This window comes from Dama dama, chromosome 23 (genome assembly GCF_033118175.1).
Source record: "Dama dama isolate Ldn47 chromosome 23, ASM3311817v1, whole genome shotgun sequence".
Lineage (NCBI taxonomy): Eukaryota > Metazoa > Chordata > Mammalia > Artiodactyla > Cervidae > Dama > Dama dama.
The window spans coordinates 61318740-61369207 of record NC_083703.1 but is presented as its reverse complement, the minus strand read 5'-3'; the positions used below and the strand labels follow the sequence as shown (position 1 = coordinate 61369207).

The following is a 50468-nucleotide window of genomic DNA, read 5'->3' as shown; positions in this document are numbered from 1 at the left end:
CAATGGGTTGGCATATTCTTACACTTCTGGTCTTGGGTTCTATGTCATTTCTTCAAAGAGGCCATCTCTGGCACCCTACACAAACAATTAAAAAAAACAGTTGAAACAAAATGTCTATTTCCCTCACTGGGCAGAGAGGGCACCCATTTTAATGGACCACCTCTTCCTTCACCCTCTTTATGACAATACCCTGATTTGTTTTCTTTAGAGCCCTAGTCACTATTTGAAATTACCTTGTTTGTTTTCTCAGTTGTTTACTGTCTCTCTTCACCTCAAGGGTTTAAGTCTCTATGAAAACATGGGTCATGTCTTGTCTTGTTCCTAACTCTCTTTTCAGCAACCGAAACAATAAATAATTGCTGAATGTATTTATGCAGCACAGACTATGGACTTCACAAATAACAACTCTAAAATCACCACAATAACTCAAGGAGGGAGGCTAGTTTATACTCTGTTTAGAGTTAAGGATAATTGAGGCGCGCAGCAGTTGAGTCACTTGCCAAATCGTCAAGACTAGAATCCCAAACACAAGGTTCTTAGCCACAAGGCAACGCTTTTTCGATATGCAAACTGATCGGTGTATTAAACTGACCAAAGGAATGCATGGAAATGTGAATGTAGACATTTTTCCCCTTGTGTCCGGAATCCTCAGATCTACCGCCAAGGGGCGCTCTCGCCCAGTTCTTGACGCCAGTCCTCCAGGCGCGCACTCCCTCTGCGTCTCGGGCTCGCGCGCGCTGCCGCGGCACCGGAAGTGACAGAGCTTGCAAGTTCCCCCGGTCTCTTCAGGGAAACTGAGGCCGGCTCGTTCGGAAGAGAGAGCGCGAGCCGTCAGCCAGGTAGGCCGGCCCCAGTCCGCGGCGCGGAATTTGGCCGCGAAGAGCGCTCGCGTCCGGAAACGACCTGGCCGATGAAGGGGGTATGTGGCCCCCCACGGCTCGCGGGGCTCGCAGGTGAGAGCGCCGCCTCCCCCGTGCGTGGCAGGCGCTGTGCCCAATGGGAGCCCTCGCCGTTCTGCTTCCTTGCTACCTAGGCTCATTGATTGGCTACGCCGGGGCGGGCCGCCGGGGCGAGACCCCACCTCCCAGAAAGGTCTAGGGGGCGCCCCTGAGGGAGAGCGGTTGCCTAGCAACGGGGCGGTGGCCAGGCGGGTACCCGGCCTAGCGCGCGGAGGAAGCCGCGAGGCCGCAGCCCACCCACCCGGGGCTCTGGAGAGGTGCAACCCCGGGCCTCTAAGCCCTCCCGGGGGTGCCAAGAAGCCGAACTGGGCCTGTCCCCAGGAAAACGTAGTCTCAGCTGTGGGGGGTCTCGAGCAGGCCTCGACCCTTGTCTCAGACCCGTGGAGAAGCTCGGCGCCTCACCCTCGCCGGGTCTTTGTGCAGGGCGCCGGCGGCCATTGTGTCCGTGCGGGGAATGGAGGACCCGGCAATCCCCCACCGCCACCGCCACGACCAGGGCCTTTGGGGAATTCAAAGAAAGCCAGCGGCGTTTCTGGGGGGTCTCCGGCTTTCAGCCTCCCAGAAAGGCCCGGGGATGGCCTTTCCAAAGTCAGACCGCAGATCCAAGGCAGTGTTCCCCTCCCTCTGTTTCTCATCGAAACCTTAAGCCCCATCGAGAAGTCCCTTCAGGATTTCTTCGGAAGCCTCACCCAGGGCTGATACTGAAATAGAAAAAAACAAAAAAACAAACTAAACCTCACACCAGCCACCTCCGAGAGAGTTCTCCTAGCTCCCAGTAGGAGGCGGAGAGCCAAGGGGCGTGCAAGAGCGAGGGGGCTGGGCTCCCGGGTGGCAGGAGGCCGCGGCTGCTGAGCGGCCGCCCTCGATCGGGGCGATGGAGGAGGAAGCAAGCGAGGGGGCCGGTTCTTGAGCTTCGTAATTCCTGTGTCGCCTCCTGAGCTCTCAGTCCGCCGGGTCGCATGATCCCTCCAGCCGGAGCTGCCTTTTTTGCCAGCCGCCGCCGCGAGGCCGGTTGACTTACCGGCATCCCCGCTGCCACCTCCTCTCCCACCTATGATACAAAAGATCTTCCGGGGGCTGCACCTGCCTGCCGTCGCCTGAGACGGATTTGAATGTAGGTGGTGAGGGGGTATGGGGGTGGGGGGCACACTGCCCATGGGGGTGACTTTTCGAGGAAGACATTTCAGAGAAAAGGGGGTGGCTGGGATAAAAGGGGAGGGAAAAAAAAAAAGGCCGGTGTGATGATTCAGAGCCCACTGGTGCTTTCAAATTGACTTCATTGAAGTACCTGGGAAGCTAGACCCAGATCTTCATAAGAGCGGCAAAGAACCCAGTTCGAGTACCTGGAGTAGGGAATGGGATGTTGTAGGTAAATGGCTTGCATATTCATTTTTTTTCCCCTGAAGCTCTTTCTCTCCCTTCAGAACCTTATCTTGGCTTTGGATCTTGGAAGAGAACCACTAAGCAGAGACCAGACCCAGTGAGTGAGCAGGTGTTTTGGACAATGGACTGGTGGAGCCCATCCTTATTATAAAAATGTCTCAGAGCAACCGGGAGCTGGTGGTTGACTTTCTCTCTTACAAGCTTTCCCAGAAAGGATACAGCTGGAGTCAGTTTAATGATGTGGAAGAGAACAGAACTGAGGCCCCAGAAGGGACAGAATCAGATATGGAAACCCGCAGTGCCATCAATGGCAACCCATCCTGGCACCTGGCAGATAGCCCTGCGGTGAATGGAGCCACTGGCCACAGCAGAAGCTTGGATGCCCGGGAAGTGATCCCCATGGCAGCGGTGAAGCAAGCCCTGAGGGAGGCAGGCGATGAGTTTGAACTGAGGTACCGACGGGCATTTAGCGACCTGACGTCCCAGCTCCACATCACCCCAGGGACAGCTTATCAGAGCTTTGAACAGGTAGTGAATGAACTCTTCCGGGACGGGGTGAACTGGGGTCGCATTGTGGCCTTTTTCTCCTTCGGTGGGGCACTGTGCGTGGAAAGCGTAGACAAGGAGATGCAGGTATTGGTGAGTCGGATCGCAACTTGGATGGCCACTTACCTGAATGACCACCTAGAGCCTTGGATCCAGGAGAACGGCGGCTGGGTAAGAACCACGCCCCTTGTGTATTCCTTTTCCTTGGCTTCTGGTCAAATCCTCAGCAACCTTTCCCCTCTGTCTCTTTTGTGCTGGGTGATTATTATTGTTTGTTAAGGAGACATAACTGGCCTCGTTGTATCACAGAGGTTAACTGTTCTGAAATACAGATGACCTAGTTCTGTGAGGACCAGACATCTTCATTCTGGTCTTCCTCGTGACCCTACTCTGTCATACTTGTGTTCCAGTTTCTCTGCAGAAGATAACATAGACTGTGTGTTCATTTGGCCCCAAACCTTTGAGAATGCAAAGGTAACAGGTTACCCCTCACCCTGACATAACAGCTCACAACGTTAAGGGGTGATGAGTGGAATGCCTGGAGGAGAGAGTGAGTATCAGTGACCCACCAGCCCCTTTAGTCTTACTCCCTTGAGATGTCAATCCTGTCCTGGGCTTCCCTCCTCCAAATCAAGTTCCCTTTATTTCAGAGTTTGCATGGCCAGGCTTTGCATCCCTCTGGCCTAGATGGCTGAGGATTGTCTGATTTTAGGTTGTAAGCTGTGCCAGTGGGCCAGTTGTGTTTGTGCTATGCCCCATGTTTATTGGCTCTAAAGTATGCAACTTTTCTGTTGGTTGGCCAGTTTGCGGAGCTCTTGCTGTGTCACTCATAAGCGCAGGGACTTTGCACCTCACTGCCTGGGGTTGGTTGGGAAGCTCCAGCTGTTATGCTTGTCACTTTTCTGCCACGGCCCTGGGGCCTTTTCATTCACTGAGCACTATTTGCTGGCAATGCAAGAACCCGGTCTTTGGGGCTCCTTGGGACATTGAGATTCAGTGACAGACTTCAGAAACCAACTGACACAGGGTGAGTCCCAGCCCTGTCACATAACTAGGTGTGTGACCTTGGACAGGCCAGTTTACCTTGAGCCTCAGGTTCTTCCACTAAAAAAATGTGGCCAACCCTCCTTGCCTTGCAGTCCTTGTAAATCTTGGAGCCGATGTGAGCACAGTGACAGGAAGTTTGCTCTAGTAGTTACTGCCAGACCCAGGTACGCTTTCTGAACCTGAGTCGTGCCTCATTCCTTTGCCAGGGAAGAGAATTCCCTTGCCCTGATATCCCCAAGTCAGGATGAGCTGGTGTGGGGGGACTCTTTACCTGTGGTCACTGTCAGCAGCTTTTGCTCTTCTGCAGTGAACTCAGTTGTATCTCCTCACTTATCTCCCTGCCTCAGGGAGGTGTAGGGCCTATGAGAGGTATTCATTCTGTCCATCAGAAAATTGAGCAGGCTGTGGAAAATAAGTCATCTATTGAAGGAGCTGAGGTGGAAAGGGCCACGCACCATGGACTCAGGAATGTTAAGAATGCAATTATCCAGAGGCTGGGCCTAGGGTGTGGCAGCCACTTCAGTTTACCACTGAGCAAGGGACCTCCAGGTACACCACCCCCTGTCTTATTTCCCATTTCTTTGCAACTTCATCAACTCTTCCCACTGCCAGTTCTTGTAAAAAGCAGAGTAGAGGTCAGGTGACCGGGGTGGGGCTGGGAAGGTAGAGGTAGAGGGCTTTCTTTGGCTAAGACTAACCCGACTTGAAAGCCTTTCAGTAAATGAACTCCCTGGGGGAATAAATGATTAAATAGTTCCTGTTGGTTTGTGTGATGACCTCTCTTATTCCCTCCTCCTTTGATTCTCTTTAGGGGCAAATATTTGTTTAACTTACTACAGGAGGGACAGGATTCCAGCGTTTCTGACACACCCTCTGAGGCCTAAGTAGAGACTTGGGCCTTTTGCCCCTCACTGTTATCTCTGGCTGGTGGTCGTAATACCATGTGGGTTGTGGCCAACTGTTAACAAAAGGCAATGTGGGAGAGGTTCCTGGCCTGCCAACCAGTGTCTAAGAGGGCCACCTGGACCAAGAGTTGTTAAGTCAGTCACCCAGTGTTGCGTGTGGAAAGAGGTCTTCGACACAGAAACATTGGGCAAGATCATTAGATCACCACTGGATTGACGTTCCATCTTCTGCTGTCTCTTTGCCCAAGAGTTATCAGAGCCCATTGGACAGCATACCATATGTTACTTACTCTTGGTGGACAGAGGGGATGTGTGCAGAGGAGCCGGTTATGCCAGAACCATTTCTGGGCATGTTCTTCCCAAGGCCAGGAGGTAGAGAACATGTGACATTGGGATTCTTTGGGTAGAAGGTACCCGCCCACTTTCTCTCAGGGACCATTCTATTTGAGCTGCACACTGGTTCCTGGAGGCTGTGCCTGGGGGATCCAAGAATGTAAGAATTATGGACCATTCCACTCTGGGATATGCTCTAAATTTAGCATCCTTGCAGGAAAGGAAAAGGAAATGAGCTTTTACAGAGTATATCTTATGCATGAGGCATTGTATTAGGTCTTTTACTTATGCAGCCAAAATTCACTGAGCATCTTCTATGAGGCAGGCATGTGCTAGGTATTGGCTATAAGCCAGATATGGTACTTTCTCTCATGGAAATGACATGCTATTTCATATATTCCACACAATAACTTTCTAAGGTAGGCAGGTTTATTCTCAGTTTATATGTGAAGCTCCTGGTAGCTTAAATGACTGGCCCCAAGTATTCATCAGCCAGTTAAGTGACTGAGTGAGAATTTACCCCAGGTGGGCGTGACTCCAAAGCCTATAATCTCTTCCCCTCCATATCACATTGTCTTAGGAGTAATAATGTGAGCCAGAGACGCTGTTCGGCCAAGCAAAACGTGCCTGTGGAGGTGTTCACCTGAGTCTGTGATGCTGGCCTTGTTCAGGAACTGCAGGAAGAACAGCCCCTGTGTTGGTGGTAGCAGGCTGCCAGAGGCATGTATGTAGCGTCTAGATTTGGTCACTGGTAAAACTCAATTCAGTAACAGGATTTTGCCCAGTGAGAGTGGGCTTCTTGTTAATTTTTTGTTTAAACTTCTGGCCCTCCCGGTAGGTAAGAATTGTATGCATAAAGGGAGAAGCTGGCCTGCTCCTGGTATGTCTACTTAATTATGGGTGATGCCCCAAGGACTAGAATTTCTCATCTGTATAGCCACACCACTGCCTACCTAGAGTCCCCTGGCAAGATGCTGAACCTGTTTGTCTCTCTTGTCCATTCATCTCTCCCACCTGTAAAATGAACTAATGATAGCCACCTGCCATAGCTTGACTCTAGTAAATGATGTAGAACAAAGGCTCTCCTGGGCCTTAATTGTATGGTGGAGGCACTTCTTTTAATGAGTGGGCTACCTGCCTCCAAAAACTGAACTTTGCCCCCAGAGTTTCTCGAGACACAAAGCCAGCCCTTGAGATACTCAGCCAGAATAGTAGAGACTGAATGTTTCTGGGGCTTTCCAATGGGAATGTGGACAGTTAGGTGGTAGGACCCAGGTGGGCCAGGCCATTTTGGGATCACTGTCCCTGGGAAACCCCTTAGCTTAATGGAAACACCATTGTTGAACAGTTTTGGGGGGGTGGGGGAAGAAAACATCGTTTGGCCTTTCCCCAGGCTGCATGGCTCTGTGGTCTCCTAGTTTCTGTAGGTTTCTTCTTGACTGTTCTGGCTTCATTGGCACTGATGTATGCTTTGCTGAAGCACCTCAGCGACCTTTGCAGATCTCAGCAGCTGTTGGCAATTCTGCGGTTTTCTTGGGGAAACCCCATTAGAAACCCCAAACGTGGAAATTTTTAGTAATCTCATTCAGGTCCCAAAGTGAGGTAGAAGTGTCTCAGGGGCTCCCCCTCAAAACACCCGGTTTTTCTGGAGGTACATTTGAAGTTGCCCTTAAAACTCCATCACCATCACAGGGTTTTCCAGGCTTCCTAGGATTGATTTCCACAGTAGCCCCACAGAGCCCTTCAGCTTCTGGTAGAAAATTACCCCAGGTTTTTTTCAGGGGCCTTCAATGGAACCTGCAGGGTTTTCTTGGTTTTTGTGTGGGCTACCGGAAGGTGCAGTTGTTAGTTTTCCCTTCCCCAGCTGGTATCTGTCCTGAGGCTAGAGGTTTGAGCATCCTTCCTGGTTTCTTCCGGTGCCCTCAGCCTTCCGTCACAGGGCTTTCTTTCAGCAGCCATGATTTTGTCTGGGTTTACCATGGATAGATTTAGGGGTAATTCCCAGTGAGCTGCTCTTCTGCGGAAACATAATCTCCTACTGCCTTAATTAGCAGGGCTCTGTCCCCACCCCCATCCTCCAACCTAATTCCGTGGAGTCCTCCCCAAGGACTCTCTCTTTTCTTTGAAGGAGTCAGTCTGCTCCTGGATCCGCTTCTCTTCTCTCTCCCCGGCCGACAGTCTGTCTTTCCTGTTCCCAGTTGGCAGATCTGAGTCAGACAGTCCCAATGGGTTTTTTTGTTTAGCCTGGGGACAAGAAGACCCAGGAGACCACGATCTCTGGTTTCAAATATCTGCAGGAAGAGGGGCTAAGCCTTTTTTATTGGTATAGTATAGGAGAATTTGGATAGGTAAATCGCATTGATAGAGCTTAAATTAGTGAAAAGACATTTCTAACACTACCATATCTCTATCAGGTTTAGGAGTTTCCTGAGAGTAGAGTCCATGTCTTGTCAATACTTGTTTAACTGGCATTGAGCAGAGGCTTTAGGCATAGCAGGTATGTAATGAAAGAGAAGCCCACTAAATTTCTGAAGAAACAGACACTTATCAAACCAGAATAATAGTAATGGGAATTGCCCTTTATTTAATTATTCATGTGTTGATTCAGATAGTATTAATTGAGTTCCTATTGTGTGTCAGGCTGTCCTAGGCACTAGTGGTACAGCATTAAATAAAATTAAGTTTCTGTGTCGGGAGCTCATATTCTAATGGGGAGAAACAGACAACATGTAATTGTGTTGTTTAATATCTAAGCTGTGTCCAACTCTTTGCGACTCCGTGGACTGTAACCCTCCAGGCTCCTCTGTCAATGGGATTTCCCGGGCAAGAATACTGGAGTGGATTGCCATTTCCTTCTCCAGGGTGTCTTCCCAACCCAGGGATCCAACCCAGATCCCCTGCATTGGCAGGCAGATTCTTTACTTCTCAGCCACCTGGGAAGCCCCAATTATATACATACGTAACATATATCAATTGATACTAAGTGCTATGAAGAAAATAAAGTACATTGAAGTACAAGGCATGCCTAGCAAAGGAGATAAGGTTGCAGTTTTAAAAGAGTGCCTAGGGAAGGCATCACTGAAAGGTAATATTTGAGCCAAGACTTGAAGAAGGTAAGTTGGTGGTTGATGTGGGTACCTTTAGAGAGAGTGTTATAAGCAGAGGGATGGACTCAGAAGGGAGTGTGCTGGCCAGGCTCAGGGATGAAAGAGAAGGCCAGTGCAGCTGGAGAAGATACAGCAAGAGGAAAAGTGGTCAGAGGTGAGAGTGGAGAGTGGGTGGGATTGAGGGGGCAGAGTAGCCAGGGGCCCAATCTCATAGCATATGACAGGCCATGATGAGGACTTCACTTTGGTTGAATGAGAGGCCAGGAAAAGATCAGGAGCAGGGATGAGTTCCACAAGTTCTGAATTCCACAGGGGAGCCCAGCGAAGAGGCTGGTGTAGCAGTCAAGTGAGAAAGAAGAGTGGCTTGAATCAGGAGATAGAGGTGGAAATGGTGAACAGGGACTAAGGAACAAGACCAGACTCACACGGCTTATTGGTGGGTCCGACCACCTTGAAAGCCACATTTCTTAACCACTTACCAATCATAGAATCAGGTTTAAGTATGCTAGATGTTCTTTGGAGATAGTCTCTTCAAATGTGGTATCCTGAATGGTTCTTCCCTCTAGCACTCTTGCTTCTGAATAATTGCACCGTGTCTGGATTGAGGTCCCAGATCACCTGTGTCTAGCTCTGTGACCTTGGGCCAGCTTCTTGAACTCTCTGAACCTTAGGGCAGGTATTACCTGCTTCACAAAAGATCTAGAGATCTGCCTGAGATGCGTAGAGTCTGGCAGTAGTTGGTATCGTAATTCTGACCATCTTTGCACAGAGCTTGTGTCAGAGACCTGTTCACAGAATCTACAGTATCTGTTCTCCCTTGTTTGGACTCCACAGTGAGCTTCTGGCACATCCTCTGGGCGGGCAGGCAGGCAGGCAGGCAGGCAGGCCCCGGCAGTGTTCCTGTCCTGCCAGGAGCTTTGTAGTGCTCTTTTGCCATGTTGGTCAAATGGTGGTCTTTGTTAGGATCCCAGTTCTAGTCTCAAATCTGCCTCAGCTCACTGTCTCACCTTGGCCACATCACTTCTAGGCCTCAGTTTCCCATCTATAAGATGGAGGTTTGAAGTTGAGTCTAGGAATCCTGCTTCTCAGTGGCCCTAGGCCTTGTGGGTTCCACCATTGTGGCATATTTCATGATAGTTATGCTGTAGGATGGCTCTTTCCAGGGATCGAACCCATGGCCCCTGCAGTGGAAGCTCGGGGTCCTAACCCCTGGACCGCCAGTAATCCCCCCACCTTGCCTTTTTGATGCTTATAACCAACAACCCTGGAGGTGAGCAGAAAGGAATCAGGCAGAGAAAGATAAAGTGATCTGCCCATTGGAGGAAGATGCAGGGTTTGGGCTTTCAGATCTAGATTTGACCACTTGTGTCCTGTGTGACCTGGGGCAAGTCTTTTACCTTGTAAATGGCTGTACTAATGGTACCTTGTTCTGAAGATTCAGTGAGTTAATTCCTGTCGTTTGGCTCTGCATAGTGACGGTTAGTATCAGCAGCAACCAGCAGTCACATCCTAGGGTTCCTTCAATCACATCACCTGGCTTCCCATTTATTACACACTGATTTTTGTAAATCGTATTTTTGCAGAAAGAAACTGCCTTTGGGACCTTCTGCTATATGGTTTCACCCCTGATGAGACTCAGGCCAAGCCAGAGCTTTAAGACTGGCTCCACGCTACAGGGCTTTTTGGTCAGACTCCAGAGCTCCCCTCGGAACTAGAGGTTTTTTTCTCCCTCTTCAGGAAATGCCATTGCAGTGACTTCCATGGACTGCTTCCTGTCCCAGCCCTGCAGCCGGATTCTTGCTGGCTAGAGTGTGGAAATTGGAAAGTAATATCCCTAAAGGCTCTCCCCACGTACAGACTCCTTTTTTGCCCATGTCTCTCCCCTTCCTCTTGTCAGTTAGTTTCTTTGTTCTCTCCTCTTTGACCCTTCGCCTGTCTTCTCTTCTCATGATCATCCCTTAGAAAATGCATTTCCACTGAGTTCTGTCACACCTTTCCACCCACCCTTAGAGGGGGGTTGTCCAAACTCCTGGATTCTCTCCTGGCTCCACACTGAGTAGCAGTTTTAGTCTTGGACTTACCCGAGAGGGACATGAAACCTGTCACTTGCGGTGCCCTAGGTCATCCATTAACCCTCAGGGGTCCGCACCCCACCCCTGCACAGGCCTGGGACTCCTCAGAGGTTTGGCACGTAGAAATCCTACCTCCTAGAGACAATTGATAGAGGGTCCAGTGGAGCCTGCCAGCCCCTCCCCGCGGTCACCTTCCAGGAGGAAGCTAAAAGACTGAAAACCTTGTTGGACAATCATCTGAGGAATGGGAGCTAGCCTGGGAGGGAATTGGAACGCACTCAACTATGCCTCAGATCCTTTGTTCCGCTCTTGAAAGGGAAACATTCCCCTCCCTCCTCCCTGGCCACACACACGTGCCTTTGTTCCCCCGAGTCAGGCGGGGCCGGGAACACTGTGTCCTTCCAAGGAGCCTGACTGGCCTCCCCAGAGGCTGGCCTCCTGGTCAGCAGGACTGAGGTTTTTGCTCAGGAACCCCCAGCCTCATGTCCTTTCCATAGAAGAGTCTTTCTGCCAGAGGCTGAGAACTTGCCTACAAATAGCTGCCCAGGGACTTCCCTGGAACTCTTCCACAGGATGCCCGTGTCCCAGGATTATACAGTCCCTCCCTCTTATTCCACTTGGTGATTAATATTATTGTTAATGTTACTATTAATAGCACCTAACATTTATCAAGTGCTTATTCTATGCCAGGCATTGTTCACAATGCTTACATGTATTAACTTATTCCATTCGTAGACAATATTCTGAAGCTGTTACTATTATTATCCCTGTTTTTCAAACGAGGCAACTGAGGTACAGAGATATTAAGCAGCTTATGCAGGGCAGCATGGTTAGTAAGTGACAAAGCCTATGAGGATAACTTCCAAGCTCCCCCTTTTAAACACTACACTGCATGCACCCCCTTCCCCGACTGTGAATGGTTGTTGGCATTTATCCAGTGCTTACTATGTGGCAGGGCTTTCCCCAGCTTCATTTCTGTGTTACTGTCCAACAACCTCAGCATTACTGGACAATGAGATTTGGGGGGACTCAGCTAGTAAGAAGCAGAGTTAAGATTTGAAACCACATCTGTCTTACTCCAAGCCTGTGTTCTTTATCTCTAAATCATCTTAAAAACCCTGCAAGGTAGGTGGTGTCATCTTCACGGTAGAGTTGAGAAGACTGAGTCTCAGAGAAAAGTGGCATGCTCGGAGCCTCACAGACTAGTACCAGGATGACCCGGGATTCAAACCTGAGGTACTCTGGGCCATGCTGGTGTTCTGCCATCTGAGTCAGGCTGTGTGCAGCGCCCAGCTGTTCCCTCAGCTCCCAGACACACCAGGCAAGGCTCGTTACAGGATGTATTGATCACTTTCTACAAAACCTTAGATAAAACTCTGCACTCATATTTGAAACTTAGCTTAATTTCTTGCTGGTGGTGCAGCACTATGTGAATCAGCTTTCCAGTCTCATCCACACATCTGAGAGAATAGTACCAGCCCTGCAGAGTAAGCAAGGCTCAAATGAGAAAGTGAAACGCAGTGTTCGTCAGTAATAATGACAGATGCTGTGTGTTGAGTGCTTGCTCTGTGCCAGGTGCTATGTTTATGCCCCTGACATAATCATCCTCTTTGGTTCTCATAACTGCTTTGGCGTGAAGATAGAGAATTCAGGGCTTCAAGAGGCTCTATAACGTGTCCAAAGTGACACACCTTGGAAGAGGCAGAGCTGGGTCTTGCACTCAGCTGTATCTGATACCAAAGCCTACCCTCAAACCACAGCGTCATTGTTTCTTTGCAGGCCCAGACTGGCTTATTTCACCCCAAGTACCTGGCACAGGGCCTGGGGTTGGGCACAGGCTCGGCCAGGATTTGCTCAATGAACATGAAGGGTTGTTATTATTAGATGCAGGTTAGGCTACAAATGGAGAAGGCAATGTCACCCCACTCCAGTACTCTTGCCTGGAAAATCCCATGGACGGAGGAGCCTGGTAGGTTGCAGTCCATGGGGTCGCTAGGAGTCGGACATGACTGAGCGACTTCACTTTCACTTTTCACTTTCGTGCATTGGAGAAGGAAATGGCAACCCACTCCAGTGTTCTTGCCTGGAGAATCCCAGGGACGGGGGAGCCTGGTGGGCTGCCGTCTGTGAGGTCGCACAGAGTTGGACACGACTGAAGTGACTTAGCAGCAGACTACAAAAATGTCTCTGTCCTTAAGGGAGCAAACTCATTTAAAGCAGTAGGAATAGACTCACAACCCTTGGTGAACGGCTCCAGGCAAACTGTGCCAAATCTGTAGTGCAGACTCCAGAAATGGAAGAGGACAGACCCGCTGGCACATCCCACGGGTACCCAGACCTCTGCCAAACCAGCCCACTTCCACCATCAGCTACTCAGTTGGTGACTGCCCAGTGGCCTCCGCCCTCAGCCTGCATCATCCTGTGCACCTTCTCCCTTGCCAACTGCACTGCCAGCTCAGACCCTCTTCTGTGCCAATAGTGGAAAGTGTCAGGGAGGAGAAAGTTCACTAGAGGCTTGAATGATAGCTTTCCCAGCAGTAGGGCTTTTTGCACAGTTCACACCAAGTCCTCAGTTTCCTCATCCATAAAATGAAAGGTAGTAGTCATCCCTTAATGAAGATAGCAATGGTGATCTTTTTTGCTTGGGCTTGCCTGGATCACTCTTCCCCTAGATCTGATCAGGGCTGTCTTAGCATTTAGGTCTCAACTCAAATATCACCTCTCCAGAGACCACCTGTGTTTACCTCCTTACTGTCTGTCTCCTCTTGTAAAACCTAAGCTCCCAGAGTGCAGGAGTTTTGTCTCATGTTTCCTTCATCCCCAGCATCTCGCATAATGCTTGGTGCAAGGGACTCAGCAAATACTTACTGAAGGAGTGAGTGACTCTAGCCCACCTAGCACGGTGCCCGAATACAGTATGCTCAGTTAGGCATCATTACTACCTCTGAGGAAGATGTGGAATGTGAAGGCTTACAGTAGGTGAAAAAATGTGGCAAGAGCAGCCTTGGTAGGTAAGAGCAGTCCAGACAGAGCTGGAGGCTGAGATGTGTAGGAAGCATTTGGGCGACAGTGAGGAGGCAGACTGGCAGAAGAGGGTCTGGGTAAAGAGGGTCTGGTAAAGTCGGTCAGGGAGAAGGGAATGGTGACTGATGGTGGGGGCCTGTGGACAGAGGGACGGGATAGCTGACATTAGAGGTGGGCCAGTTGGGGAGAGGCCCAGCACCAGAGTGATGCAGCCAGGTCCCTAGTCATCATGGAAGACGATCCCTTGCCAGCCAGGGCTCAGCAGACAGAGCTGCAGGGAGAAAAAAAGCCAGAGGCACCTGTGACCTATGGATCAGGTAGGCTGTGCTGGTTGTTATTTTGGGGCTCTGGGCCAGGTGCAGATTCAAAGGCTTGATTGAAGCCTTTTGGCAACTCTGGTCTTAGCCGGGTAAACATCACCTGTCTTCTGCCACCTGCGGCAGCAATGCCAGGAAGGTACCCTGGGCAGGCCCAGAGGGGCCCAGCTTTCTTACTGCCCTCATGGCATAAGAAACCCCCCAGGAGAGGCCACTCCTTCCCTGCCCCACAGCTTCCTTTCCAAAGGGCTCAGGTAGCAATAAGGTACCTCCTGTCCAAGAGGCCCCTGTGGTTCCCGCCCCTGGAAGGCAGGGGTGGGGCTTTGGGAGCCGTTGACAGCTGGGCCCAGCTGGGGGGAGGGGTCAGTTTGGGAGCAGGTGCAGATTTCAGGGAGGGCGGGGCCTGAAGGGAAGTAGGGATCTTGGTAGGCTGCAAAATTTCCCTCCCATCCCCCACCCCCCAGTCACAGCTGGCTTCTCCAGGAACCTGATGACCTAGTTACAGTGCTTAGAAATTGTTAGCTTGCAGTTCAGAGCTGTGCCAGTCTCTCGTCTCTGAGGCTTCTTGGGTCCAAAAGGTACCCTGGCATTTCCCCGAGGGGCGTCCATGTGCAAGACATGCACCATATCACGTGTGCAGACTTCTTGTCCAAGAGAGGAAAGAACCAGTCAGGCTTCTTCCCTTCTTCCCAGGTGGGCCCACCCCTCCTCAAGCCAGGAAAAAGACTCCCCTGCCCCTTCCTCCCCGCCACCCCTGCTTCTGTCTCTCTCTGAGGGGTTAGTGAGTGGCAAATGAAGGTCACAGACTTCTTCCCTGTAGGTTCGGCAGAGACTCTTGTTGCCCTAGGGATAGCTTGAGCATACCTAACCATTGCCTCCTTACCTTTCCTCCTTGTGCTGATGTTCAGACCTGATAAAAGAGGGTGAGGAAGAATCTGTTGGGAGCTCTTGAGGCCCCAGCCCTTCTAGGAAGCACCTGGTCTTGGTATTCTTGATGTTTGCCTCTCCTATGCTTCCCTCGGAGAAATTCTATCCCTGTTAAGAGCCAGATTAATCTCTCTCAGCCTTAGTTTTCTCATCTTTAAAGAGGCTAAAATAATATAGTACTTTTCTTGAAAGACTCTTTTGATCATGAAAATATGTGATAAGATACATGGAGCACTTAGCATGGAGCCTAGCACGTGTACTCAGTATGACACCTACTATTACAGCTGTTACTAGCAGATTGCCGTCACAGGTGATCAAGAAGTTGTGATCACAATTGGAGCTACTCTCCAAGAGCAAACTTTTAGGCTAACAGAGTATATAGATACGCTTTGAACCAAGAGCTGGGAGATTTTAAGGTTCCTGAAGCTGGGGACTGCAGCTCCTAACCTTGTCCCTCATATCCTTCGCGAGGGCCCCTAGTCATGCTGTACACTGTGGGGGTTCGGCCAGTGTTGCTGACTGGGCATCTGGTAATGGGGCTTATTTTCTTCGATCTTTGCCAAGTACCTCCAGAAAGGCAGGGATCTCATCCTCTGCTTTATTTACTGCTCTGTCCCTGGATCCTGCCACAGAACCTGAAACGTAGAAGACAGGCATCTGTTGACTGAGGCAAGACTTAATGAGTTGAATATTTAAAGAGCATAGGAGCATGCCTAGCACATAGTAAGTGCCTGACTTGCGTCTGAATGATTAAACAATGTTGTGGGGACTCTGGCATTTTCCAGGGTGGCCTCACTCCTTGTTTGCTGTGTGGTTGTAAGCCTGTTGCCTCATCTGCTAGAGAAAGATAACACCCACCCTGCCTTGCTGTTGTGCTAGCTGAGAGGCCCAAGGAGATGATAGATGAAAAAGCACTTTGAGAACTATAAATGTTTGGTCTTGTTGCTGCTCCTTCCTTGACTGAGGTCAAACCATAACTGTCATTCATTCATTCATTCAACCACCAAGCACTTTTTGGGTGGAAGCAATATTCTAGCTCTTTGGCTTATCTAATTTCATGAATTTGGACAAATTACTTCTCTAAGCTCGGACATCTGTAAAATGGCATTAATAATCATTTCACAGGATTGTTGGGAGAAAGACTAAGCCAAGCACTCTGAGCTTATTGAGGGTGGAAACTACATCCCATTCACTGCCATCAGCTACTACCAGGCTCAGTGTTTAGTGTCCAAGTTGATGAACATTCATAATGATGAACAGTGTATGTAAAGTGCCCTGGCACAGAGCTTGGTATGGAGTAAAAGCTCCCCAAATTCAGGGTCTTTCCTTTTCCTCTTACTGTGAAGTTTGGTCATTCCTTGATTCAGACTTGGTTGCCTTTTGCAGTCTAATTACCCAGCAAGACCAGACCTCTGAGTAATACTCAAATGGGAAGGCTAAATGACTACTAACTCCTCACCCCTGGATGTCCTCAGCCGCCTTGGCCAGACTGCCGAGTGGGAACTCTGACTGGCCAGGATCAGTGCTGCTTAAATATAAAACTGGAAGGCACCAGTGGGCCTCACCCCACGCTCACCTCTGATTCAAAACAAGAACAACCACCCCTTGTTCTACCCACTCCCTGTCTGCTACTCAGTGAGAAAAAATTTCCCTTTGCTCACAACACCCACATTCATATGGAACCCTAGGGATTACCATATCAAGGAAGTCCCCAGGGAGTCACTGAGAAGTGGCCCTTCGGGGCAGGGTCCCCTGGGGCTGGGTCCAGCAGCAGGTGCAGGCAGGACGCCCCAGGCTGGTGGCTAAGTGATGAAACTGAGAGACAAGTAGGGCCAGACAAGAAGTCAGCCCAGAGGAAACTGCCTGCCTGTCCATGCAGGTGTCCAGGCACCTGGGAGCAGTTTCTGGCTCTGATTTAGTGGTGGAAGATAGGGTTCCACATTAGTACCCCAAGCTTCAGTATGGAGAACCCATACAACTCCAGAGCAAAGTCTACACTTGGTCCCCAGGTCAGTGTCCTTCGAACCCTTCTCAAACCCCTTCAAGGTGAAAGAAGTGCTTCCGCTGGGCATCACAGCACCTCCTGCTGGAAGATCTTCAGGAACGATGGAATGGTAACCAGTGGCCTTTGCTATGTTTGGGGCCCTGTACTGTGCTGGGGGCTTTTGAAGAGAGTGAGATCATTTCATTATCGGAAGTATGGGCTCTGAAGTGGGACAGAGCTGAGTTTGAATCTGGGTTCTTCACATACCAGCTGTTTGATCTTTGACTCATTCTTCTTTCTGAACCTCAGTTCCCCTGTCTCAACAGTGGAGACGATAATACCTGATTTGTAGGGTTTTTTGTAGGATGAAATGAGATCATACATGTCGAGGTTGGCACAGATGTTATAGTAATTTTAATAATGAAAAAGTGAAAATCACTTAGTAGTGTCTGACTCTTTGCGACCCCATGGACTATAGCCCTCCAGGCACCTCTGTCTGTGGAATTCTCTAGGCTAGAATACTGGAGTGAATAGCCATTCCCTTCTCCAGGGGATCTTCCCAACCCAGTGATCAAACCCAGGTCTCCTGCATTGCAGGCAGTTTCTTTACCATCTGAGCCACCAGGGAAGCCCAATTATAATAATAGCTAACATTTACAGAGCACTTATCCTTAAGTGTTTCATATGTACTTATTGAATTCTCAAATAATACCATTGAAGTAAGCATTCTTACTATAATTCTCATTTTACAGAGGAGAAAAGTGAGACATAGGGGAAGTTAAGGGGTTTGTAGAAAGATGCTAGGTTGGTAAGTGGTGAAGTGGAGATTGGAACTTCCGTCTGGCTCCAGAGCCCACAGTGTTCTACTTCTGGATAAAGAGGGCCTCATCAGTGTTGCTGCTGTTACTCTTGTATCCAGCATTGTAGCTGTCTGTGGTTTTTGGTCCATCTGCTGAATTCTGAACTCAGTGAAGGCAAGAAACTCATCTTAATCACCTTGTATCCCCAGAGACCCAACATAGTACTCATTAATATTTGCCTAATGGCTGGGAATATTCCCTTTCATCATTAATCAATCAGTAGCTCTTTATCGACCATTTCCTGTATGCTAGATTTGAGCTAAATCCTGGGAGGAATGCAAAGTACAATTCTGGCCTCTGTAAACCTAATCTGGAAGATTGGGTGTGTGGGGGTGGGGAGAGCATTCCACAGCACTGTGTCATTGGGCAGAAACTTCCACACAGGAGGCAGAAACAATACAGGTGGCTTGGCGATGCTGTTTTCCAAGCTGGGATTCCCACCTCTCCCTGACTGGGCCACTCCCTCCATCTGCGGAACAAGGTGACACAGATTCTTTGCTTCTGCCCCAGTGCTGAAACTGCTCCCTCTCTTTGCTCCTCTTGAGGTGGATCAGGCAACCAATTCATGGGAGCCTAGAATGACAGGGGAATCAGATATCAGAGCTTAAGAATACCTTAAAAAATCACTTCTTCCCAAACACTGCAGGCAGAAAGATCTTTTGGAAACCAAATTCAGATCTTGTCACATTCTTGCTTACAACCCTCCACCCACTTGGAATAAAACCCAGAGTCCTTACTGAGGCCTTCCTAAGGCCTCACTTTTCCCTCTCTGCACTCCTAGCTTAGGGACTCCTGCTCTTCCAGGCTTACCTGTCCCTGCCGAAGGGTCTTTGTAGTCTGTTCCGTCTGCCTGGAGTGCTCTGCCCTTGGTGTTTGCCTTGCTGGTACTTTCAGTTGACTCAGTTCACAGGTCACCCCCTCTGAGCGGTTCTCTTTGACCTTTGATCTAAAGTAGCCAAGCTTTTGTACCACTTACTCTCTAGTCTTTTGCCTTCTTGTATTTTTATCACAGCACCAACCTCTGAAATTTTCTTTTTGTTTACTCGATTTTTTGTCACCCTTCTGCTAGAATATAAGCCCCATGATTACAATGACTTTAGTTTGGTCATCATTTTATCTCTAGTACCTAGAACTGTTCCTTATAGGTAGTAAGCATTCAGTGAATGATTTTGGAATGAATGATTGAGCAAATGAACAAACCCAAGACATTTTTTTTTTCAAGACATTGTTTTTATTTTATACATGAGAAAACTGAGTTAGCCCAGAGAAAAGCTAGTAAGAATTGTGAGGTTCTTTCAAGTTAACCTTTTGAATGCTCACTAAGTTCGAAGCACTCTACTTAGTGATTCATGCATTATTTTTGTCACTCATCTGTGCCATAATAAAAGTGTTTGGGATGTTGTTTTTGTGTACCATTGTAGCATTTAAAAGAGAAATGGACCAAGTCCTATTTTATTAGAACCTTCCTCTGTTTTACAAAAAGTTGGAAACTTAGTTGGCAACTTAGAAAATTTATATGATCAAAGGATGAAGTAGCGAGTGGAGCCAAGGGAAAGGTGTAGATAAGATGAGGCCGGGACTAGGCTTAGTTCACAGAAACAGATACCACTGAGTCCTTGAAACTGAGCAAAGTTTTTCTATCATTCTTTATGATTGGTAAGTAAGTTATGCACAGACTTGTGAAAACGATGGTATATTTTAAAAATCCAGTCATGTGCATAACCTTGGGATCATCCCAGACTCCATGTGATAGTCCGGGGTTTGTTGGCTCCCTCACTCCTGGGCTAAGGCGATGTGATGATCTCTTCCGCTTCCTTCACCAAAGGGGCCTGGCCAGCAGGAAGGAGCCTGGACCCAGCCAGCTTTGTTTCAAAGAGAGGCTTTTCCCCAGATTTATTAATTGTGATATCACCATTTGAAGAGCCAGTTCTGCCCTTGAAGTACTTCCAGTTGAATTAGAAAAGATGTTATGAACATGACAAAGAGATCTTGAGAAAACCAACAATTAATGCTAAACGCAAAATAAGAGCAATACGTCACAGAAAAGCTGAGTTTTGTGCTGGGACTTACTGCAGAGACAGGGAAAAAAGGGGCTGGTGCTCCACATGACCTCAGTTGTGCAGACTGGGATGGACTCTCAAGGAGGGAGAGACCCATAGGAGTGGCAGTCTGTTTTGGAGTGTGTCTGGAAGGGTCACTTATTAGGTAATAAAGACAGAAAGGTCAGCTGAAGCCAGACTTGTAGGAGAGTCTGAGGCCCTCCTCAGCAGTCCTGGTATCCCAATATATGAGTTATTGCCAGGTGTGGATGCCCATCCTGGCCACCTGTTGGTCCACTGGTTCCCAGGTAGCAATGCCAGCATCTGGAATGAGAGCCATGACCTGATAGCACAGGAATGAGTGTGGGGTCCTTGTCAGTGTAGCCCTTGGCCGTTGCAGGTGCATTCATTCATTTGTTGATTCAGCAGATGTTTATTGAACACCAGTATATGCCAGACGTGTGCTAAGGGCCAGGGATGCTGTGATGAATAGGACAGTCAAGGACACTGCTTTCACAGAACTATTATATTAGCTGGGAAGTCAGCTGCCCCAAGAAACAAATAAGATGATTTCAGATGAAAATGAGACTGAGTAATGCAGTCTCAGGGAATCTAGGGAAGCAACATTAGATGAGGAGGTCAGGAAGGCCTCTCTGAGAAGGTGACTTTTGACCGGAGTGGAGATGAAGGAGAAAGCCAGCCTGAGAAGATCTGAAGCGAAGATTGTGCAAACAGAAAATCAAGGCAGGTTAAACTCGGCTCGTCCAGGCTTTGGGCCCACATATATGTTCGGCTCTCACACTGGTGGGCCCAGTGTGGGCATTGCTTTCCCTTTGTGGTATTGGTATTTCACTCTGACCCGAAGGGAATAATGGCGACCACCATTTACTGAGCACCTTTTCCCAATCAGGCACTCTATGTCCATTGTCTTGTTTATTCTCCTACCCGGCCTGTGTGATGAGTGGGCTCTTAGCCCCTGTTTCTTTTCCATGAGGAAGTTGAGGTTGAGAGAGATGAAGTTCCATGCCCAGGGTCCTGCAGCTTGGACATGGTGGAACCTGGGTTCAGCTCCAGCATGGTCTGGCTCCAAACCCAGGCTTCTTTCTAGGGCTCCACCCTCGAATAAGTGAAGCATTGTTAGTTTGGGATGTGCAGAAAGCTGCTGAGCAAAAGTAGAGTTAGAGCAGTATCTCGGCATGATGGTCTTGAAGGACACCTACTATCCTGTCACCTGTGAGGACTCTTTTTGCTCAACTGCAGGAAGATGCCTCCAGAGCCTGGGGTTACTGTTGGCCTTTGCCAGAGGCATGTTCGGGCTTAGCCAGCTGAGTAGCCTCCAGTTTCCTGCTTTTACCATCTCAGCTGCTGGTCAGGAGGTTTGGGAAGGTGACATCATCTAGCTGAATCAGCTGCTGCTTCTAGACACATTAACGGGAACTGAAAGTCATTGCCTCTTCCTTCCCACTCCGCAAGTCTCTTCAGAACAAGACTGGGGTACAGACATTCCACCTGTCTGCAGGGTGTTAGCTGAAACAGTGCTCCCCGCTTTTAAAGAGTTGAAACGTGCATTTTCTCGGACAAAAGTGTCCTCAAGGCTTCTCAAGCTAAAGGAACCATGCCCTCGAGATGTAGGATTCACAGGGGGGCCCCCTCTCCTCCACCTTCATTTAGCCCTGTGACTTTGACAGGAACTCCTGACCCTTCTCATCTCCTTTGCCCAAGTCCAAGGCTCAGGTCCAGTGCTGTAGGATGGGCAGACAAATGTTATTTGTGGACTTTGACCTTAAGGCATTTAACATCAGGTCAAGGGGACAAAAGACAGCTGATATTTTAGAGCAGAGCATCCACCACACTATGATCTATTGGATATCTTCCATTGACCCAGTGACTGAAAAGGAAGAAAATAGAGAAAAAGAAAAATAATAAAAAGATGGCTTAGTGGCAGGTGAGTAGGACAATACGCTTACTTGTTCTGTGACTTTGCCTCTCTCAGCTCCACTGTTCTCATGTGTAAAATGGAAGTCACCAGGGTATGTGACTCCTTTGATCTTTGGAATATTGCACAACACAGGTACAGCGCTCAGCAGTGCACTCAGCACCCAGGGAGGACTCAGTGAATGGTAGCTCTGTAGACAGGTCCTCTAAAGAAGGCCATTGAGCAAGTTTGGGATCTGGGCTTTGGAGTCTGGCTAGGCTAGGATGGATGATGGCTGGAAGCAGACGGCTGTAGAATCTTGACAGGTGACTTTACCTCTTAGCGCCTCTGTTTACTTCTCTGTAAAACTTGGGTACTGCTAGAACCTGCTTCACTAAGACTGTTGAGGGGGTTAATGAGGTGCTTTATTCATAAGGGAGACTGCTGAGGAAGGCCCCAGCATGTGCTGTCACTGGTTCTCATTTGGCAGGAGAACTTAGCCTGATTAAAGGCTGGCAATGGGAGGTGAGAGGGCAGAGCTCTTGCTCATTGCCTCTCCCACCTGGACAGCTCTACAGTCACCTCCCTGCTTCTGCCCTTGTGTCCCCCTGCCCCATCTGTTATCCAAATAGCCACCACGATCCTTCTAAAGTAGAGATCAGATCTTGTCATTCTTCAGTTCACAACCCTCCATTCTGAACCGATGTGTGACTTCATTCATGAGAATAAAAACCACCATGTATATAGTGCAGGGCCAGTCCCCTAGACACAGTCCTAACCAGAAGTAGCTCTTTCCCAGCTCCGGTGTCCCAGTGTGTATGTGCATGTGTGCAGGCACCCGTAGATGACACAGCAGTGATGCTCTGCACCCAGGACATTTCCTAATAGGGAAGGACATTGACCACTGCCTCGGGGTACCAGAGGTCATCTTGGCCGAGAAAACTAAGGACACTTAGGCCTTCCTCCCTTCTGAATCTGAGTCATTTCCTGAAAGATGTTGGTCATTCATTCATTTGTTCATTAATAACTATTTTTGAGTGGCTGCCATGTGTTAGGCATTGAGTAATAGGTTGGGCATACGGTATTAAACAAACCAAAGTCCCTGTATTCACTATATGAGCAAGAGTGGGAGCATGAGGCCAGTGAGAAGCCGGGCAGGTGATGAGGGTGGTTTGTACGAGGTGGAGGCGTGGTCAGAGTGGTGAGCTGTGGTCAATGTGTCAGTATGATTTGAAAGTCAGGTTCGCTGGATCTGCCAATGATTGGATAAGGGGTGTGTGAGAGAGAAAAGAGTCTGGGTTTTTGGCCTGAGCAACTGGAAGGAGCTTGCTGCCGTTTATTGAGAAGGCGAAGATGTCATCATGGCCAGTAGTTTCTTGCGAGAGCTGCCTGCATGCAAGGCCTTGTTTGTTTACTATTTGACTTTTGGGCAAGTGTTTACATTTACCAAGCCTGTACTTGGCATATAGTAGGGTCTCAGTAAGTGCTCTGATCATTATTATTGTGGAAGACAGGGAATCCCATGATCAAGCAGGCATCAGCTCCCACCCCACCTCCACCACCATCTCAAGGAGCCCACCCTCCAAAAGACAGCTCAGACACCATCTGTCCAGCACAGAAAAGCCACAGGGAGACAGCTTTGGGGGGATGGGGGCACATTAGAGAGATGAGCCCGTCCCAAGAAACCTAATCTCATTCTCAGCAGGTGCTAATCCCAGCAGCCTCCGGTGATATCTGAGCCCAGCCCACCCAGTTCCTTGCCCACCCCCACCCTGAGTCCCAGACCCTCGTCCCCTTCTCACCAACTCTGAACTGCCACCAGCATACTTTGTTACCAGATGGAGGGACTCCTAAAGGAGGAGGTGGCTACCATCCCTCCAACTGGGCGCAGTTCTTTACATGGACAGGTCATCAAGGGCTTCAGGTGCCACCTGTCTGGAGACCGCCCTCCCCCCCCCCCCCCCAACACACACAGGTGCCAGTTCCTGGGCGTGGTGCTTGATCCAGGCAGATCTAGGCTGGAGCCAGCTGGAGCCAAGGACTCCCACTGTGCCCCAGCTGCTGCCTGCCCTCCCACCGGCAGGCCAGAAACAGGCTTAACTCTTTGGACACCACACATGTAGCCAGAGCAAATGGTTGCAGTTCTGACTCCCAAGTATTGCACTGTTTCAACATACCTTTTTTCTTTTTTAAAAAAGAAATTTATCATAAATACAACAGAGAATATCTTATGCATGTATAAAGTTTTAGTAGGAAAATGATCACCTGTAAACTGTAACCGAGTTTAAGAAATCAAACTTTTATGAATACCTCAGAAGCCCCCTTTGTGCCCCTTCAGTTACAGTCACACCCTGCCCATTCTCCTGAGATTTGTGTTTACCATTCCCTTGCCTTTTTTTAAAGTTTTAATGTGTGTGTATGTGTGTGTGTGCTTCTGCATGCTTTTAAATTTCATTTAAGGGGGCTTCGTTGGTGGTGTAGTGGTTAAGATTCCACATTTCCACTGCAGGGGCTGAAGATTCAATCCCTGGTCTGGGAACTAAGATCCCACATGCTGTGTGTTGCAGCCAAATAGAAAAAAAATTTTGAAAAAAATAAAAAAAAATTTTCATTTAAATGTCATACTGTATGTATTCATCTGCAGTTTACTTTTTTTATTCAATATTATGAGAACCGCCAATGTTATGTGTATAGCTGTAGTTCATTTATTTTCATATCCCTTTGTATGATTGTGTCTCAAATTATGTATCCATTCTATAGTCAGTGGTTATTCTGGTTGTTCCCTTGTTTTTGCGATTTCAAACAGTGTGATGTTGAACAACATCTGTGTGTGTCTTCCCCTCACATGCACGTGTTCAAGCATCTCTCTTGGGCAGTGGTTCCTACCCCTTAGCTGCTCGTCAGAGCCAACTGGAGGGCTTGTTAAACCACAGATTGCTGGACTCCACCCCTACAGTGTTTCTGTCTGTCTGGTCTGGGGCCCTGAGAATTTGCATTTCTAACAAGTTCCCAAAAGATGCTGCTGCTGCGGGTCTCGGGACCACACTGGGAAACATTGCTCTAAGGTATATACTCAGGAGTGGAATTGCTTGATGAAAGGTAATGCCCAAATGTTTCCGTATGTGTTTGTAAGAATTTATGCTGCGAGCAGCAGCATGAGTTTCCATTGGTTTACATCTTAATAATACTTGATTCGGTCAGACTTGAAAATTTTTATATAGCTGGTGGGTGTGAGATGGTATCTTGGGGTTTTAATTTGCATTTCTCAGATTTCAGGTGGAGTAGAGAATCTTTCCTTACATCTATTGACCTTTCATGTTTCCTCTTTTGTAAAATATCTATACAATTCTTTGCTGTTTTCTGTTGATAGGCCTTTTTCTTATGGATTTGTAGGCATTCTCTGCGTATTCTGAACATTAATCTTTTGTCTGCATGTGTTTTGAATGTAGGCTCTCAGTTTTGCATTTTGCCTTTTCACCTTATATGTGATATCTTTTGATGACTGAAATTTCTTTCTTTTTTTTTTAAGTCTATTGTGTTTGTTATAACACTGTTTCTGTTTTGTGTTTTGGTTTGGTTTTTTGGCCCAGAGGCATGTGGGGTCTTAGTTCCCTGACCAGGGATTGAACCTCTACCCTCTGGACTGGAAGATGAAATCTAATCACTGGACCATCAGGGAAGCCCCCTAAAATGTCTTAATTTTAGTGTAGTTAAATCTCTTCTTCCACGATTTACATATTTTGTGTTATGTTGAAGAAATTCTTCCTTAATCTGTAGTCCTAAAGACAGTTTTATTTTCTCCTTAAAGTTTTGCCTTTCACATTTAAGTCTTTAATAGATCTAGAATTGACTTTCATGTCATCTTAGTATTTTTGTTGGTGGAATACCTTTATTTCAATAGGCTTTAAACATCTATAAATCTGAATTATTTATAACTTGAGTTGTACCTAGAGCTTATTATATACACTGCATTAATATTTCATGTTGAACAAAGGTGCCCTCTTTGGGAGTTTTGATCACATTTAAAACCCTTCCATGACTTCTGTTGGCTTTCTTCAAATTTCAGATATGATAATGATATTGCAGTTATGGAATTTTTTTTCCTTTTTTAGAAGCACATATTAAACTATCTCTCGAATTTGCTTCAGAATAATACAGGGGTAAGGGAGGGTGGTTTTTCCAGGGGGCGCTAGTGGTAAAGAAGCTACCTACCAATTTAGGAGATACGGACAGGTTTGATCCCTGAGTTGGGAAAATCCTCTGGAGGAGGGCATGGCAGCCCACTCCAGTATTTCTTGCCTGGAGAATGTCATGGACTGAGGAGCCTGGTAGGCTACAGTCCGTGGAGTCACAGAGGTGGACACAACTGAAACAACTTAGCATGCATGCATGCAAGGGAGAGTGGAAACACATGAAATCAGATTGGTATGAAGTTGATAATTGTTGAAGCTGAGTGGTGGTGGTTCATTTTATCATTCTGTCTACTTTTGTACATGTTTAAGTATTCTCATAATCAAAAGTTAAAAATATCTAAGGACTATTTCCAGGGTTACTTATGAAGTAAAGCATCTTTTCCTACATTTTATTAGCCATGTATATTTCTTCCAGAGCCAGTTGGGTCTCCATTTACTTCTAGAAGTCCCTGATAGAGTGTTTTTTTTTACCATGCAGACAGATTGTTAAGGAAAACAGGAGGAGAAGGAGTGGTTGGGGGCTTAGGGGAAGAAAGGTGGGAGGAAGGGGTTGATTTTCAGGTCTGCTTGCCAGCCCTTCCCCTAGAGCCTGACTGCCCACATTCCTCCAGAACTAGGTCCCCGCTTTTTTCTTTTTTCTCCTGAGACTATCAGGGATAATTTTAACTTTAACTGGAACCTTCTTTCCCTGTTATTCTACCTGGACAAACTTAACCTAGAGGACAGAGAAACTTCATCATGGCTCCTGGTCCTTTCCTGGGGCCAAAGGGTCAGCGATGGGGGCAGCCCCAGTGTAGCTGGTCATACAGTGGTGGTGCTATTTTGGTGTCACGGGACGCAAATACCAGAATTGTCTTTTTTTCTGATAGTGTGATAACTGGCCACGGGGTGGGTCTGTGGGCAGTCCCAACTGTTTCTTATGGGAGAATTCATTTCTCTCTCTTTCTCTCTTCTGTCCTCTCTCAAACCACCCTGCCCTTAACTTTTTATTAGTTTTCTTGGAATAGATAATGTATTCATGGGGTTCAAATTTTGAAAGGAACAAATGTCTCCTTCCCACTTTTTTCTCCTAGCTACCCAGTTCCCTTCCTGGGAGAGTGGACTCTGTAGACATAAGCAATCACGTATATTTCTCCTGATATACACACAGTTATGTGCTATAAATACTGTTTGGTACCTTGATTTTCCCACTTAACAGTGTCTCTCAGAGATCATACCATATCAGTCCATCAAGAACTTTCTCATTCTTAATAGCTACAGTGTATTCCATACACAGTACTGTCATTCACTGAACCAGTTCCTAGTGGTAGGCATTTGGGAGGCAGTTTTTTAGCCCCATTAGGGCTGCTCACTGAACAGCCCTCTACATTTGTCGTTTGGCCCACATGTGACTCCAGGGTGTCTGTGGAGGATAAATCCCTCGAAGTGCAGTTGCAGGGTCAAAGGGTGTGTGCTCCTGTGATTTTGATAGACATCACCAACGTGGGCCAGTAGCAGCAGTGCCAGCTCACAGGAGCATCTTACTCCCTGCACCCTCCCACCAGGGCAGTCAGGGCTTGATTCAGCATACTTACTGAATGCTTTCCCATGCCAGGCTCTAGATACAAAGATCACACTTTCGTGTATCAAGTGAAATTGTTACTATGTGCCAGACCCAGTAATACAGCCAGCCAACAAGGAACATTTTTAGATGAGAAAATTAAAGCTCAGGAAGATTTAATAATAGTATACTATGGTCAGTGACCCAAGCTATTAGGTTGGTGCAAATGTAATTGCGATTTCGGACCATGAATTTTAAATCATTATAACTAGGCTCAAACACGTCTTTATTAGTCAAAATAGGAACCATTACAATCAACACATTTTTGTCAACGAGAAATAACTTTGTTTATTCCTGTAGCGTAAAAATCCATGCTTTAGAATCAACGAACTCTTAGAAAGCGTTTTCTGCCTCCTGCTGGTTGTGGAAGCGTTTTCCCTGCAAAAAGTTGTCAAGATGCTTGAAGAAGTGGTAGTTGGTTGGTGAGAGGTCAGGTGAATATGACAGATGAGGCAAAACATCATAGCCCAATTCGTTCAACCTTTGAAGCATGGTTGTGCAGCGTGCGGTTGGGAGTTGTGGAAAAGAATTGGGCTCTTTCTGTTGACCAGTGCTGGCTGCAGTTGCAATTTTGGTGCATCTCATCGACTTTCTGAGCATACTTCTCAGATGTATTAATGGTTTCACTGGAATTCAGAAAGCTGTAGTGGATCAGACCGGCAGCAGAACATCAGTGACCATTACCATTTTTGGTGCAAGTTTGGCTTTGGGAAGTGCTTTGGAGCTTTTTCTCAGTCCAAGCACTGAGCTAGTCATTGTCAGTTATACAAAATCCACTTTTTTGTCACACATCACAATCTGATTAAGAAACGGTTTGTTGTTGTTGTGTAGCATAAGGGAAGACAACACTTCAATGTGATGATTTTTTTGATTTGCGGTCAGCTGATGAGGAACCTGCTTATTGAGCTTTTTCACCTTTTCAGTCTGCTTCAAATGTCAAATGACTGTAGAATGGTTGACGTTTGAGTTCTTTGGCAACTTCTTGTGTAGTTATGAGAGGATCAGCTTCAGTGATGCGCTCAGTTATCATTGTCAACTTCTGATGGTTGGCCACTGCGCTCATCATCAAGGCTCTCGTCTCCTTTGCAAAACTTCTTGAAACACTACCGCACTGTACGTTTGTTAGCAGTTCCTGGATCAAATGTGTTGTTGATGTTTCGAGTTGTCTCCACTGCTTTACAATCCATTTTGAACTCAAATAAGAAATCACTCAAATTGGCTTTTTGTCTAATACCATTTCCATAGTCTAAAATGAATATAAAATAAATAGCAAGTAATAAATAAGTCTTTAGTGGTGGTGGTGGTGGTTTAGTCACTAAGTCATGTCCGACTCTTGCAACCCCATGGACTGTAGCCCACCAGGCTCCTCTGTCCCTGGGATTCTCCAGGCAAGAACACTGGAGTGGGTTGCCATTTCCTTCTCCAATAAGTCATTAGCAAAAAAAAATAAATAAATAAAGTGAGAAATGCACGTTAAAATGATGTTTAACATAACCACATTTATTTAGAATGTATTCCAATATTAAAAGGTAAATTTCCATAATGCAAAACCACAGTTACTTTTGCACCAACCTAATAGTAAGTTGCAGTGCTGGGATTCAAACACAGGTTTAAATTCTCTAACACTTGTGCTCTTAAATAACACCCTGACTGCGCCTCAGGGGGAATAACACATGGTCTAAGAGTCTAATACAGATGAGGAATCAGACTCAGAGAGTAACTGGCCTGAAGAACTCACCCAGGAAGCTGTGGAGTCCCCAGGGGGGACTCACATATGTCTGAGCTGAGGGTCTCTGGTCTGTTTTGAGCTGAGAGTTCTATAGTTTCCAAATCTAATCAGGATTCTGTCAAGAGAATTTTCTCCATCCAGAGCTCCAGTTGCTATAGAGAGCCATAAGTCTCACTGGTTCTTGGTGTGCAGTCTCTTGGCTGGCAGAGGGGCCCATTGACATAACCCATCTATGATGAATATACTAATGAAACATAGTTACTGACGTTTATTGAGTACCTGTTATGTGCAGGATGCTGTAAAATGCACTGTGTTGTATTTTTAAACCCTGACAGTAATCCTGCTTGGGAAACATTCTGTCCCTATTGTCTAGATTAGTGAACTGAGAGTAAGACAGGTCAGATGTTAATAAGGACAGAATCCAAGTACAATCTAGTAGACTCAGATACACTCACTCTAGTGTCCATGGATATCCCTTGGCTCTCTGCCTCTTCCACTTGTCTGTATTGTTTGATGCCCTCTCAGATGGAGAATTTGGCTTCTCCACCTCACAGTGACTGCTTTAGAGGAGAGGGTCTACAGCTCCCCTTTACCTCATACTCTCCACCCTTGTCCCCACCGTTCAGGACAGGGTGTCAAAGAGAGGGCTGCAGTGTGATGCCCGAGGATTGGTGAGTGGTCGTTGGCGATGGTCTCCCACTGATGTTGCCTCAGAAAGACGCCTCTCCCAATCATATAACAGGTGCTCTTTGCACACCTGTGATGTGCTCACTGCTCTCATGGGAGAGAAGAGATGTATAAAGTACAGGCGTACCTCTCAACAACTTAGGTCATGAGACTGTAGGTACCTGTAAGTAAAGACCCTGAGACTCAGAGTTTAAGTGACCAGCCAGAGTGCACAGCAAGTTAGTGTCAGATTCAGGACTCTGAGCTCTTCCACGACCTCTCAGGGAGAGCACTGTGGGCTCTGTCCTCGGTGGCCTGGAGACTCCAGGTAAACCGAGTCTGGAAGGATGGACAGATATGGCTAAGAAGAAAGAGGCCAAGGTGTTCAGGACAAAAGACTGAAAAGTGGAGCTGTTACACCCCTAAGATATTACAGCTGTGCCTACTGCTCTCCTTCATTCTCTGGGGAAACCCGGGCTTGGGTCACAACGTAATAGCATGGGGTCATTGACTGAATTTTGTCCAGTGCTGCTTTGCATCCATATAATATCTCACAGGGGCTTCCAGATGGCTCAGCGGTAAAGAATCCACCTGCCAATGCAAGAGATGCAGGTTCGATCCCTGGGCCAGGACAATCCCCAGGAGGAGGATGTGGCAACCCACTTCAGTATTCTTGCCTGGAAAATTCCATGGACAGAGGAGCCTGGCGGGCTATAGTCCAAAGGGTCACAATGAGTCAGACACGACTGAGCAACTGAGTGCACATGCATTATCTCACTGAGCCTCTGATTGTGCCGGGAGGTGTAGAGGAGGTCTTCCTCTCAACCATGAAGGGAACTGAGGTCTTCTTACTCCAAATCCCAAGTCCTTTCCACCATCCATGCCACCTCCACATTTCTGTAGTCGGAGAACACAAGCTCTGCAGTCAGATAGAAGGGGGCTAGAGGGGGGTTCTAACACCCTCCTTCTGTTTTGTGTCTCTACCGTCTTATGATTTGCAGGTTGAGGCAGTTGCAGGTGAAGAGCATGCCTTTAGGAGGCAGGTGTATGCTGAGGGGTCAATGACGTAGGGAGGCACAGTAACACCAGAGTTCCTGTGGTGCTTTTTTCAACCCACTTTCAAGTCTTTGATTTACATGTGAAAAAAGTGATGTGCCCCCAGAGTTACAGTGACTTGCCCAAGACTACACAGTGAGTTAATAAATTGCAACACTGGGTTAGAACTCTGGTCTCTTGTCACCAAAGAGAGCTTACTTTTTTCTTACACAATGCTGCTCCCCTACCATAATGGGGGTGGGGTGCGATCCTGCCAGAGTAAGGCCTCGTGGGTCGGATCAAAGCACTTTGGAGCTGAAGAGAGAGCCTTAGAGATCCATCCTCTGGTTCCTCCTCCACACTTGACAGATGAGAAGAGCGAGGCCAGGGTGCTTAACTGACTTGTCCACAGCCAGACAGGTCTGCCCACCACAGAGCAGTAATAAACCCAGCATCCTGACGCTGATTTCTTTTCTTTTCACACTACCTTGCAAAACTGGATTCCAAATTGCTTTTTTCCTATGCAAACCTAAAGCCTCCATCCAACTGCCAACAGTTTACAATTAGAACAACTGTTTAGTTTGGGCAGTTTTTTCCCAAGTATAATTTCATTCTCATTTTCTCTTTCTCTCTCAATTCTTATTAAGGGTGATATACTAGAAAGGGGAGCAGGAAGAGCTTCAGTAGATGACCTTGGTAGAAAAAAGGTAAAAATTTGATAGATTCTCTGAAAGCGAAGGAGGTCCTCAAAGCCAGGAAATAATTCAGAGGCCAGCCCTAGCCTGTCCCAGCCAGCTTACCACTTGTCCCACCCTGCTCACAACAGGCCTTCAAAAGGCCCAGCCTTCCCTTGGCAGCTGCATTGGGTGAACACCAACGGAAATCCCTGGTATTTTTCTTTGCATGACCAGCCATGGAGATGTAGGTCAGGCGTTGCTGGCCTGGCAGTTATAACAGCTCTCGATCTACCCCCTGCACCTGCATCCATGTCTGCTCAGCCCTGTGGGGGTGGGAAGAGAATGTTCCCCTGTAAACAGGGGTCTGATCCTCAAGGGCCCAGGTAGGTGGAGCTGGCTGGGACTTAGGAGGGTGCTGGAAGAGACCATCTGGATGTGGGGACTAGGAGGGTGTCCCTCCTGTCTCTTTCCCCGCTAATGTCTAATATTAGCTGTGGTTAGTAGTAGCAGGGTTGGCAGCGCTCTGCTCAGGGCAGCTTGGTGTCATCATCACTATTGGAGGAGACTGGGAAGGTCTCGTCTTCCCTCTGGGCTCAGTTGGGCCCCTAGGCCTGCACCCGAACCCCCACGCCTGTCTGGTGTTTACGGGATTGAAGCTACTACCCTTTGGGACCTAGCCTGTTTTCCTTTCTGCTCTCAGCTGTCTGGTCTCCATGGACCTTGCCTACAGGTTTATGCATGCCTGTCCCCCACGGTGCGGCCCCACGAGCCTCCTCCAGCTCGGCCTTTGTTCTCTTCAGCAGAGCTGCCAGTTCTGTGCCTGTCCAAGGGGTGAGCTTTCCTGACCCCTCAGACAGGCTCTATTGGCCCAGCCTAGCTGTGCCCGTCCCAAGATTCAGTCTCTTCACCTGCACTCTGGAGGGCAGGGCTATGGTTCCAAGCCAGGGAAAGGGCACCTGTGTGGCTGCTCTGAACTGGCCTCTAATTGACTGGCTGATTTCTTCCTGAGCTTTCTCCGCCAGAGACCTCATGTATCTCCTTTATAAAGATGTGGGACCAGGATCGGTACCAATTATCTTCAAGATAACTTACAGATGATATGCAAATAAACATTAAAAAATTTTAATAGTGTTTTTATTTTATGTTGATTTTCATTTGTGGCAAATGATATTAGTTTTCTGTTTATATCAATAATGATATGTTGCCTTTTCATTCCAGTTTTTCATTTAGCAAATACTTACTGAGTGTCTGCCTATGCCAGGCACCATTCTAACTACTGGGGAGATCTGCCTTCATGGAGTTTACATTCAGAAAAGACAGGGAATGGTGGTTGGGATGGAAAGTGGCTAGGTAACACTTGGTATTTGTTTGTTTTAATAAAGAGTGATTGGGAAAGGCTTCTCTGAGGAGGAGCCATGCGAGCAGAGATCTGCGTGACCTGAGGGAGTAAACCATATGACAGTCTGTGGTAAGAACATTCTAGACGGAGGGAACAGGTGCAGAAGCCCCAAGGTAAGAAGGGTGTGCTTGGCATGTTTGAGGAAGAGCAGAGATGAGTGTGGCTAGAACAGAGTGCACAAAGGAGGGTGGTAGAAGAGAGGTTTGTGTAAGCCGTGGTGAGACACGGTGGCTCTTCCTCTGAGTGAGATGGGAGGGATAGGCAGGGGAGTGTTTTGAGCAGGCAGGTTCGGATCCTACTGCTTTTAGAGGACTCTTCTGCTGGCTCCGGTGTGAGCGACCAGAGAGGGAAGTAAGAAACGGAGAGGTCAGGAAGGATGTGGTTATAACAACACAGGCAGAAAATGATGTTAGCTCGGACAGTGGGGGTGGTAAGAAGTGGTGGAATTCTGGATAAATTTTGAATATATATTCAGAGGAATTTGCTGACAGGTCAGAGCTGTAGAGGACTTAAGAATGACTGCAAGGTGTTCCACGCTTCCGTACCTGGACACATGAAACTGCTATCATTCAGTAAAAGGAGGAAAGATGCAGAAAGAACAAGCTGGGGAGTAGGTTAAGAATTTTCCGTACATCTAAGTGTTTAAAAAGTGAGTCACACTTGTGGACACAGCGGGGGAGGGAGAGGGCGGGATGAATGGAGAGAGTTGCATGGAAACAAGTACACTGCCGTATGTAGAATAGATAGGCAGTGGGGATTTGCTATATGTCTCAGGGAGCTCAAGCCAGTGCTGTGTGACCGCTTAGAGCCGCGGGAGGGAGGTTCAAGCGGGAGGGGCATATGTATAAAGACCTGTGGCTGATTCATGTTGATATGCGGCAGAAACCAGCACAATACTATAAAGCAATTATCTCCATTTAAAAAATTTTTAAAAGAGTGAACTCTAATGAAAATAAAAAGTAAGTCAGTTGATAGGAAAATGTTCATAATAATCATGACACATAAACAAAACTCAAACAGTGATGGCTGAAATTGTGGATAGAGGGGGCCAGACGTGTCTCTGCTTCCTTCCAGCCCTGAAATTCTACTTTGGTGATTTCAGATATCGAAGTCTGCCATTCATGAAGAATGGGAACTTGAGACTCAGCCTAGAATGTAATGGATGCAAAAGGAAAGCCAGTTCCAGGCTTCTTTTGTTAATTTGGAAGGACCTGGAATGTTCTTGTACACATCCTGGCCTCCCAGTGTTGCTTCATCCACTCACTCACTGAGCACTTTCTGCCTAGCAGGCCCTAAACACACACAGCACAGCTCTAATGCCCCATCCCTCCCCTTATCAATAAAGCTATGCCCTTCCTCGCTGGATCTGGCTACTTCATGATCCTGCGTGTGCCTGGAGGTCAGGTGAACAAACGGCTTTGACAGCAGAAGTGGTTTTATCTCTTTTTTCTTCCCACAGGGTTCCCATAGTTATCAAGCTGAGAAAAAAATCCTCAAAGGCCTTTTACCCTGCCTATTGTAGATGAGAAACAGGGCCAGAGAAGCAAGCAACTGTCATGGTCCATATCCAGTCTATTAGAAAATCCCTTCAGCTTTACTGTTAAGAAATAAATTCTGAATCTGACTGCTTTTCTCCTGGCACCATCCTGGCTAAGCCACCCTCATGTTCTTCCCAGGTGGCTGCATCAGGTCGTCACCAGTCCCTTACCCTTGCAGATCTCCACCCAGCAACCAGAGGGCCTTTGTTAAAATCAAAGTCAGATCGTGTCTTTCCCCTGCTCAAAACCCTGCAGTGTTCACCCAAAGGACAGGCTCAAGTCTTTAAATGGCCTTCAAGGCCCTGCACATTCTGACCCTTGGCCACTGCCAGACCCCACGCTGTCAATTCTCCCTTCATTCACTCAGCTTCAGCCACACTGACATCTTCCCTGTTGCTGGAGTGCCCCGAGTGTGTTGCTGCCTCGGGGTCTGGCCCTTGCTCTTCCTCTGCCTTTCCTTAGATCCTTGCGGTGCCTGTTTCCTCACTTCATTCAGGACTCTGATCAGATGTCACCTCCTAAGGAAGCTTTTCCTAACCAGGGTTTTAATTCTACCTTCTTCAGTGTTTTTTTTTTAACCTCTTCTCTCATTTAATTTTCTTTTTAGCACTTAACCACCGTCTGACATTTGTTTATTTCCTGTCTCGTCCCATTAAATTATAAACTTACGCAGGTAGGAATTTTCTTCTAATTTAGCCGCTGTTTTATCTCTAGCATTTAACATGGTGCCTAGCATTTAGTGGGCTCTTAATAAAGATTTGTGGAGTGAATGAGTGTCCAGAGCTAAGCAGGGAATCCTTCTACAGCCCCACAGGTCAACCCACAAAGGGGTCATGGTCTATCTTGGAACTCAGCTAACAGCTCCACCAAAGCTACTAGGCATGACTTTTGTTTCCAAGATAATGACCAGATGGAGGGAGGGGGGTCTCTTCCAGGACTGACTTTGCAGAGCCTGGGTTAGGAGACGATAGGGAAGCACAGAGCAGCCATCTGCATACTTCTCTTCTTTCCACCAAGAAACCCAGGGGGTTACCAAGGAACATGCCTCTGCCCTGGCCTCAAAATGGTCTCTGATCCAAGGCTCAAGATCCTCAGCAAGTGGAGAAGGATATGGCAACCCACTCCAGTACTCTTGCCTGGAAAATTCCATGGACGGAGGAGCCTGGTAGGCTACAGTCCGTGGGGTCGCAGAGTCGGACACGACTGAGTGACTTCACTTTCACTAAATCACAGTATACATAAAAATAAATTCAAAATAAAGATCTAAATATTAAAAAAAAAAAAGATCCTCAGCAAGTAGTGGGCATTGGGTGGGTGAGAGGGGAAGGAAGGAAGAGCTTAGTCACATCCTTCTGCCTCTGTCCTATTGCACTGGCAGACTTAACGTGCTGTGGAGTCAGACACCCTCACTGGGTAACCAGATCTCACACAAAGTTTCCTCACCTCTCTGAGTCTTAGTTTCCTCTTTGGTAAAATGGGGACAACACCTACTTGGAAGATTTTGAGAATTCAACTTGGGGCTAAGTCAGTATAAGCTGTGGGGGTTTTTTTGTTGTTATTTGTTTGTAGCTATAAGTAATGAGACTACAATACGGGAAGCACAAATGGGGCCATTCATTTTTAGTTGTAAAAAAACAACAGCTAATGATTATTGAGCACTTTCCGTGGACCTTTTAATTCTTGCTGCTAAGGCTGTGATGGCAGTATCCTCACTTTGTAGATAGTACCCTGGGCTTGCAGAGATAGAGGATCTTACTCCAGGTCTGGCAGTCACAGAGAGGGGGTTAGAACCCACACTGTTGGACTCCAGGAGTCAAGGCGCCTTGCGAGGGGGGGGGGGGGGGGGTCCCTTTACCTCCTCAGGTCCCTGTTTCCCATCTGTTCAGAGTAGCAGTTGAACGTGCTGGTGGTGGTGGTCTTCTGCAGCTTGTTGGTGCTGTGGGCATCGGCTGTGAACAGCAAACCTCCAGGTGGCCCCTCTCTCAGTATCCCGGCTACAGAATCCTACAGCTTGCCTGACACCAACCAGTCTTAGGCATCTTGCTATTCTGCACCTTGAGGGGGCTGGTGGACTGCAATGAAGATGAAATGGGGAGGCTGCAGCCTGAGGGAACCTTCAGCTCTGAGGTTTTTGGTTACAAGGCTGTATGTGAGGGGCTTCCCTGGTGGCTCAGTAAAGAATCCGCCTGCAGTGCGGGAGACCTGGGTTTGATCCCTGGCTTGGGAAGATCCCCTGGAGAAGGGAATGGCTATCCAACTCCAGTATTCTTGCCTGGAGAATTCCATGGGTGGAGGAGTCCACGGGGTCGCAAAGTGTCGGACACGACTGGGCAGCTTTCACACGCTGTATGTGAGAGCATTCATATGTGGTGGGGAGCAGGGAGGGGTTGCAGGGATTTGCTCCCATCCCCAAATCCTCCAGAGCTGTTGCCTTCTGCTGTGGAATTCCAAACATTTCCGATCAGATAAAGGTGGCTGAAAATACCCGGACTTGTCTGGACTAGTTGGAGGCGGTGCTGGGGTGAGGAGGTTGAGGCCACTGGGGCAGAGCCTGGCAAGGTCTGGCCCTCTGAGGAGCTGGCCCTGGTCACAGATATGCCCAGTGCCCTTTGCCCTGGAATCTGCAGGTTGGACGGCAAGGCTCAGCAGGCTTTGAAGTGGAGGCAACAAGTCGTTCTACTCCAGAATGTTGCCTCTCACCTTCCACACTAAATGCCTGGCTGTTTCGAATACCCCTGAGAGAGAACACAGGTAGTCACTTATTTGCCCATGTGTGAGTTATTTTCATCTTCCTCACGCTGCAGCACTAATGAGAGTTCTTTGAGTTGATCCCCTTCATTGTACAGACGAGGAAAGTCCCAGACTTTCCCAGCATCCGAAACAGCAGAGTGGACTCACCCCCAAGCAAGCCAGTGACCGCGCTGGGACACAAAACCCACACCTGCTGACGCTCAGCCCATTGCTCTTCACAGCACGCAGCCTTGATCAGTGCCAGAGTAGGGCGGCTCTGGGCAGAAAGGAGGGAATGGCTGCTTTGGACCGTGGAGTACTTGGAGGCATAGACCCCAGAAGGCAGCGGAGTTTTAGGAAGGGGGTTGGCCCCAGAGCTCAAACCTCAGTTCCTTATCGATTGCTATCCTAGTCTCTCCTTCCTGTTGTGTCAACACAGTGCAGAAGATGTCTTTTCCAGAACTTTCTCCTGAGCCTGGGAGAACTTGGTGTCTGGGGAGCCCCAGGTACCCTGCCCAAGTCACCTGGTATCTTGGGGCCTCCTCCTAGTTTTTGTAGGCGATGAAGGTGAGGCTTAAGAGAGAGGGAACTGGCCTTCTTTCCTTCCCATCAGTCAGCCTACTCAGCAGCGCCTTCTCTGGGCCCAGCACTGGACTGTCAGCCTAGGGGACAGAGCTCATGGTCAGAAATGAGCAGCTCAGCAAATGGGTGAGAGAGCTGAAGGAGACTTGGAGCAGGAGAGCAGAAGGCCTCCTTAAGGCCTACAGGTTGAGACCTAAGAGATAAGTAAGAGAGAGCTCGGCATAGGGACCAACATGAGCAAAGATCCTGAGGCTGAACAGATTGTGGTGTGTGAGGAGTAAGCAACCTGGCCCTAGACAAAGCTGAGGAGACCCTGCAGACCATGGAGAAAGCTCTAAGACTCAAGCTGAGCCTAACAGTAATAATTACTTAAATTACTGCAAGTCTGCTAGGTGTTACATACAGTTCTAAGTCCTTTATATGAATTACTATTGAATTTTCACAATGTTCTTGTGAAATAAGTACATCTTTAATTCCCATATTATTAATGAGGTCCAAAGCTAAACATCTTAGTCTAATTGCAAGACTTATTGGGTCCCTGCCTGCTGTTTGCTGTAGGAGCCCACCTTGATGGAGAAAAAGAAGATAACTTGTCACCATCCTTGGCCTCATCTAGATAGCACCGCTATTTTATAAATGAGGAAGCTGATACTCAGAGAGCAGCAGGACCTGGCTCAGGGCCTTAACCTTTCTCTGCTAGCTCGTGTTACCTTCTTGGTTAGCCCTTGGAAGAGTTGGAAGAGAGCAGCAGAGGAGAGAGAACCAGAACTAAGGCCAGCCAGGACAGGCGGTAGAGGGAAAAAGGCAAAAAGTTTTCCATTAGAGCTGATCAAAGGGAAAAGTTTTCCAAAAGAGCTGTTCAGAAATGAAATGATCCACACAGGACGAGGGGAGCCCCTTCTCACCAGTGTGTGTGTGTTGTTGTTTAGTCACTAAGTCTCATCTGACTCTTGCAACCCCATGGACTGTAGCCCGCCGGGCTCCTCTGTCCATGGGGTTTCCCAGGCAAGAATGCTGGAGTCAGTTGCCATTCCCTTCTCCAGGGCATCTTCCTGACCCAGGGATGGAACCCGTGTCTCCTGCATTGGCAGGCGGATTCTTTACTGCAAGTGTGTAAGCAGACAATGCCCTGTAGATAACGCCATGGTTGTGGACCATCTGGAGTGAAACAGAGCTACTGTGTGATCAGAACGCTCCAACTTACCTTTTGTTTGTTTGTTTTCCTTTCACTTTTATTGAAATGTATATGACACACAGTACTGTAAAAGTTTAAGGTTTACAGCATAAAGATTTGATTTCCATACATCATGAAGTGATGGCCACAGTAAGTTTAGGGAGCATCTATCATCTCATATAGGGGGACTTCCCTAGTGGCTCAGACGGTAAAAGCATCTGCCTACAATGTGGGAGGCCCGGGTTTGATTCCTGGGTCGGGAAGGTCCCCTGGAGAAGGAAATGGCAACCCACTCCAGTACTCATCTCATCATCATCTCATATAGGTACAAAATCAAATAGAAAAAAAACTTTTTTTCTTATGAGAACTCTTAGGATTTATTCTCTTAAAAACTTTTATATATAACAAAGAGCAGTGTTAATTATATTTATTATTTTGTACACTACATCCCTATTATCAATTTATAACTGGAAGTTTCTACCTTTTGGCCACCTTGTTCCTCCCCCCTCCCCTCATGCCCCCAAACCCTACCTCTGATAACCACAAATCTGATCTCTTTTTCTTTCTTTTTTAAAAAAATATTTATTTGGCTGCACTGGAGTATGCAGGATCTTTAGTTGTGGCATGTGGGATCTAATTCCCTGACCAGGGATTGAACCCGCCCCCCTCCCTGCAGCCCTCTGGTCCTCTCCATTGGGAGCATGGAATCTTGGCCGCTGGACCACCAAGGAAGTCTCTGTTTGATTTTTAAATATAATTGACCTACAACATTATGTTAGTTCCTGTTATATAGCATAGTGATTCAGTAATTCTATACAATGCAAACTGATCACCACAATATGTGTAGTTAAGTCACAATACAAAGATGTTACGTAATTATGGACTGTATTCCCCACACTGTACATTTCATACTCATGAAGACTCATATATTTTGCAACTGGAAGTTTATATCTCTTAATCTGTCTCAGCTATTTCTTTCCTGTTCCTACCCCGCTCCCTTTGTCAGACACCTGTTTGTTCTCTGTATCTATACCTGGTTTTGTTTTGTTTTGTTTTTCATTTGTTTTGGATTACAGTCCACATATAAGTGAAACCATACTGCATTTGTCTTTCCCTTTCTGACTTATTTCCCTAAGCATAATACTCTCTAGGTCCCTCCATGTTGTCACAAATGGCAAGACTTCATCCTTTTTTAATGGCTAGTATTTAGTGCTGTGCATTTGTATCATATTTTCTTTATTCATTCATCTGTTGGTGGGCACTTAGGTTGCTTCCATATCTTGGCTGTTGCAAATAATGCTTCAGTGAACATAGCGGTGGGTTTATCTTTTCTAATTAGCATGTTTATTTTCTTCACATAAATATACAGAGAGTGATATTGCTAGATTATGTGGTGTGTGTGTGTGCGCGCGTGTGCACGCTCAATCATGTCTGACTCTTTGTGACCCCATGGACTGTAGCCCCTCAGGCTCCTCTGTCCATGGGATTTTACAGGTGGGAATACTGGAATGGGTTGCCAAGATCCCTTCTCTCAGGGATCTTCCTGACCCAGAGATTGAACTTGCATTCCCTGAATTAGCAGGCAGGCTGGATCATATAGTAGTTCTAGTTTTAATTTTCTAAGGAATCTCCATGCTGTTTCCATAATGGTTACACCAATTTACATTCCCACCAATAGTACATGAGGATTCCCTTTCCTCCACATCCCCATCAATGATTGTTATTTGTTGTCTTTTTGATAATAGCCATTCTGACAGGTACGAGGTGTTAGCCGATTGTGGTTTTGATTTGCCTTTTCCTAATGTTTCTTGATGTTGAGCATCTTTTCATGTACCTGTTGGCTATCCGTATATCCTTGGAAAAATATCTGTTCAGATCCTCTGCCCATTTTGTAATCTGGTTATTTGTTTTTTTGATGTTGCGTTGTATGAATTCTTTGTATATGTTGGATATTAACCCATTATCAGCTATATCATTTGCAGATATCTTCTGCCATTCAGTAGGTGGCCTTTTAGCTTTGTTGATAGTTTCCTTCTCCGTGCAAAAGCTTTTTAGTCTAATGTGGTCCCATTTGTTTATTTTTGCTTTTGCTTCTTTTGTCTCTGGAGGTGTATCCAAAAAATATCATATTACAAATCAAAGAACATACTGCCTGTGTTTTCTTTTAGGAATTTTATGGTTTTGGGTCTTACATTTAAGCCTTTAATCCATTTGAAATTTATCTTTGTGCACGGTGTGAGAGAATCATCCAGTTTGGTTCTTTTGCATGTAGTTGTCCATGTAAGTGTGGGTTCATTTCTGGTCTCTCTGTTCCATTGATCTATGTGTCTGTTTTTTCTGCTGGTACCAAACCATTTTGATTACTGTAGCTTTGTAGTATAGTTTCAAATCAGAGAGCATGATACTTCCAGCTTTCTTCTTTTTTCCTCAAGATTATTTTGGCTATTGGAGGTCTTTTGTATTTCCATACAAATTTTATGATTATTTGTTCTAATTCTGTGGGAAATGCCATTAATATTTTGATAGGGATTGCACTGAATATATAGATTTGTACTCCATCTTTCTGAACCTCAACTGGGAAGTGAGGATGTTAGGGGTGTGCTTGAGCATCACATGGAAGGTTGGATGGGCATCTTTTAAGGTCACTTTTTAGTCTCTGATTCTGTTTCAAGGCTGAGCCTTGGTCCTTCTCACCCTGGACACTGGGAAAAGAATGAAAGGCTGTGGCCATCTACTCATGAAAGATAGGAAGTTCGTATTGAAGCCTGCATACCCTGGAGCCCGTGAGCCACAACTACTGAGCTTGCATGCTGCAACACCTGAAGCCCATGTACCTAGAGCCTGTGCTTCACAGCAAGAGAAGCCACTGCAGTAGGAATCCTGTGCACCGCAACCAGAGAGTAGCCCCACTCTCTGCAACTAGAGAAAGCCCGCACACAGCAATGAAGACCCAGTGCAACCAAAAATAAAATAACTAAGTAATAAATAAAAATACCTAGAAAAAAGTGAATAGGGAGTTAGTTACCAAAGATGAGATAAGGTTGAGATGAGGGGAGTTTTCAGATTTCCAGGGAATGCATGCATATGAGCAGGTAGCAGCTGCCCAGGAGCCATTAAGCCTTTGGGCTCTGGAGCCAGACTGCCTGGATTCAGATCCCTACTCTGCCATTTGTGAACTGGTTGGCCTTGGGAGGTCATGTGACCCCTCCGTGCCTGTTTCCTGATCTGTAAAATGGTGAGTAATGATAGCACTTACTTCATGGGGTTCTCATGCGGATTCAGTGAATTTACATACACAACAAAGCTCTTAGCACCATGCCTGGTGCTTGGTAAGTGCTCAGTAAATCTCAGCCATCACTCCCTGGGAAGGAGATCGAGAGCCCCTAAATGAGCATCTGTGCCCCCAGTAAATGCTTTTCTGAATTACCTCTCTCTGCCTCCAAGACTGGTACCCTGCTTCTGAGCTGAGGAGGTGGAGAGCCTGTGCTGCACTGCTGGGCCTGATAGCTTTCTCAATTCCCTAGCGGAGGTGTTATCTCCTCCCGGCACAACCACTTCCTTTTCTGAGAAATGAGCACATCTGTCAGGCTTAGCTTCTTAGAACTAATGGAGGGGGAGTAGGCGGGGGAGGAGAGGCTGGCAGCTGACAGGGGCAGACTTAAAGAGAGATTACCAAGAAGTTTGCTGTAAGGATGCCTCCAAATAGCCCCGACAGCCCAGATGGCTTGGGCTCCCCATGCCACCCTCTTCCACCATAACACCAAGGTCACTTTGCTTCAGCAAGTGCTTTCATACCCTTTTCTCATCATCACTGCCTGTGAGGTCAAAGCAGGAGAAACTGAGGTTCAGAAGTAGAGAGGCCCGCTGTGCCACCCACCAGCTGAGGTGTCAGCCCAGCTGTCTAGCCACCCATCTCTTTTTCCCTGCCCCATGGAGCCACCTCTCTGAGTTGCCTACATCCAGGCCTGTGGTCCCCAGGGTAGAGGAGAGAGGCTATGTTCCTCTCATTTTGCTGAAGCCCACACATAACCTCCCACCTCCAGCCCCTGCCCCCCAGGAAAGCCAAGGGAAGTGGATTCCAACCACAAACCTCACTTCTTCCGAGTCTCCGCCTGCAGCTCCCTGCCGAGAGAGTGATAAGGCCTCTTCATTTGCCCCACTGCCTACTTGCCTGCCATCTCCGTGAGATCTCCTAGCAAGACCTCATTTGTCTGTTCCGCTGGCATTTGTCAGCCTCTGCTTCAGGGAAACTGAGTCCAAGAGCAGAAAGTGACTCATGGCCTGCCTGTGCAAGGCTTTGATGAGGCCGGGTAAGGTACATTCTTGATGTTCCTGGCACTTTCCCTGGGCTGCTAGGAGCCCCTTCCTCTTCTCCACCTACCTCTTTCCAGAAATAACCAAGTAGGAAGGAAGCAGTGGGCCTGGGCCCTCCAGAGTCACACTAGAGGAAGGAAGGGCCCGTCTGGCAGCGGTGCTTGTTCTCCACTAAAGCCAGGACGGAAGGGTTTCACTTTCTCTCCTGGCCTTCGTCACATCCTTTTCCTGTGGCACCCAGTTCCCCTCAGCTGGCTTGGGGCCAGAACTCATTCATTCAGCTGGTGCTTCAGGCCACCTTCCTCCTCCTGAAGGCACCCAGGTCTATAGGCCTGGCCCCAGAATATGAACTGGTTCTTCAGTTACCCACTTGAGACAGGTCTCTCAGTATCTCTGAGCCTCAGCCTACCTGAGCTTAGAGTGAGGACCTCCTTCAGTAATAGTGCGTGCACCTGGCCCGTGATGGGGCCTTGAGAACAGTTGTCCTTTGGACCAAGGGCCAAGTACTCCGCCCCCGTGAGCGGAGTACTGTGTAGAAGCTAGGAGCAAAGGCTCTGAGGCCAGACTGTTGGTGCAGGCAGCCCAGTCATGGCCCCAGACCACTGTGTGACCTTGGGCAAGTCACGGATTACCTGTGGGCCCTGGGTCCGTCAGCTGTATGATGGGTTAACAGTAGAACCCACTGGCCCTCAGAGCTTAGAGACAGTTTAATGAACCAGTCCACAGAAAGGACCAAGGAGAGGGTCTTTCTAGGTAAGTGCTCTGGAAATGTCAGCTGCTGCTGCTGCCACTGAGGAGCCTAGTTCTCTGTGGGTGGAGACAGCAGGGACCCAAGATGGCAGGATTGGACCTCAGAATGAGCAAGAGGCCAGAACTCAGACAAATCCCAGTCCTGCCACTTGCTGGACAGGGATTATGGGGGACACTGAAGCTGCCATCTTGACATCTGTAGAATGAGGCTCCGATAAATGTTCTGAGGACTGACTGAACGTAGTCATTCATTTGTTCATCTCAAATGGATTCATTTAGAATGGCACCTGCTGTGTTCTAGGCACAGCACCAGCTTCTTGAGGTACAAGTGACAAAAACCACACACAGTCTAGTGGGGCAGACAGGACCAAAAACACTCAGGTGAATGTGACTGTGCCTGTGCCCAGGGAATACGGCCTCCTCAGAGTAAAGTGCTTTAGCTCAGTGCCTGGAGCAGGCAAAGCATTCACTTGTGTGATATGAAGGTCAGCTGCCATCATAACAGATACTGTGTTTTTTTTTTTTCTTTTTGGCTGCACTGGGTCTTCCTTGCTTTTTCTTAGAATTTCTCTGTTTGTGGTGATCTGCGGCTGCTCTCTAGTTGCAGTGTGTGGGCTTCTCTTGTTGCGGAGCGTGGACTCCTGGGTCGCGGGCTCCAGTAGCTGCGGCTCCCGGGCTCTAGAGCACAGGCTCAGTAGCTGTGGTACACGGGCTCAGTTGCTCCGCGGCGTGTGGGATCTTCCCAGACCAGAGAGCGAACCCATGTCCCCTGCACTGGCAGGTGGATTTCTATCCACTGCACCACCCAGGGATGTCCCAGATATTATACTGTTGTTTAGAAAGTGAGGACACTATGGGCTCAAGAAGCGAAGTAACCTGCTGAAAGCCACACCTCTTGGAAGAAGCATGGAGATGTGGGAGGTGAGAGGGAAGAGTGAGTAGTGGAGAACTGACGGGGTTCAAGCAGGAAGTGCGCTCCAGCCCCTGGCAGGCCCAGTGGTCCACTGGCACTTGGACTGCTGCCCGAGGACAGTGCTGTGCCAGCCTTTCTCCTGACTTCTGCAGGGTTGCAGGTGGCTCCAAGGTAACCTTCATCGTGCAGTTGACTTTCTCTGGGCAGAGATCTAGCCGAAGCCAGTCTGTGCCTGTCTGGATGAGCCCCTGGCTTCAGACATGTCAGTCTTGATCCCTGTCGATACCGAGTCCCTGGACTGATACGCGAGACCACCATACAGAGGGCCTCAACCTGCAGACGCCGCTGCCTCTCCTTCTCACCTCAGGGTCTTGGCACTTATTACTTCTGCTGGAAGATGCTCTTTTTCACTGAGGATTTTTCTTTTTTTCATTTGGCTTCACTGGATCTTAGTTGCGGCACGTAGGATCTAGTTCCCCAAACAGGGATCAAACCTGGGCCCCCTGTGTTGGGACTGCAGGTTAGCCACTGGACCACCAGGAAAATCTCATCACCCAAGATTTTTGATCCTCCCTTGGCCACTGCCACCTAGTCATTCAGGACTCAGTTTAGACCCCCAGCTTCCTCCAGAGAGGCCTTCTCTGACCACTCCACCTAGATCAGTCCACTGGTATTCTTTACCACCTGCCCAGGACTTACTCTCTTCAAAACCCCATCATATCTGAACTTGTCTTGCTGCTTATTCTCTTTGCTTCTCTCTAGGACTGTTTCTCAACCTGACTTTCTCCTCACCACTCCCTACTAAGGAGTCTTTAGACATGTTTGTCTTAACTGCCCTGGCATAAGTCTGAATACCACAGATGTGCTGTGTATCTCTTTCTATGCTGTGTCCTCACCCCGCCCCATGGGGAACGCATAGACTAGAGCGTAAGCTCTGAGAGCAGGGGCCTTGTTTGTCCTGTTCAGTGCTGGGCCCAAGGCACGGTAGACAGAGTAGTTACAGTATGAATGAAGGTCCAGAATCTCTGGGAGCACAAAGGAGATGTTCCTGCTGGAGTTGAAGGCAGGATAAGCAGGGAAGTCTTGGAAGACAGGACTCCAAAGTAGTCACATAAGCTGGTTAGGGTTGGCTGATTGAGGAAGGCAGAGGTGGGGAGGGTTACCAGTTAGAGGGCTCATAGCTGGCCAAGGCTCTGGGGCCTGAAGCACTCTGGACTGTGGGGCTGCGGCCGTCCCACCCTGGTGGCCGGGACTGCTGGAGGCAGGACCTTGAGAGTGGTCCCAGCCTTACTTGTCCTGGGGACCCTTGTTCTTGTCTCACCACTCCGGAGGGCCCTGATGCTAGATGGTAGAGTCCAAGCTCTCCCACAAACTGGCTCTTTGAAACTGTAGAGTGGGTGAGCAGGTGGGCCTTGTTGACTTGTGGGTCTCTAGCCTAGGTGTCCATGGTTCTCCCATGGAGGTCGTTAGCCACCACCTATCCCCAGGGGTCCTGAAAACCCCTACATGGATCCCATGGTAGTGGTCACAGCTACAAAGAGCAGCTTACCCTGTTTTGCCCTGCCCCACACTGAGAATGCACATGGTCCTTTAGGCTGGGTCTCCTGAAAGCCTCTGGGACATCAGAGACTGATCTCCCTGCTGCCCACCTTAGATCTAACCCCCGTCTACCATGGCAGCTCTGGCTCAAACCGGTGGGAGCCACGGAGCACCAGTGGGGCTTATCTCTGCTTTTCCAGACCAGGGCAGCTCCGCAATCCTGTTTGTTTATCCAGAGCAGCCGCCTGCTGAGAAAATGGCTGTGTTTGTTTCCAAGTGTGCCGTGTGAACCGTGGGCTAAATATACCCACACCACTGCCTCCCCAGCACCCGCCCTGGAACAGCACGCCCCGTTTTGCTCCTGCTCTCTCTGTGAAAGCAATCCCCAGGATCCTCTCCCCCTCCCTAGGAGGAGCTTCTGAAATGGAGATGAAGATTGTCCAAGCGCGCAGCGGATGCACGGGTGGGGGCTGGGCCGATCAGAGCTGTGTCTCCGTGGCACCGAGAGGAGAATGCTCCCTCCTCCCTGGGATGACTGTTCCTGGACAGGGAGCGCTTTGTGCCCTTGCAGGGACGGGGCCTGTTTACTCCAGCTCAGCCCAGAGCCGAAAATTTCCCGTGGCTGCCAGCCCTCGACTTCAGGAAAGTTCCCATCGAGGGAGCCAGGCCTCTCCCACTTTGGCTGCAGCCCAGTGTCCCTGGTTTCTTGTGGGACATTTGGCCCCTTGGGATGATTTCTGGCCATGGCTCCCTCTCCCATGCTCCTCACAGCCCAGGACTCTCCCTCATCACAGATTAATCTTTTTTGTGACTTCACCTGGGGCCACCTTCGCTTAGGACCAGAAAAATTTCAATTCCTGTAAGAATTTTCTGGTCTAACAAGAAACCCATGGAGGCTAAGCAGGATGAAGGCCAAAGAGTAAGGACGCTGGCTGCTGCCACTGCCCTTCTCTTTCCGGGCCCAAGGCCCCCCACACCCCAGCCCCCACACAGGAAATAGTCCTGCTGGAGCAGCACCCCTTGTGGCTCAGCCGGTAAAGAACTCCCCTGCAATGCGGGAGACCTGGGTTGGGCAGATCCCCTGGAGAAGGGAAAAGCTACCCACTCTAGTATGCTGGCCTAGAGAATTCCATGGACTGTATAGTCCGTGGGGTTGCAGAGTCGGACACAACTGAGCGAACTTCACTTCCACAGCAGCACCCAGGCTGGGGCCAGGCAGTCCTGGGCTTTGATCCTGGCTCCGCGCCCGTTCGCTGAGTGACCCAGGCAAGGTCTTCCGGCTCTATATACCTCAACTGTTTCATCTGTGACATGGGGCTCAGATCGCTACATCTGAGGATTCTGATGAAGGTGAAGGGGATGACAGTGTCTGGAACTTAGGAGGCATGTAAAACCTTTGTTCTCCTCATGTATTTATTGATCACTGACTCTGTGCCAGACACTGTTTTGGGTTCTGGGTATATAGAAACAGGCAGCCTCTCTGCCTCGTCAAGCCATAACTACTGCAGGAGATCAGTCAAAGCAAAGACCCAAAAGGGCAGGCTCTGCTTCCAGAAAGTGATAAGAAGAAAAACAGAACACGGTGAGGGGACAGGTAGCAAGAGATCAGGGTGGGGGTACCATAGTAGACAAGGTGGCCAGGGAAGGCATCTCTGAGGACATGGCATTTGAACAGAGTTAGGAGTGAAATGAGGGAGCCTGGGGTCGAGTGCTCCAGGCCACAAGGGCTGTAGGCCCTGAGCTCAGCAGATGTTGCAGCGACAGCAGGGAGGCCAGTCAACTAGAATGGAGCATGCAGTGCGGAGGGGCTGGGGCCTGCTGGGCCTCACTGGCCTTGGTGAGGACTCGATTCCGTGTGTGATGGGGAGCCTTGGAGAGCTCGAGAACGTGGAGTGACAGGGGCTCAGTGGTGGGGTTTTCCCCACCTGCCCACCTTCCTTCCCAATGTCTTTTCCCCTTTCTAGAAGGACTCTGCTCTGGCTCACGCATCACTGCTGCCTCCCTAATGGCTTAATAAATATAGAGGGTTCTTTGAGTCAGGTTGTCAGCTCAGTGTGTATTACCCTCTGCTAGGTACCAGGGACATGAACGGACATGACACTGTCATTCTAAGTGCAAGGAAAAGCTGTTGGTGTGCCACACTCTGACCTATGTTTTAAAAATCTTGGCATGGAGTGAGGGGGTGTCGTCACGACTAGAAGTAGGGCCCAGCAGATAGCGTAGTGAGCAAACTGTCCAGGTGGGACATGGAGCCAACCAGAAATGGCAGACGCGGTCTGAGGGGGCCACCCAATGGCTCAGCCACTCTGGCCCAGGTAGAGTGTGGGCCCATGGTGTGAGTTCCTGGTGGAGAAGCAAGAACACAGTCTCTGGAACCAGCCAGTGGTTCCCTCCCTGGGCAATCAAAGCACACTGATCCTAGGTGCCAGACACCAGTTTTAGATTATGGTTCCTCCAGAGTTGGGTGACCTGACCAACTTCCTCTGCACTCAGAGGCCTGGCTTTCTGGTCTGCCAGTGGGGAGAGACAGCCCGCACTGCAGCATTGTTGAGAGGATTAAAGGACAAATGGGGTGCAAGGCGCCCTCATTAAAGGGTGCTCCGCCTGCCCCACAGATTGGTTCCACCCTAGGCTGGGTCATTCAGCCCGCAGCCCCTCCTGTGTGGTATCACGTGCTTCCCTCCTGACTAGCTTTGGGGCAGAAGACTGTTGCTCACCTCCTCCTGGGCCCTGGGTCATGCCCCCTGGGGTGGGGGACAGGGCCTCATGGACCCCCATCCCAGTCCTGCACTGCTGTTACCCTCTCCACTCCACCCTGATCTGCCCACCCATCAGCCTGCCCTGGTCAGAGGCTCCCTCCAGATCTGCCCTGCCTCAGAATCACTCGGAGAGTTTCCCCTGTCTCTTTTCTCTCCCTTCCTCCTTCTCTCCCTCCTTTGCAGCAGTAGAAAGCCTGGGGCCTAATAGTTCTGCACTGCCCTCAGGCTCAACTCCAGCTTCCCCCAAGCTTCCAGCTCACAGCGGGTCCAGCTCTCACTCGCCCCTTCAGGCTCATCTCCCCTCTCCTCCTCTCCTGCTCCAGCCCCTTGGCCTCCCTCAGTTCCCTGCCCATCTCTTTCCCATCTCAGGTTCTGGAAGGACCACTTCCTAGCTGGCTGACCTTGGACAGAACTCTTCCCCCACTTTGCACCTGTTTTCTCAGCAGTAAAATGGGTTGGTTATCCCCACCTGAGGGTCAGGAAGAAGAGCAGCCCTTAACCCTTTATCTGGCCCAGAGAGGGCACGGACGGCTGCAGTTTTTCAACTCAGCAAGGTCATCACATGCCGACCACCCTCTTTGTCCCAGCCACATTCCTGTTTGAGAACTCAAACAGTTCCCTTCTCTTCTGTCTCCCTGCAGGACACTTTTGTGGAACTCTACGGGAACAATGCAGCAGCCGAGAGCCGGAAGGGCCAGGAGCGCTTCAACCGCTGGTTCCTGACGGGCATGACTGTGGCTGGTGTGGTTCTGCTGGGCTCGCTCTTCAGTCGGAAATGACCAGACACTGACCACCCACTCACCCACACACCCCCGTCCTCCCCCCACCACATCTCTCCGTCCAGCCACCATTGCCACCAGGAGAACCACTCCATGGAGCCCACAGCCACCCACACATCACAGGGTTGGGCCTCGACCTGGTCCCCCGCAATTAGTTTTCTAGAATTTACATGCTTCAGTGAGAGCCGCCTTCCTCAATTCTTATGGCGTCAAAACCCACAAAATTCCCTAGAATCTGCCCCGGTGGAAGCTAACAGGTGTGGGGGGTTGTGACTGGGGGCCGGAGTGCCCCACCCGATTGGTGGGTCCCCTTCTGCATTTAGGGTCCCTGAGCATGCTTTCTTGCCAGGGAGCTGGAAAGTTTTCTGACCCTTTTCCCCAGAAAGAGAGACAATAGATTGCCTTCATTTTGATGTCTGTGGCCTCAGAATTGATCATTTCCTGTCTCCCCCGTTCCCGGCCCTGGGTTCCCCATTCATTCATCCCCACCCTCCCAAGAGCCACGTAGGGCCCACTTCTGACTAATTAGGGATTCAGGATGCTTGGGATAAAGAAATAAGGACCAGGACCCCCTCCCCACCTCTGACCCAGCCAAAGTCCCTCCCCACAATCCCAGTGTCCTCTAGAGGCCTCTGGCTAGAGGCTGGCCTCACCTGAGATGGAGGGACCGTAG

General features: G+C 48.5%; 1 protein-coding gene across 5 annotated transcripts; it reads left to right on the top strand.

The window, feature by feature from the left end:
- The first annotated feature begins 709 nt into the window (after positions 1-709).
- Positions 710-50208, top strand: BCL2L1 (BCL2 like 1). 5 transcript variants are annotated; one of them, XM_061127011.1, is made up of 3 exons: positions 710-839; positions 2384-3059; positions 49658-50208. In XM_061127011.1, the coding sequence occupies exons 2-3, from the start codon at positions 2496-2498 to the stop codon at positions 49793-49795; spliced, it is 702 nt and encodes a 233-aa protein (XP_060982994.1). In that variant the 5' UTR covers positions 710-839; positions 2384-2495; the 3' UTR covers positions 49796-50208. The 5 variants fall into 5 exon arrangements, with proteins under 5 accessions (XP_060982994.1, XP_060982991.1, XP_060982993.1 ...); XM_061127008.1 differs by having other exon boundaries at positions 736-953; XM_061127010.1 differs by having other exon boundaries at positions 736-953; positions 2366-3059.
- Positions 50209-50468: the final 260 nt, after the last annotated feature.

What these genes read in the sequence shown, in the direction of transcription:
- BCL2L1 (XM_061127011.1), top strand. Translation starts at nt 2,496, where the DNA reads ATGTCTCAGAGCAACCGGGAGCTGGTGGTTGACTTTCTCTCTTACAAG. An exon ending in TCCAGGAGAACGGCGGCTGG is followed by an intron (nt 3,060 to 49,657) that starts GTAAGAACCACG and finishes GTCTCCCTGCAG; the next exon opens with GACACTTTTGTGGAACTCTA.